The 72,089-nt window shown below is 39.6% G+C and overlaps 1 pseudogene; it reads left to right on the top strand.

Moving 5' to 3' along the window:
• Nucleotides 1-30,934: 30,934 nt before the first annotated feature.
• LOC115652670 lies at nucleotides 30,935-62,928 on the top strand (annotated as a pseudogene).
• The last annotated feature ends 9,161 nt before the right edge of the window (nucleotides 62,929-72,089 follow it).

Genomic DNA, 72,089 nt, shown 5'->3' with positions numbered 1-72,089 from the left:
AGGACTCCCGCAATTTTGACACTGTGAAATTTCAGATTTAAATAGCTGAAATCATGAAATTTATGATTTTTTTTAAATCATATGATTGTGAATTTGACCAAAATGGACTGTGCTTTTGACAGGGTCCTAATCATTATCACTGCTGTATTTGCTTCTCTAACTGCATGATTATGGCTCTGAGTGAAGATAACCTCATCTTGTCTGCATACTTTACAGGAGTTCTGATATTATACCTCTAGTTTTAACACTTGAATAAAAAACAAATATTCCAGCCTCATTCCCAGTGGGAATGGCTGCTTCAAAGAAATTGGGGACTTTAAGCATTCAGAACTCAGACTGCACATTCTTCCACAAAATGATGACAAATGGTACTTAATCTATCCACCAAACATGTACTACAATGCCTCATTGTAGGGCTTATTGACCTCAAAGTACTTTTCAAACCCAAGAACCATTGGTAGTGGGAAGGACCATGCCTGGAATCTGATGAATAACATATAGTACCGATAATATAAATGTAGAATGATTACAACATCCTTTTGGGGTACTATGCTGAATTAAGAACCCCTCACAGAAATGGCGAAATGAGTGGGGAGTAAAAAAGTACACTAGAATCACTAAATAGTTATTGCTAGTAAACTATTACCAATGAGTCCCCGTCAAAAGCACTTATTCATTGTACTGTAGTGCAGTGTCCTATGAAAGGAATGCCAATCAATAAACTCAAATGTCATAGGACAGTTGCTTCTGTTCATTATAAAACACACCCATTTTTTTCTTCTAATTAGTAGTCAAGCAAAATCATACATCAGATAGCTATCTTAATAGCCCAAGATTTTTCTTTGATATTCGACTGCAGAATACACAATGCTGATCCTTTTTATTCAAAACTGTTTGCAATTCAGCGCTGTTTGCTGTCATAGTCCCTATGTCTCACTTTTAGAACCTTTATTGCTCTTGAATTTCCTTTGCTGTTTTCATTTCCCAAATGATATTTCAGCTTGTCTATCACTTATTTTCAATAAAATATTCCATCTCAACTAAAAGCAACATAAGTCTTACATCCAAAGGTTGTAATGAAATTGTTATCACTCAGAAACAAAAAAGCAATCTTCCTTTTTAACGTCAGGAAACCTAAATCTGTCTCAGCAATTGCTGACTAGAAACTGCTAAAACAAGTTGTAAAGGACAAGAAATGTTATTTCACAATTCATAGCGCAGAAATCTTCTCATAAAAATAATCACACTTCCATGCCACTGATGGTGTCACATTTATTTACCACATTTTTTTCTGATTATTTAAAGCAGACCAGTCTTTTGTCCCACACAAACACACATTAAGTCAAAATACTGAATTAGTGGCCTACATATTTTTTGGTAACACAATTACCCTTTAAAAATTATCATATTTTAATTTCATCAGGAATTTTAGCATAGTTATGCTAATCCACTACTTTGAGACTTGCCCATAACAAACAAAATTCAAATCTAGCGTGTACTCGTCACAGCTAGACTCAGAAAAAAAAAAAAAAAAAAGCTTGAAGTGCTGGAAGTTTTATGAGATGATGTTTACAATGAAATTAGAGATCAAAAGAGAACAGGCTGGTTTGATATTTTATAATCATTATCCAACCATACTAACTTTTACTTATACTGAAATTGCAACTGCCTTATTTCTGGTGAACTTGATTCAGAATAAAAAATAACGAACTTCGAAAGTGACTTTATTTTTTCAGTAGGTTTTGCCATACCTGAATGACATCCAAGTTTGTCACTGAAGTATTTTTACTAGGGAGTGTGAGTTTGAAGAGTTTAAAACTGATTCTGTTAATCTTTATCTCTATTCACATGATATGGTATGCTCACCATCAGAAGAGAAAACTGAAGGGCTAGATGGACATGGAGAATTAGGTGCTATTTACAAAACAACTGCTCGTAGTGATGTCTCCTGCCTTATGTGCAAAAGTGGTTAGAACACTCATCTGGGCTGATGGGGAAGACCCCAGTTTGAAGCCCTTCTCTGAGCAAGGAGACTTGAACCCAGGTCTTTCTCTTCTGCAAAGCGAGTACCATAACCATCAGGCTATTAGCTGAGAAATTTCCTCTTCCCCATTTCACTTTGTGTAAAAAGAGAATGATTCTACTCCATAGTGATTAGGACACTTGTGTAAGATGATGGAATCCTCAGTTCAAACCTGTTTCTCCCAGAGGAGTGTCCTAATGAGATAGTTTTTGGACAGAAGTGGGGATGGTGCTCCTGCTCACACTTCTCTGGTTCTGTGAATGTAGTCATTCATTTCCTTTGCCTTCATTTAAATGTTAATGCCTGGGGGAAAAAAAGATACATATAAGTAGATGAGAAACAATTTTTTGTTGACTTTCCAATTTGCCAAAAATACCAACTAATTTCAATTCAGGTCAGATGTATTTTATTTTTGTCCTATTTTGGGCAGGGGATGGGATAGTGGGAGAAAGGAGGAAATCTTAGAGGTCCAAATAATCTGTAGTTCACTCAATATAGATTTTGGAGCTCTTAAACCATATTATTCAAGTTATCATCCAGTAGAGTCACTTTAAAGATAAGATAGCTTTATCTCTGGATTTCTGGTTCATTTTCAGTCTGAACAAACTTTTAATAGTGCATTAGTACATATTTCTTACTTTAAGGTAGAGAGAATATGTGTGATCAACTCCTGTTGAGTCCTCTGTGAGAACTCAAGGGAAAGAGACAAAACAGAGGAAATCTCAGTGAGGTTCTCCTAATACTTTTCCTGCCCTCATTTCTCCCTTCTGAACAGGCTGTGAAACTGGCATCCACATCCTGTGGATTCCCTGGGATCTGAACAGATCCCAGCAGATCTGAAGGAAATCCAGGTCATCCATGCAGATGTAAGGGGACTGTTGCCCCCTTAATAACATTCAGTGGGGGTGTTTTGGTTGGCTAGCTCCCAGCACTATAAGGGGAAGGGTTGATGGGAAATCAGAACCTTGAGACTGACAGTCCCCAGGACCAATGGAGAGAGGCCCATGCTCCAGGTCAGCCTGATTGACAGGGTGGGCAGGCTAATCAGGGAGTCAGGGGGCCAGGGTGGGTCCTGTCCTCTGTGTGAGTTGGAATTGTCTGGGTCAGACAGAGTGGGGCCAAACTAAGGGGAAAGCAGGGACCCAAGCTGAGCTGGGGAGCAGAGCCGTGCCAGATCCAGAGGGGCCAGAGACAGCCCAGGGAGAGCAGATCCTGTGCTGAGAGCAGAGCTGCAGCTGGGGCCAGCCAAAAGGTGACCTTGGGCAAAGGGCCTAGCACAAAAAGATACCCCCAGTCAAGGGTCCTTGCAGGCCAGACTGGGAGGAGGAACTTAACCTGATGGGGTCCCACCACCCAAAGCCAGAGGTGTGTGGCCACCACCATTGTAAGTGTCCAACCTGCAGGATCCCTGCAGCGCTGCCAGAGCCTGAGAAGGAGACCTGGGACCTACAAGGAACAGATTGTGAAGTGCCCTGATGTCTAGAGACACTGTTTGTGATATTCCCTGCCACAGAGCTGGGTGATGTGTTTTGCTTTAACCTTTCCCATTTTTCCTTATTTTTTTTAATTTTTAAACAACGTGTATTTGCTTTGAATTGTACGAAATGATCAGTGGGTCAGGGAGGTGCCCAGTGCAGAGAGTATCCCGGTGTGGGGACACCCTAGCCCCTGTCCTAGGTGACTACAGCAGGGTTTGGGGGACGAGCCCCCCAGGAATCCTGGGCCCAGCCTTGTTGGGGTTACGAGGACTCTGCCAGACAGGAGAGTTGAAGAAGAGTCCTCGAGGGCAGGGAGGCCTTTGGGTAAAGGAAGTAGGAGCAAGGACTCGGATCCTTTTCACTAGCCCATTTCACTGGGGTAATGCAGAGGCCAGGAAAGTTCCCCATGATAGTGGGACCATTCTCCCACTTACACAGAGACTCTGCCTCTGTGGGAACTTAAGCTCTTCTGGCTCTTCTGGCAATGCAGCTCCAGTGAATCCACTACCATGACCTTGAAGGGCACTGCCATAGGAGTACTGTATTCTTGTATTCCTTTTCTGCCCTGATTGTTTCACTCCCAGCCTTGTGGCAATGTGAGTAGTGGACTTCAAGGAGGTGAGTTTAAAGAGAGTAATGTGAACACCACTCTATACTGGAAACCTACTGACCGCTATGCTTACCTACATGCCTCCAGCTTTCATCCAGACCACATCACACTATCCATTGTCTACAGTCAAGCTCTAAGATACAACCGCATTTGCTCCAATCCCTCAGATAGAGACAAACATCTGCAAGATCTCTATTAAGTGTTCTTAAAACTACAATACCCATCTGCTGAAGTGATGAAACAGATTGACAGAGCCAGAAGAATACCCAGAAGTCACCTACTACAAGATAGGCCCAACAAAGAAAGTAACAGAACGTCACTAGCTGTCACCTTCAGCCCCTAACTAAAACCCTCCAGCGCATCATCAAGGATCTACAACCTATCCTGAAGGACAATTCATTACTCTCTCAGATCTTGGGAGACAGGTCAATCCTCGCTTACAGACAGCTCTCCAACCTGAAGCAAATACTCACCAGCAACCACACACTATGCAACAAAAACACTAACCCAGGAACCTATCCTTGCAACAATGCCTATTGCCAATGCTGTCCACATATATATTCAAGGGACACCATCAAAGGACCTAATCACATCAGCCACACCATGAGAGGCTCATTCACCTGCAAATCTACCAATGTGATACATGCCATCATGTGCCAGCAATGCCCCTCTGCCATGTATATTGGCCAGACTGGACAGTCTCTATGCAAAAGAATAAATGGACACAAATCAGACATCAAGAATTATAACATTCAAAAACCAGTTGGAGAACACTTTAACCTCCTTGGTCACTCAATTACAGACCTAAAAGTCTCAATTCTTCAACAAAAAAACTTCAAAAACAGACTCCAATGAGAAACTGCAGAAATGGAATTAATTTGCAGACTGGACACCATTTAAATTAGGCTTGAATAAGGACTGGGAGTGGATGGGTCATTACACAAAGTAAAAACTATTTCCCCATGCTAATTTTCGCCCTACTGTTACTCACACCTTCTTGTCAACTGTTTGAGATGGGCCACCCTGATTATCACTAGAAAAGTTTTTTTTTCTCTTGCTGATAATAGCCCACCTTAATTGATTAGTCTCGTTAGAGTTGGTATGGCAACACTCATTTTTTCATGTTCCCTATGTATATATATCTTCCTACTGTATTTTCCACTGCATGTATCTGATGAAGTGGGCTTTAGCCCACAAAAGCTTATGCCCAAATATATGTGTTCGTCTTTAAGGTGCCACAAGTACTCCTCATTCCTTTTGTTGTTCCTACTGTGAGGCCTGCAGGAAATCATCCATTGAAAATAGCAAGATAGTGGGCCAGTGAGCATTGCTGTTATTTATGTACATAGTTGAATTCGGCAAACAAATTGGAATCAGATTGAGCACATAGATAGCAAGCCTATGTAAGCACACCTTATTACTGTAGTCCTCATAGCTCCTTCTGCTTTTTTTCCTACAATTTGTTACACTCTTTTATTGCCTCTTGATTTAAATTAGATTGTAAACTCTCTCTGTGCAGAGTTAGATTACATGCATGACAAGTGAATGTGTTTGATAATACAAAAGGAGTGTTTGTGCACAAGCATATTTTAAAATATGGTCAAACAAGGGCAGAGATTGTCTTCCAGTATGCACATGAGGCTCCAATCCTGTGTAGGACCTCTGGGCACTTTTGCAATATAAATAATACTAATATTAATCATATAATTGGTACCTTTTAAAAAATAGCAATTTAGAAGATTGATTGATTGAAATGCCAATATTAAGGTTAAAAGGTTCAAATTAAAGAAAGATACTGACTGAAACCCCAAACTGATCCAGCCCCCCTATGCTCCCTGCGTTAGTCTCTCACACGATCTGGAGTCCTGTCTGTCTGAGAATATGCCTCAAAAGAATGACTGCTGCATAGACAGGGGGTGAGATATTGGGTGAGGTGCCTGACAGCTCTTCTGAAGCTTTAACAGCTTATGTAAATATGTATTTAGAGGATTTTTAACATTCATATATTTTACCTCATAGGCTTTCTGTAAGGTTAATTTCTAAGCTTGTGAAGTATGCAAGAGGAATGGGAAAATGTATTTGTGAAGATGTTCAAAAGGCATTAGAGAGTATGAAACATACCTTGCTTTCATTTAATTTTTAATATAATTTATTTCATACCATAATGAATTCATAAAATGAATAGAAATAATTCTAAATATGGCACCAGATTTTAATCTGACACAGGCACTAATGGTCTTGGAATGTGAGACATATTAAGCTTCTGATGGGATGTCATTTTGGTGCCAGCATAGCACAAATGAGAGGCAAAGGCAGGAAAATAAGGAGTCGCAACTTTGCTAATCACACATAAAATAATGGCTTAGGTAGGTAATCCAAGCTCTTAAAAGGCTGGGTGTACTTTCAAGGAACCTAAGGATAAGTGAGAAGGCTGAGCCCCAGTGACTTCAGTTGGCATATTACCTATATGACGAATAATGAATTGGGCCTTAACTAACAGAAGGCAGTGAAATGATGCTCAGTAAATATTTTACTGAGTTTCTCATATAAAGTTCTAGTGTATGTAGTGTAACATGATGATTCGTTTTCTCTTTAAATCTAAATGCACATCCTCTCTGCCCTGTCAAGAATAAATCAACTATAGTTTCTGCAAAATGAATGTTATTTTTTTTTTGTTCCACTGTGTCTTGAGGAATCTTTCTCTCCCCTTTGACTGTACTTCAGAGATTTGCTTTATAAGCAGGTGTTCAAGGAGGGAAAGTAAAATGTTGCTTGATAGAACTCCTGCACAAGAGAGGTTAGTCTCATACAACTGAAATACTGCTTTACTAAAGTCATGGAAAGTTGCTTTTCACAATAAGTGACAGCACCAATCTGTTCTGTACTTTGTAGAAACCTAAACTTTCAGTTCGTTTTGTCAACATTTTCTCATCAAATTGGGGGTTTTGAATAAACACTAAATTGTTTGACCATATTTTAAAATGTCCTTGTGTACAAATACTTCTCTTGTATTTGTCAAACATTTTAATTGCCATACATTTAATCTAACTGTCCTGGCTCTGCGCTAAAAGAATAGCTCAATGTTTAATTCTGAAGTCGTCTGTACATTCACAGTTATTAAATAAAAGGGTTAAGAGAAGTACAAGCTGACATTTTTGTGCTAATCTGCTGGATAGCCTAACCCAATTAAAATGCAAACCTGGAGACATGAAGAAAATTCTAAATTGGAAATGCCAAAATTATAATTTGAATAAAAATTCCTCTTGACATATTGTAAAAGAAGACAGTCTTCATTACTTAAAAAAATCTAGAGCAGGTTGAAATTAGAAACTAATCTTGAATTGCTGCTTCTCAGACTCTGTAACATTTCTGATAAATGTTTATTAAAAATGAAAATATATAAATAAAAGCTGCATGCATAAATAAATTGGACAAAAAGCAGTGAGGAGGTAGAATTTCATTTACCTGAAATACTTGATTTTTTTTATCTAATGAAGGATACCTTTTCTTTTATCAACGGGAATTGTGAATACAGATTTTGGGGTTCAAATGATAGCGTTTGGACACCTAGCTATAGGCCAGATGTTTCATGGTCCTTACATGATATTCTGAAGGGTGGGTGTAAGAAGTTTTCTCTTCTGCCTCCACTTTTCTTGATCTGTATAAGGGCGACATAGAAATGCAATCCCTGCTATGTAAGGAGTACAGTGGCTGCTCCCTTCCTTCTTCCCTTGGAACATGTGGTCCCAGATCCACAAAGGTAATTAGGTGCTTAAAACTCGGATTTTAAGCTCAGCGTTGCAACATCTAAGTCTGAGTCCTGGTACCCCAAGTATATTGTGGAGTAACTGGCAGAGTACACAGCCAAAGCTTCTCCTTATCTCAATGTATTGGCCAGCTACACAGGGGCAATGAGATGCATCTCCAAAGTGGTATATTACTTGGTGTACAGTCTCTAAGTGCATGGCAGCTTCTGAGAGACAGAGTGGCTTCTAGTGCTCCTCTCCAGGGCCACCCAGAGGATTCAGGGGGTCCTGGGTCTTTGGCAGGGGGTGGGGGCGGAAGGACCCCTGCCGCGAGTCTTTGGGGCACTTCGGCGGTGGGTCCCGGAGTGGAATTGCCACCAAAGATCCAGAGTGAAAGAAGCTCTGGGGTCCCGGGCCCTGCGAGAGTTTTCCGGAGGCCCCAGAGCGAGTGAAGGACCCCGCTCCAGGGGCCCTGAAAAACTTTCATGGGGGCCCCTGTGGGGCCTGGGGCAAATTGCCCCACTTGCCCTCCCCCCCCAGACGGCCCTGCTCCTCTCTGGGTTGTGCAGCTCTGCACCACTCCTAGCCCAGAGCTATACATACAAGACTACAGTCTAGCCCTATATGATCTGTTAGAATATGAGCACTTTATTCTTGATTGTACTATCACCTGAGCTTGAAATTTTGCATCTGAAACTGAATGAGTAGAAGCTATATTTTTAAAATGTGCCCTCAGTGTCTGTATATGAAGACTTTTATCATTCATGTAGGCCTGCTTCCCTATAATAGCCAGCTCTGTTTTTACTCCTCTTTTTACAATACATAATTTGGCCCCAATCCCGTAACTTGCTGGGCATGAGAGAATTGCTGTACCTGTAGATCCGCTCCATGTGAGTCCAACAGTCTGCCCATAAGTCATGAATTCCAGGAACTTGGTTTAAGTAATTACATTAAGAATGAACTCCTCCCAAAAACAGACTGCGACCAAGAGCAGTGTATTTACATTACTGAATGCTACCTCACTCAGCCTGGTTTCACCTGTCCCTGATAACATTATTTTGAGTTTTCAGTGCTGTTAACCCTACACAGATATACAGAGTAGCCATCAAATCAAATAATCTTGGGTTTATAATCATCAACTTTAGTAGTGAGGCCTATGCTGATGCCTAAAGAAGCATAATTACCCTCTTGATTTAGGGCAGGTGTATAAAGTTGCTTTTTAAAATATAAGAATTAATTAACTTAAATGAACTCTTTAAAAATGATAGTTATATTTAGGTTTTCTAATGATTATTTTAGAATTTATGGCTAAAATTCAAATGTTGAACTAGCAAAAACCTGTCTTCTTTCTTATCAAATGTGGTTCAAGTCTCTTTGATCGGAGGAAGAATGGATTGCTAAAAGCAGAACTTCCACCTGTAGTAATTCTAATTTTCAGTTAACATCCGTTAACGATGCAATTATATTTGCCAACAAATTCTGAATAAGCAGAGTTTTGCCAAAATAAAAGCTGTGGTTGTGTTTAATTTTGATAAGATCTGAGTGATATGTTATTTTTGTAATTTGATTTCAGTGGAGATAAATAAGTAGGACTGCAAGCTAGATGATCAAAAAGGGACGTATATGAGGAATTAATGTTAACAGACATCATGGGTTTGGGCTTTCTTTCCCTATAGGAAGAAGAAGATAGTCCTATTTTTGTAAGATTTTTCTATTGACCATAGCATCAGTTTGAATTTATCTGTTGCCATGTTTATCTATAAACATAAAATTGAGGCTAATCTACAGTTAAAATTTTTACTAGCATAACTACATTGGTTTCGGGGGTGTTGTTTTAAATATATAGTTATGACAGTAAGAGTCCTAGGGCTGGTCTACACTTTGTCGTTAGAGCGACATTCCCCACATTGGGTAGAATTTATAATGTGCTTGTCTACACTACTGAGTCCTTCCCACTGACCTAAAGGGCTTTAAAAATAGATGCCTGTGCTCCACCTCAATGAGAGGAGTAACGCTAGATTCAACCTTCCCAGGTTGAATTAGGGGTAGCGTAGACACAGAACAGTGTATTTTGACTTGTTTGGCCTCCGGGAGTTGTCCCAGAGTGCTCCAATATGTCCGCTCAGGACAGCACTTTCAACTTTACTGCACTTCATCTGGGTAAACGGGAAAAGCCCTGGGAACTTTTGAATTTCATTTCCTGTTTGATTAGCATGGAGAGTTGACCACCACAGCTGACCATGGGTGCCCAGGTATGCAAATGTGCTCCAGTGTGGAGCATACAGGAGACACAGGATCCGATTCAGTGTGTGGAGAAAAGTCTGTGCAGGCAGAGCTCCAAACCAGAAGAAGAAATGCTGACATCTGCCAAAATCACACAGGACATGAGAGAAAAAGGCTAAACCGGGGATGCACAGTAGTGCAGTGTGAAAATAAAGGAGCTCAGGCAAGCGTACCAGAAGACAAGGGATGTGAATAGTCGCTCTGGTGCTGAGCCACAGACATGCCGCTTCTATGAGCATCTGCATGTGATTCGAGGTGGAGACCCCACCAGTACCCCAACGCTCTCTGTGAATACCTCCCAGAGGATCCAGGAGGCTACGGGCAACAACGAGGAGGACATTGTTGATGAGGAAGAGGAGGAGAAGGAGAATGCGCAGCAGACAAGAGGCGTATCCATTCTCCCTGACAACCAGGACCTTTTCCTAACGCTGGAGCCAATCGCTTCCCAGGATCCACTGATGTGGGACTGTGATGGTGGGAAAGGCACCTCTGGTGAGTGCACACTTGTAATAACACTATAGGGGTTAAATGCAGTTGTGCTTAATGTTTAATTTGAGGTAAACAATTTGGTACAGTAGCAGCCAGTGCAGCCATGCAAAGGGTGATCCCTGGAAAAGCTTGTTTATGTTTCAAAATAGTGGAAAAGCTTTTAGGCAAGGCCCATATTCTGTAATATGTTGAGCCTGAGTTCAGTTTTACAAGAGAGCTTGATCAAGATCCCAAAGTTGTTTTGGGGCCAAATTGACAAATATAGTCTAGGTCTCATTCTCTCTTTCACCTTAAAGCTCCTTTATGCCACTCTGGGGTGGGGGGTGGGGGCAAAAAGGCCTTAAAGAGTATGCAAATGGTTCCTTCCTCCGAAGGAACTCCTTCATTGGTGCGCAGAAGGCATAAGAGCTCTGAGCCAGACCTACTTCTACTCTGCGGTGTAGGGGTCACACTGGAAGCAAGGAGGATTAGGGAGCAGGCAGACCAAGGATGAGAAGGTGCTATGATTGGAACATGCTACACACTGGGTATCTCTGCATCCCAAGATGCACAAAGAAATACATGAAGCAGAGTATAAGTTAAAGTAACCCTAAGGCTGTTCTAACTTTCATCTGAGGTAGGCAGGCCCCTGGATGCTCCAGAAATATGGAGACTGTGCAGGTGGCTTAACACCAACCTCATCCTCTTTCATACCGTCATCTTCCCTCCACTGCTGTCCCAGGAACAGGAATAACAGAAAACCGGCCCTTTTCTATTTACATAGAACTTTAACAGAAATATTCAACATTTTCTATTAAAGGGAAATGCTATTTCCTACAGTATGAACTTAGGAAAATGACCATTGCCTGTTCCTACTTGTATTAGTAGCTTTCTCAAATACCAAATCTTAATTAAAAGGGGGAAAAAACAGAAAATTAATCTCAGGTTATATTTCCAAATTCATTATTACTTGGCATTTTTAATTTCATTTTGCAATTATTGAAGATACGCAACCTTCTTTGTCATTCCCATAATACACATCCAAACTGGAATTGGGGACTAGTTCAAATCCAAGTTTTGACTTAATTACTATTATTACATAGCACGTTTATTAATATGTTGTATGTACGGTATTTTTATAAAAGCATCACTGCATTATCTTATTAGTGTTGCTCATATTTTTCCAAATGCAGAATTAAGGGGTTTGATACGGCTTCTGATCTGCACACAAAGTTCCTTAAACACAGTAACAGAACATGCATAACATAAACCAGAGTTTTGATGAAAAGACAAACAGAATATATTCAATCTATACCAATAAACAATTTTAATTGACAAAACAAATGGAAAATTTCACTTGCATCTCATTGAGCATATCAGTCACAGATCTATAATGAATTTTTCTTGTCTTCTATCCTGAGACGTAGTGTATAAACTTCATGAAGAGTGGGTTTGGCAGGGAGAGACTTAGACTCAAAATACCACTTCTATGTGGCCTTAATGTAGAGGAATGTTGGGAGGGGAAGGAGGGGAGAGAGGGAAAGTGTGGTTAGAACAGCTATTCTGAATTCACCCAGCACAGCAAAAAAAAGTAGCATGCTCCAAAAATCCTGAGCTAGCTGTTACTTAACAACATCTTTTTTGGTTAAAGGACAATGATAGTTGTAAAAACCCTGATCTCTCTGATCTTACACTAAAAGACGCAGATTCAACTTTTGTTTACACAGAAAGCATCCTTTTAATTAAGCACACTTGAAAGTCAGGCTGAAATTTTTGGAATCTTAATTTGAAGTTCTGGCTCTAGAAACTTCAGCTTGGTTGTTTGCCTTATGATAGAACTCTGAAAGGCCTGATTATATCACTCACTTGTACTGCAAGACCCTAATTATGGGTTCTGGGCTTGCTTGAGGCTTTCCTAAAGGTTCATCTATCTCAAAACTTTTTGTAATAGTGTTACACATAAGTGTTGTGGGTCAAAAAGGCTTATAGCTGCACGTGTTCATTTTTGTCTGCCATGATACATAATCGGAAAATGAATGACAGACTAAGAGCCTGGGTTTAGTGCAATCTTACCTCTTCAGTTTTAGTAATATGCCATTCTAAGTTCTCCTACATACTAGGATATTCTCTATGGCTTTTGGTGATTTGGAAAAAATATGCATTTTTGCTTCAAAATTGATGGTAGTAACATTTAGTGCTGTGTGTTGCTGAAGGAGTTTCTTCCTGGAGTCCCAAAGCCCAAGATCTCCCTACTCTCTCAAAGCCCTACTCTCACCACTCGGATTGTCAGAATGCAAACTGTTGTTACTACAGTAGAAAATCTGGTAGTCCCACCAAGAGCACTGCTATATTTGCAGTCAGTTATTTTAGAAAAATCAAATGAGCTAGATTTAGTTTGATGGGAAATCTTCCAGGAGGTCAATATACAGTATGTATATATGTAAATAAATTTGCCATTAAGTAAACTAGAAACTGAAGTGATTTATGGACAGGCAGACCTGTCTTTTTTCTATCCTGCAAGATCACTGGAATATCTTTTTATATTATATACCAATATAGTGAGAGAGACCAAAATGGAGAGAAGTCAAGTACTAGAAAAAACAGCTATATCAACAGAGAAATTGAACACAGTATGATGAAACACTACCCAGGAGAGATGCTCATGTAAATATAAAAGGATTGAAAACATATGGTGTCATGGTATAACCCTCACTCTGAACTTAGCGTCCAAAAGATAGGGTACCAGCATGAATCCCCCTAAGCTTAAATACCAGCTTAGATCTTGTAGTGTTGCCATCAACCAGGACTTGCAGTGCCTGGTACACTCTGGTCCCCCCAAAATGTTCTCAGAGGACCCTAAGACCCAGACCCCCTGGATCTTACACAAGGAAAGTAAATCCCTTCCCTCACCATTGCCTCTCCCAGGCTTTCCCTCACTGGGTTACCCTGGAAGATCACTGTGATTCAAACTCCTTGAATCTTAAAACAGAGAGGAATGCACCTTTTCCCCTCCCCAAGAGGTAATACAGATTCAAGCTCCGTGAATCTAAAACAGAGGAATTCCACCTTCCCCCTTCCCTTCTCTCTCCGTCTCCCACCAATTCCCTGGTGAGTACAGACTCAATTCCCTTGAGCCTCAACAAGGGGAAAAAATCAAGCAGGTCTTAAAAAAGAAAAGCTTTTAATAAAAGAAAGGAAAAAGTAAAAGTTGTCTCTGTAATTAAGATGGTAAAGGTTACAGGGTCTTTCAGCTTATAGACACTAGAGAGAAGCCTTCCCCCCAGCATAAATACAAATTAAAATCCTTCCAGCAAAATACACATTTGCAAATAAAGAAAACAATCAAAAAGACTAAACTGCCTTTCTACTTGCACTTACTATTTGAACAGAAAATTAGAGAGCCTGTAGGTACATCTGGTCACTCTCAGAACCCAGAGAGAACAACAGACAAACAAACAACACAAAACAAAGACTTCCCTCCACCAATATTTGAAAGTATCTTGTCTTCTGATCGGTCCTCTGATCAGGTGGTCCAGGTTCACTGCTTGTAACCCTTTACAGGTAAAAGAAACATTAACTATCTGTTTATGACAAATGGCCATATGACTCTAAAAACACTTTACATTAATTTACCTGATAGGAAGTGTGTGTAGTGGAGTGAAATTTGGCAATCACTGTACAAATATTTTGCTAAACTCATAGATGCAGCAAAACAGTTTTTTGCCACTTGGCTGGATGCTTGTGTTGATATGCACTCTAATGTCAGCCTGGTTGACTTTCCAAGTTTTTTAAACAGGCGGAAGCTATTTACGTTTGACTGACATGATTTTTCTTATATATGCAGTGCTGGTTTAGTGACTGTGACAGCACTGGATATACAAGAGGTCATTGCATTCACTGGTGGTAGCAGTGAAGGAGCCCTGAATGAGTTGGCAGCAGCTACCAGTGTTTTAACCATGTTAAAGACCTGCTCTGAGTAGGACTAGATGATATGTTAGTTAAAATATCAGTGAAGTCCTGGGACTCTGATAAGTCCTGACTGTAGTATGATGACTGGGCAAGGAGGAAGAAGATCTGCTTTCAGGATTGCAAGCTGGTGGCTATGGTGCTGCCATGTAAAAGGCATCTGAGCATGCCATCTTTGTATACTCAATAAAGAGCTTTCCTACATCTCTAACTGCCATTTGTATCCCTTATTGCTAATGAAGGTAGGATCTTCCTATGTAAAATAATGTGGGAGAACTAGAGGGGGTTCAGAGGCTGATCTCAAATTATTAGAGGCAAAGCAAAACTTCCATGTGAACAGAGATCATAATGATTCAAATTTTCTTTAGACAGGATACAAATAAGAATGATGAAGAGAAGGAGAGAAAATGGACCTATTTACCCTTTCAATGGCTGTTCCCTCGAGCTATTATGTGAAACAGGACCCACTTTAAATTGCCAAAAATAAATACTTTATTCCACAACATATTATTGACCAGTGGAACTCAACGTCACAAGATATCACTGAGGCCAAGAGCTTAATTTAATTTTAAAAAAATAAGAATTACATGGAGAATAAGAACATGCAGTTGATATTACATAGGAAAAATAGGTGAAATATAAACTCTCAGGGCATTAGTTAACTATTAGTTGACAGGGTAAGGGTATTGCGTAATTGATGAGGTTTCCTGCATCTCCGCTGAAGCATCTGATATAGTCTACTTTCAAATAATGGATAATAGATTAGATGGAACATTGCTCTAATTCAGGACATAAAGTCCAATATATCAGCATAGAACTAGAATAAAGTTCTAAACGTGAGCTTTGTACTTTATCTGTTGTTCCAATAAAATTAAGATTTCCTTCCGTACAGTTAGCTCATGCAAGTATGATGTCACATAAGAGAATTCAACTTGCTATTAAAAAAGATCTGGAAAAGAGCCAATTCTTAATCTTCTTGTCAAGTTAGGGACATTATTCTTCTTGGTCCATTCAGAAGAGGAGAGAATTTAACATTATTAGAAGTAACCAGTGAGGGAAAGCCATAAAAAAAATGGTGTGTTCCACATGGATATATGTCCTGATACTATTCCATATTTTAATCAATGACTTGAATAATGACGTGGAGCTTATGCTTATAAATTTGAAGATGATACCAAACTGGTAGGGGTTGCAAGCGCTCTGGAAGAACAAGATTAGAATTCAAAATTATCTTGACGTATTGGCGAATAGGTCTGAAAGCAACAAAATGAAATTCAATTAAATGAAGACAAATTAAAAGTACTGGAGTTAATAAGAAAAAAAATTAAATCCACAAATACAAAATGGGAAATAACTAGCTACGTACTAGTACCATTGAAAAGGAGCTGAGAGTTGCAGTGGATCATAAATTGAATATGAGCCAACATTGTGAAGCAGCTGTGAAAATGGCGAAAATCATTCCAGGTACATTAACAGGAGTGCTATGGTACATAATTGTCCCTCTCTACTAAGCACCGGTGAGGCCTCAGTTGGAGTACTGTGTCCAGTTTTGGTTGCCACTCTACAAGAAAGAAGTGAACAAGTTGGAGAGAGTCCAGAGGAGAACAACACAGATGATAAAAAGTTTAGAAAACCTGACCTATGAGGAAAGAGTAAAAAACTTGTGTATGTTTAATCTTAAGAAATGAAGACTGAGGGGGGAACTAGTAACCATTTTCAAATATTTTATAAAAAGAACATTTGTTATAAAAATGAGAGTGATCAATTATTTTCCATGTCCATGTTCTCAGAAGTTAGGACAAGAAGTAATAAGCTAATCTTCAGCAAAGGAATTTTAGTTCGATATTAGGATACTAAGGTAGTGGAATAAGCCTCTAAAGTAGGTTGATGAATCCCCGTGACTGGAATTTTTTAAGAACAGTTTGGACAAACACCTATCAGCAATGGTCTAGGTTTACTTGATTCTGCCTCAGCACGAGGGCTGGACTACCTGACCTCTCTAGGTTCCTTCCAGTCCTGCATGTCTATGATTGTTTCCATGCGCTCGCATCTGCGCGCGCGCACACACAGGCACACGCACACACAAAAAGAATAATTCACTACCTTGTCGAAAACAAGTATATTACCTATCTCAAATTCAAATATATAACAAACATTGAACAGGATCACAGGTTCAGTCACAATATTGTATTCTTTGTGTGTAGGACAGCATTAACAAGCAACTTAAAGAAAGATGACTTCAACATAGAAAAACTTTTTGTTTTAAATCAAGTTAATACATACTCTCCCATGACACACTGAAACACATGAAACAGGTGGTCCATGCCCACTCGGTTCTGTCCTCTCAGTTCATGCTCATATTTCCACAGATAGCTATCAACATTTCTGTTATTGTCAAACAGGTGTTAATTAGCACCTACAGTAGGCTACTGTCTTGCTATTGCTAGCAGGTGATTAAAAAAAAAAAGATCTGAGCGAGGACAACCATTATGCCATTTTCCTTTTTATCTTCCTAGCCTAAAAAACTGTGTTGTTTTTTCTCCCTCCACCATCTACTTGAAATTTATTCTGGACCAAATTATCCATCAGAACACAGTGTGAACACATCCTAAAAGAGATCAGTTGGATTCATACAAGATGGACAAAAATAGCCATGTTAAAGGAGCCAATGGAATATGGAAGTGTATCTTTATGACAATATACAACATTAATCTTTACATGTATTTGTTTTGTGAAACATGCTAAATATCATTTTGTGAATCAATTTATAGCAAATGGCTGGAGTTTAATTTGGACTATCTCTGGAATTTCTATTTTTTTTTTCCCATTGCCAATTATGTGAAGACATTTTTTGATGTGGGACAGGGGAGGAAATCTGGAGCTAATTTTTGCTGACTGTTCCCCTCTAGGGTATATGCCCCTCTAAGGCACAACACATTTAGTTGTGCTTTGGGATACTGGCTTTTCTGAATATTAAACCTAAAGAATTTAGTCACCTCTGGTGTCTTTAGGGCTTTCAGTGAATACCTCCTATTAGAAAAGTCATGCAATTGGTGCATACCTTTTTAGTAAATAGAACTCAAGCTATGTAACATGTCCCACATATATTGTAAGTTTAACAATATCTATATGATTTTAAACTTCATCAGTAGGCTGTGTTTCCCATCACTGACTGATCCACCACACCAGGCTTTGAGAATTCTTGTCCTTTAACATGTTGAACAATTATTAATTGAATATGTGACAATCTGACTCAATGACCTCCAGCTGTTTTTAGCTATACTGACAAAGAACTGAGATTTTTTTTTAAAAAAGCATATATTCCTCCTTGTCCATTGTAGATAACATTTAATATTTCAAACATGACTAATATACTTAAATAATTACAAGTATTATTAAAGCTGACTGATTTTTAAAGGATGATAATTCATCATATATTAAAACTTTACTTTTTTCATGAAAGGATAACAATGCATGGAGTTAAGTGTGCTACTTGAACATGTCAGTTTCAGATTAAGAGGTACTATTTGTGCGATAAAAACAATTTTAATGTGGGAAAATGATATGAGATGAGAGCTATAACTAGCAGCTCTTTCAATAAATATACAATTCAATTATTTTCCACTCAGTTTCAAAGTAATCATACTTTCTTGAGCAAAAATATAATTCAGGTCTAGCCACTCTTTTTCAAATCAGGATGAGACTAGTCTTCCAGTTTCATTTTGTAACACATTATAGCTTAATATCTGACACCTTTACTCAAGTTGAATAGTACTTTACTCCATAATGAATTTCATTGATTTCAGTTAGCTAGACTGTGTCCTTGACTTAGTCAGCTGAGCAGGGGACAAAGAGGAGGATAAGGTTCCCATCCATTCTTTTACTTGTTCTATGCAAATCTTGGCTTAGGGTCTGTTGCAGAGTATAGTCTCTGCTTTCTGAAAGTTTCCTCCTGGTGGGATGGGAGGAGGTAGAGAGTGCTTAGAACTTTGGCTTCACCCATGCCTACTCACTGACTTCAGAAGCTGTCCAGGTGTGAAGGAAGAAATAAGCTTCTAAGGGCTGCTGCAACTTGCTGTCCCTTAGAGCAAGCGGGTGAACAGAGAAGGAAATTGACTGAGAGTCACAGTTCTCATACAGAGTGGCTGCTAGTGCAGAAGAGTTTTCTACTGCCCCTTAATAAGGCTACAGCTAAAGACTCAGTCTAGCCTAGTGTGTCTATATGTGGAGTAAAGTGGCACTCAACATGAGTAGGATGGCAAAATGAGGCTCACAGAGATAGAATCAGAACCCATATTGGAAGGCTCAGTGAAACACACACACAAATCCCACATGTTCAAATGACATTTAGGTGCACAATTATACAATTTATGTCAGATTTACAAAGTTAACATTAAGCAATTGTGTGTGCCTAATTTATGTGCATAAATACCATGACTGCATGCACCCATGCACATACTCAATGGGACTATATGTGGGCACAGTGGCCTTTCTATACAGAACTCATTGCTGAATGAAGGCCATATATGTTGCCATGTATACTACAGATACCTGAAGCAGGAAATCATCATGTGTCCCAATATAGGACACATTTAGGAAGAAACAAATACTACTTGTAGTCAAATAATGTCTTTTAACAGTACACAGTCTTAGTTGTTAAAAAGTTCTCTTCCATTATCTAAAGTATATTTGTTGTAGACTTTTTTTAATATATAATTTTCCTTTAGAGGTTAAACAAGAGAAATTAAAGTCAGTAGATGAATGTGAAACAAACACGTGCAAGGTATTTGTGCTATGACTTTAAGAAAAGACTTTTTGTAATTACAAAGTGATTAATAACTGTATTTGTATTTTCTTATCTTGGTGTCATAAACATCCTCTTTTTGAAATTGAATTAATATGAGCTTTGAAAAGGAATACTGATGGCTCTTTTGAATATAGAACAATATTTTGCTTGAGGATTATGTAAATTAGTTCTTAAAGTCTCATTAAATGATAATATTTAAGCCCGACACTAAAAATTCCCAGTTAAAATTCAGATCAGTGGAGCATGAAGTTAGTAGGTAACACCTTGCCAGATATATTGAAAACACAGCTACACTCTATAAATATTTTATTTGTACCTAATATTTTTATATACTAAGTATCCAATGCATTCTTCATTCATTTTTCATGCTATATTTACATTTACAACAGCATATTATCAGTACTACATTTTAAGTTTGATTTTTTTCTTCCAACTAAATTAAAAATGCACATTGTGGATAATATCAGGAACTGTAGTTTATAAAAGAGAGGTGCCGTAAGAAATATAAGGAATTGTTCTTTTATAACACGGAGAATAATTTTAATATTTAAAAGATATAATTAAATATCTGCTGATCTGTTTAACCTTTATTTACTATCTGAGCTTCCCCCAGAAAGGGTTGACACTGTAGTTTTCACAAAATTAGCAGTTTTGCCAGTTAGTAGGCTTCCTTTCTTATGATAAGGTGTATTGAACACACATAATGATTGACTTTGTCAAAATATATGTCAAAGTAGACAGTCACTAAACATATTTATTGTGAAATTATTTAAAATACCCCAAAGGGAGCCACAGGGGAACTGTGGAAGTCATTGATAAATCATTGTCACAGTAAAAAATGTCAGAAATAAGCTTGTGGGGATATGAGGTTGGGTGTCCACTTATTATCAAAATAGGAAATTTGCTACTGCATATGAGGAGAAAAATTGCGCTAGTCAATGCATATATTAAAGAAAATAAGTAAGCAGCAACCCCCCAAAGACAAATAAAGATGAGAATGAAGTTGGGAGGTGAAGATAACACACAATTCCCAGTTGAATCTTGAAGTATTTGTTTTCAATTCATTTTTATTTACTGAGAACTGGGCTGCTTCATAAATATAAAAACAAAATTACAAATAAATGAAGAAAATAAGATAAATAACCTTGGACACTTTGTTTACCACAAGCTGTTTCTACTGAGTAGCATATGAAAACCTGCTTTTTGTTACAGATTTCAGAATCTGAGCTCGTACTTCAACCTAATATCAGCTGTGTACATGTCACTAATTGTAAATGTATTATTAAATAGAAATACTAGATAAAGCTTCTTATGTTCACATCTCATGATTCTTTGAAGGTCTATATGTTGTTTGTCAGGAATTGTTTTGAACATTCCATTGACGAGTTACTCCTTCTAAAAGTACACCAGTACTTTGATTTATTTTTGAAGGGATTCTCATTAAACAGCACACTGCAATATTGAAATACATGATTAGACTAAAAATGCTGACAAATATTTTTTCATATTACTCTTTAAGTTGGTTGGTTTTCTGTGAATATTAAATCAAGGACAAGAGCTTGCACTTCATCTGCATAGAGATGAAGATGCTGCATATATTCATTATTTCTTCCTGCACTGTCAGTTTTATGTATTTAGATTTTTTTTTTTTGGAAAGAAAATGTACTAGGGAAGTGTTTAATGAAACTAGCCATTTTATATCTCATGTGGCAGTATATTTTTTTATAAAGCTCAATTATAGGAATAAGCATATCTATTAATATAGCTATACTAATAAACACATCTGTAAATATTTCAGCACAAATGAATAAACTAATACCAACATACATTTATTTGGCTTTTTTATAGCTTTTCTGTGGGCAAGTTATAGTTATGCTTTAGAACCAACTTTCATTGGATGTCTGTTTTAAGGTGCTTATATTTTTCAGAAAGTTATAACTCTTTGGAGTGAAGTTTCATCGGCTTTTTCATAGTCCAAAGCTGAATGTTGCTGGAAAGTTTGGTAATATGGTGCTTTTTTTAGTAATTTGAATAGCACAAAAATGTATGTTTCAGTTCGTAAAATGTCTTTACATACCTCAAACAATCAAATAAAACCAACCAACCACACCAAACCCCTAATTTTAAACATTAATGTTTCCGTAGACATAGGCCTTGTCTATATTGAAAGTTTAAAAACTGATTTAGTTAAATCAGTGCAAAACTTGTAGGGACACTTCATTTGGATAAAATGTTCACAAATGACTAAGTGATTTAGGAGATTAAATCTTATTTTCAAACGTGATTTAGGCTGTCAGGGCCAGATTTTTAAAGATTTCAGTGGGAATGAGATGCTTTTGAAAATCCCACTGTGACGGAGTAGGGAGTATTAATCTGGTAATGTTGTAGGGGAGTCTCACTGGTTTACTGCCTGCATTAATGCTGATGGTGGTGGGATATCAAGGTGTGACTCCACTTGAGGGGTGATAATTGAGCACTTAACCTGAGCCAAGGAGGGGGTTGGGGCCAGGTGACACCTTCTTCCTGGAAAACTAGACAAAGACTGGAGGAGGAGCCTGGGGTGTGGCTGGGGGAAACTTCTGGAGGGGGTTTCAGTCTGGGGTGTGGCTGGAGAAATGGAGAGAGGCACAGCACTGGATCTGGGCTCCCTGCTCCCCAAGATGGACCTGACTGAGGTGTCCTGTTTTCTGTATGTACAAGCTCTGTTTTGGACTGTATTCCTGTTGTCTAATAAACCTTCTGTTTTACTGGCTGTTGAAGAGTCACAGTGAATCTCAGGAAGTAGGGGGTTTAGGGCCCTGACTCCCCCACACTCCATGACACCCACCATGCACTTACCTGCATCTTTAGATGCCTAAATAGCTTTAAAAACTTGTCCCCCAGGAGTACAATCCCACTGATATTGAATAAGTGCATTTTTGTTGAATTTTGAATATACACAAGGCCTTCGGTCACAATCCTGCAAAAAATTGTTTTCAATGGGATGACTATGTGACTAAAGTTACTGATATGTATACATATAGAGGAACAGATCCTCCTTAGTCCTCAATGGAATAAATATGTATGTGTTCGTTTTGAAGAAATTTGGTTTAGAAATACAGTTATAGCTCTTTAAAATAATCACACTCTTACGCATCATGCATAGTTTTTACACACATTTCTGGAGATCTCCCACTCAGTCTGAAAAGCTCTGATGAACATTGAAATACATTCAAGCTGTATGTTTTGTATATCTGTACACAAGAATACATTTGAAGCTACCAGAGTATATTGAAATAAATGTCAATAAACACAAGGATAAAGCTCTAGGTGAATACACATGCCATCATGAATGTAACTGGATGCCTGCATGTGTGACTGTCCAATGACACACGCGCACACACACACACACACACACACACAGAGAATAGTAGTATTGCTTAGGAGTACTTGATTATTTGTGTAATCTTTTTCTTTCAATTTAAAAGCTCAAAATATATTAAATCAAAACGAAACAAAAACCCATCATTCTCGTGTGGATGTGATTAAAAAGTTAAACAAAAAGTTATATTCATCATTATGATTTCCACAACCACGTTCCTAGCATTTCTTCACATGCTGTTGAGCATATCGGCATGAGCAATTTGATCACTGCAATCTGAAATAGTGGTGCAGTAGCATTATCAAGCAGCTGCAAACACTCTTCAAGGTTCCTGTATGCAGTTGATGTACCTCTCTGTGGTTAAAAGAACAACCACAGTGCTGAGTAACTGCCCTTACCTGGTAGTTACTGGTAGCTGGGAACTACTCTGTTACCACATCTGCTTACTTTTCTCTCCTGCCCCCTTCTCTTAATTTATTGCTACTATATGGAAACGCAGCTGACCCGAGATGTTTTTAGAGATGCCTCAGGATGCAAGCTGGCATTAACCTCTGGACAGTATCATTCCAGGTGGTGAAAGAGGGCTTGGGCCATAAGGCACTGAACTTCCTGCCTTATTAACTAGCAAAATTCCATGCACTCAACCATTTTTCCAGGGCCATGTAACTATCCTCTCCTCATGGCGGCAGTGGTGGTTCAATATCTGAACACAAATTAGTATAGACTTTTATTGCTGCTGCTTGCTGTAAAAATATCCTCATTTTTCCTGCTTATCTTCCAGAGACAGCTTCCTTTCCTTCCAACCTGCAATCCACAAAGAGATTTCATAACTTCAGTGTGAATGCTTCTAGTGCACGTTTGTGGTAGTCTTCATGAGCATTCTTACTAACTTTTCATGACAGCAAAATTTCACTTGTCTAAATATTTGGAGGGAAATGAATTAAAATGGTCGCATACACCGTTAATAGAGTTCAAGGCCAGAAAAGACCATTGTGATCATCTAATCTAACCTGTATAGCACAGTCCATGGAACTCCCCCAAAAGAACTGCCCACATTATTTGATGGATTTGTTCATTAGTTTCTTAGCATTAGTTCAGACCCTTATATAATATAGTTCTAGAGAAATAAGTAATTTTTCTTTTAAGATGAAGGTATTGTAAGTTCTGCAGCTACAAGCAGCAGTAATTTCTGTACTAACAATTTGCATGTAATCTCTGGGTCTGTTCACATGAACCTCTCTTATTCTGCAGGAAGATATAAGAAATTGAAAGATCAGTAAAACAGAGATTTGGGGATTGCAAAAACAAAAACAAGCCCATTGGGAACTAGTAGCTAGAAAGAGGTAAAGAGACATTTAATGCAGAAAAAGAGAGTAAGAGAAAGAATTGGTGGAAACATTAAGAGGAAGATGGTGGGAAATTAGAGAGTGGAGCACAAACAATTGAAAAAGGATGGAATAGGGAGACAGACAAGAAAGCGTGACATAGAAAGAAGAAGATAGATGAAGGGGAAGGTGGAATCTTCTTGAAAACTGAAGCTAATGTAACAGCAGCCAACTTGTTAAGTGTGGCATCTTGCCGTAAGCAAAGAATACTGATGCTCTATGACTACCTGTTCATTTCTGGACAGAGTTTAAGGAGTTTGTTTTAACCTATAAAGCCCTAAGGGGTTTAGGACGAAGCAACATGAGACCTCCTTTTTTTGTACAACAGTATGGCAGCTGTGATCTGTGGAGATGCTTGAGCTGAGTCCTCCTCAATGGAGCTTACCATTGGATGACCATTCTATTTTGTGACAACTTTCAAATTTTCAAAAGTAGTTTTTGATCCACATTGGAATAAAAGCAATACCTTTGGAAAGTCTTCCCAAAATTGAACTGTTTCAAAATGGCTGTTTCTGGAACAAAGAGCTCTAACTTTGATTTGGTTCTCTCTCTCTCTCTGTCTCTCTCTGAGCCCTGGACCTCATAAACCTCTCCACTGAAAACTTTGTCTAAACAAATTAAGTCTCCATAAAATGTTTCGACTTTGATGAAACACCATACATTGATGAGCTCCCCTCCATTTGATAGCACTTGTGAAGGCCTTTGACTTTGGAATTTGCTCTTTCGATAGTAGTCTAGACCTATTGTCCTTTGTTTCAGGCTATGCTGCAATGCTTTTTTGTGCAGGGCTTTAAGGCAGAGAGTAGGGAATGTCACAGGTTTGGTTTCTGGGTAAGGTGGGGGGGGATGTGCTGTCACCTTTTCTGTTTGGATTTATTTGACTGGTTTATTTTGATATATAGTAGACTGGCTGCTGAATTTTTCTTTGATCTATGACTGATGCTTTTAAAATGTGTTAAAGGCACCTTTGTGAGTAGAGCCTGACACCTTTTTTTTTTAAATAAATAAACATAGTTAAATATGTAAAAATAAAGATGGGGTCAGAAATAAAAAGTAAAAGCAATGGCTTGAGAAGGAAAAGGGAGCTGATGGGAGGGGAGAAGAGTTCAGTGGAGAGATGGGAACAAAGAAAGGAGGTGAATAACTATGTGAAACCATTGTCTTTAATTAAACCCCTGCCCTGCTAGATTCAGAGGGTTTCTCCTCAAGTAGATTTTCTAGCTCACATGGCTCCAATGTATAGGAACAAAGTGTAGAGCACAGATGTCTTCAATTCTAATACACTTAACTTGCTGCTGTGGGAATACTGACTTTTTGTCATGTGTCATATCAATTTACAGCAAAAAGACTAAACTCATAGACTTCTGCTTTATACAATTTTGGGTGAATTTTGTGCTCATTAAACTGTGGAACTAATAGCACTGGCTTGATCCTGGCATGGTACATGCAGACATGAAACTGGCTTTCCCGAACAGCTCTGCCAATCTTCTTTCTTTTGTTGTCAGATAATGAAACAAACATCTAATAAAGGGGGCTATAATGAGCAGAATAGTCTCTTTATTTGTTACATTTATAAACCTTAAATTCAGAGGCTCAAAACATATGATTGATCATGTGATTGATGACAGACTGCGGTGTAGTCTACAGAATGTACTTTTCATGTGAGCTTTGTTGTACAATGCGCATATCTGATATTTAAGTATTTCAGAAAATGTCCTAATACATAACATTGAATTACATGATTTGCTATATGATTTATGAATTGCACTTTGTAGCATAGGTAGTTCAAAATATTAGATAGTATGTTATAATTATTTGACAGGGAACTGATTAGATACCCTTGTGATTCTACTGAATCCCCAAAACAGGCTAATCAATATACAAAACATTTTCTTGCCCTAGTGTGTTTAATTTTATACATGTTATATAACGTGTGAATTCTTTTTAACAGTATTCAGACAGTAATTTAAGTATGATATATGCATCCTAAGACAAAAGTCTGCTTTTGCATAATTTTTTTTCCATCATCTCTGTTTATTGGTTTTAGAGACATTTTCATAATTCATTTTCCAGGGAGCTGGATGAATCTTCATAGCTGGTACATAAAAGATTACAGAAGATTAGAAACCCACCAGTACTGCTTACATATACTTAACAAAAATAGCAATTAATTCTGTGGGACCTCAAGATCAGCTGCTATCCAACAGAATGCAATAAGCTCATTGAAGTCATTTTATAATTGAATTGGAGTTGTTATGACTATTACACAAATATAGAAGTACATGTGCGCCTTGTCCATTGTGTTGGAACAAGTAGTAACATCTACCTTGCTGCTTATATACAGAAGGGCTAGACTCTTCTTTTATTTACACCCATGCAAATAAGGAATTACTCCACTGAAATCAATGAGGTTATGCCAGTGTAAAACCAACCTGCGGCCAGAATCAGGCATGAAAGGATTTTGTACCACACAATAATTACAAGTAAGACGTTTCAGCAATCCTGTGTCCTTCTGAAAGTTCTGCTTTTTAGAGGTCATATTTCAGGTAAAGCCATTTCACCATTCTATTTGGATGGACTGGTCAGAGTCCATGTCTGCTGTGTACTGGAGTCACCCTATATTTGCAATGAATGCCTCAGGCACAAAGAAAATTGTAATAGATAATGGGCTGATGTTTTCATAAATGAACTGAAATTTTGAATCAGTTTGTAGAGCAAAGCAAAATGCTAAGCATGCTACGAATGCAGTATTTCTAATATTTACTGCTCTGGGAAAAAGAAGCACAAATCTTTAACTCAGATCACAACACACTAGAACACTGAGGAAACAACTTCTGTTTGCCAAGAGACTGTCAGATTCAATGAGCATTATGTATTCCTTCCTAAAGTTTCCATCACGTTTCCTACTCTTGATGAACCAGGGTACAGCAATACAACTCACCATACCTTACACCTCCTAAACTCCCAAAGGTCAGACTTTAGATGATGTCTTCTATCTTCAAAGCTATGATGAATAAGAATAAAAGGAATGGTTATTATTTTAAAAAATAATCTAGAGCTAAAGGGAACAGTGAGCAATAACCGTTATCTTTTAAAAATGTAAAATAAACACTTCAATTTTAGAAGTTATATCTATATCCCATCTAAATATACAAAAGCTCTTTTTCTTACTTTATGTCATAAATGTCTAGCACATGATATACGTGAATGTCTTTGGGGCATCATTATACAAGATATATGGTTCCAATAGCATCCAGTATTAAATAATTTCTCTTGCTATCATTCAAGGTCCATGTATAAGTCTGTGGTATCAGAGCATTAGTTTGTCCAACAGAAAAATGGCTTTTATTTATCTTTTCTGCAACCATTTTAGCCTTAGGAAGCCCCAAAGCCATGCAACTCTAATCATGTCTGAGAACATCACTTTAGTTCCTTAAGGTTCAGCCAACAAGGTGCCCTTGGTGCAATATGCTTAGGGCATCAGACTAACATGCAATTTTAGAAAACTGTCTTTAAGACTAAATGCTTCTTCTTTAGAAGAACTCCAATGCCATCAAGCTTGAACCCCAGTATTGAGTCAGGTAATTATATCAGGCCCCTCAGCTATACCCACAGATCTATTTACTTAAATTTGTTCAGGACATTAAAGAAAAGTAAGCAAAAATAAATACACTCAGGAAGGATTCGTAGGACATCAGCTTGACTTAGGTCTGATGTGTTTTTCTTGCTAGGATGCCTCATTGGCATTAGAGAATAAAGAAATGTTGTAGAGACCCAGAATGCACCATAGAAACATGAAGCAATAGATAAGGGAACTCTGTTATACAGGGAAACTGTGAACCAAAGGAGAAGAGCAAAAGAAGGTTAATAATTAAGGTGAACATGAATATAAAATAAAGAAGGAAGTAGTCAAGAGGTTTATAAATACAAAAAGGAGGAAGAAACTGAAAAAAGGAGAATTGTATATGAGGAAGAGGTTAGAAAATGGAAGGAATGGCAAGGGACCACATTAATTCCTTTATGGCTTTATCTATTTATTTTGATATACCTAGAGGCCTCCCACAGAGTCAGGGCTCCATTGTACTAGGTACTATACAAATGGAAAATAAAAGATGGTGCCTTCTCCAAAGAACTTAATCTAATTTAAACAAATAGATGTGATAAACAATATAAGGAACTGGGGAGAAGGAGGAGGAGGGAAGAGGGAAACAGTAATGGAACTTGCATTCATCTAGCCAAATATATAAGATAAATATCAGAAGTCCATGCTGGCCACCTACCTATCTGTTATATTTGTTGATGATTTCTTGTAGGCATCATGGTACAAGTGGGCCTTAAGGAAGGATTTGAAAGAGATGAAGGAAGTTGAAAGAAGGCAGGAAAGAAAGAGAATTAAGGCAGATGAGTTGATCAGTTAGTCATTCTCTGCCTCCATTCTCCACCTGTAAAAGAGGGATAATAATTACAGCTGGTTGGGAATTCTCCACCAAAATGATTTTTCTAACATAAAATGCCCTTTTGGTAAAAACAAAGTTTGTCACAGGAAAATTTCAACTTTGAAAAATAAAATATTCCTTTTGGAAAGCCAAAATCATCTCTCCCCTGCTGCCAGCCTGAAAGTCTCCTGTCAGTTTCACTTTAGCTTCCCTCCTCTTCTGGATATCAGAGAAGCAGAGAGCAGGAGCTCTTCTTCTCTTTACTTACCCCCCACGTGAGGAGCCAGTGATCTCAGCCTTCAGCCTTTCCAGTAGTATTGTAAAGTAAAATTGACCCAATGCCTCCCCGCAGGCTGCCAGCAAGCCAAAAAATCTCCTGTCTGGTTCTCCCCAAATGGATTGGCTATTTTTTTTCAAATCCCTTCCCAGGAAAAAAAAATCACTATTTGACTTTGATTAAGACACAATAATGCCATTTATTTTATTTATTCACTTATTTGCTAGAAAGGGATTTCCATTTTCTAGCTAGCACTAATAATAATACTTTCTCCTATCCTTTGTCATTTCAAGAATTTAATTTAATCAATTTAAATCCCAATCAGGCTAGTGCCAAGCTTGTGGATGGTCCCATTGATTGAGAAGAAAGTTTTAGACTGTAAATTCTTCAGGGCAAAGACAGCCTCTCAGATTGTGTTTATAATCTGGATGCAACAGAGTGCATCATGTGACTTTTTTTTTTTTAATCCAAAGAAGGGGAGAGAAGCAGTTGGGAGGAAAAACAGATTTTAGTTTGGAGTAGAGCTGAACAAAATGTTGTTACCAAAACAATGCACTTCCAGTTGACCCAAAGCTGTGCCCAAATTCATGTCAAGTTCACTGAATCATTTTGACTGAACTGAAAAAAAATCAAATGTTTCATTTATGTTGGATTCAAATGAGTCATTTTGATGTTTCTGAACCATTTTGATTTTTCAGCCTGGAATCACAATATGGCCAGAAAAGGAGGTGCACTCCTTATAACTTTAGCTCAGTTATTAGGGCTCTTACATAGGATGTGGGAGACAATTTCTCTCTTCTGCCTAATGCGGAGAAGGGATTTGAACATGCATTTCCTGTATTACAAGACAGCACCCTAGCTGCTAAGCGAAATGATACTGTGATGTAGGCAAACCTCAATCTCTCCTGTTGAAGATGTTGCACTTTTTGTAATAATTACCTAGTCACTGTATTAGGGAATTGAAATTGAGGCACTTGTCATTCATAGTGGCAATTCATAATCCATAATGATAATGAATAGTCATTGGGCTAAGAAAAGAGAGTGAGAATTACTCTAAACAAGTGGTGAGAAACCTGTGGTGCGTGGGCACACAGCCTGTTGGTAATCTGACGGGCTGCAAGATAGTTTGTTTATGTTGACCTTCTGCAGGCGTGGCCTCCTGCAGCTTCCAGTGGCATGGTCTTAGGCCATAGACCTAGGGACCCCAATACTGGGGCAGGGTGTGGAGATATAAAACTTCAGGGATCCAGTAGCTAGAGCAGTCTAGTGAGTGGCTGAGAGGGGGTGCTTGACTGGGTGCTGCAACAGAAATAAAAGAGAGTGTTGCAGAAACAAACTCAGATGAAAGGCTGAGACACAAGAAGAAGTAGATAGGGAAAAAAAATTAATAGTAAAGCCAAAAATGTTTTTTTTAAAAAGGATATAGAGTTGGGAGAGTCATAAGGAACTTTACTGAGGCCCTCCTACCCTGGTTTCTATGCAATACTCATCATTATATATTCTAAAACAAGAACTGACCTAATACTGATTTCCATTGATACTTTCTCCAATACCATAAATTCATTTGAGCCATGCCATACGGCATTTGGAGTCATGTGACAGTAACATCTCAGGCATCAAGATTTACTGGCATGAATGTTGGCAGAGTCAAATGCTTAAGTGCTGGGAGGAAAATTAGTATTTGCTTGTACAATCATCCAATTGGGAAAGTGAAATGACACCATATGAATTATTTGACCAATCACAACTGACCAACCCCTCTCAAAGAGAAATGATTACATATATCTAAAATTGCAGAGAACTCTTTGCTATCACAGAGTTAAAAATTGAGACAGAATTAATCAAATGATTGAGTAATGCAAGGAATTCATTATCTGTCTATGGCTATTCCATGAGCAGAAAAAAAGATAAATTCTTTATTTTGAATTTTAATCTCATCTCTTAAAACCATCCCAATGATGCCTTCTTGCCATATGAATAATTAGTAAATGTGTAGTCCTATTATTTAATCTGTCCACCTATTGCCTGACAAGCACACTGAGCTGATGAAAGTGTGGAGGAAAAGCGAACTGATGTGATTGAGACAACTAGAAAATGAGTGAAGAATCAAACCGTGAAGAGAATATTAATCTTGGTACCATCTGCATGAAAGTGATATTTAAGGTGGAATGCAGAAATGAAGTGTTGAAAGGAGATGAGATAAATGAGGAAGAGGGCCAAGGACTAAATTCTGGAAGACAGATGGTATACAAATATAAGGATACAATTTAGGTTACAATATATCATAAAGATGTCACTCATAGTGGAAAGGATTAGTGGCAGAAGAGTATCAGTTCCAGTCACAAAGTGGAACAGTTGCATCAACAAGAAACGCAAACAGAAGATCAAAGTGCATTGACACGTTGTTGTAACCTGTGATAATATAATTTTATAAAGAGTTTTTTTGTTTTAATGTACAAATAAGATATGAAAACCTATGCTTTCTTCGTTGAATGTATCCATACCACCACAACACCTCTTCCTCCCCTGCTTTCTGAAACTCTCACTGGGAATGTTGCCATTGACTTCAGATGGAGCAGGATCAAGCTTCACACATGCGTCCTTTTGGGTTTCTTTACCACCTTAGATCTCTGACTACATCTGTTTAAAGATTTCCAAGGGTCACAACCCTTTGAGGGAACCTAAGCTCAGTTCTGAGTGAACACAGCATGGTTTATGAGTTCATGTCAAAGCAGGGGGCATATAAAATAAAGGGAAATATTCTTTGTCTTTCTCACAATAAAACCAGAAGAGACTTGAAATTTTCAACAATGTTTCATCGGATATTTTGCATTCATTTGGGTTTCACTTGAAATTGAAATGAAATATGGGATTTGGCACGCAAAACATAATGGACTAAGACAAAGAAAAATGTCTATATGAAAACCTGTGAAGCAAAAGTGACTAATTTCACATGGTTATAGACCCTCCATCATTTAAATGTGGGTTTCTCATTAATTTTGTTGACCCTTATCATAGTGTGTAAATAAAAATATGCACTTCTCCATTGGTGGTCTTGGGCTGCCATTTCTCCCTGTTAACTTCCCTTCCCCTATCTCTGCACACCCCACATTTGTAGCACAATAATCCATCTCATTCCAAAAAAGGCTACTCTCCTCCAAAGCAATGATGGTGCTCGATATCCACATCCTCTTTAATGCTTCTAAGCCCTGCAAATTCACAGTGTGAATCTCAAACCTATGTATCTTGCGCAGCAGAATATTACATTACCCGCTGAATTACTAGGCCAGTATTGAATGAATCTTTACTTTCCTGCTTATTTCTTGCTTTTGTTCTGTAGTTCTAAGCAAAGGTACTGTCCTACTTTTCCTTTAAAAAACGATATTGTCTGCAAACTTTTACATAGTCACACCCTAAACACTGAATTGTAGTTTGATAATTTTTCTTTTGTTTTTGCTCTAGTGCCTGGATTACATATTTCCTTAGTTTTCCTTCCTTTGTCATTTAAAGTACCCCATTAATTGTAGTTTGAGCAGTAGACAGTGGCATATAAATATATACTGTACTGTAACTGGTATTAGGATAACACATTCATGTCTGTTTGAACATGAATTACTGCTATTATATACTTACAGTGTTTCCTGAAAGCATAAAAATTTTTTAGCAGTCAGTAACTCTAGCTGTCACCAAGTATTCATTAGGAGCATCACTTATTTATTTGAAGGCTACAGTGTTCTATCTGTGACTGAAGCACCTGGATAAGCATATTTAACACAATTTGAGTATCAGTCAGCTATCCAAAGTTAAGAACAATTGTTCTCATACATGAAAGATTGTTTTCCTCCTAGATCACTGCAGCTTTTTTGCTTTGTAATATACAAAATGATAGTTTAATAATGTTGCAGCCCTAAGCCTATGCTCAAACATGGCGTATGTATGGCCAATTGTCGGTCAAAAGGTCACATTGGTACCATGTGCAACACCGTATTGCAGTGTACAACATTATGGTGCTGTGTGCATTTTCCCGCTCTTTCTGCCTGGTCACCTCGGGATCAGGCTAGTGCCTTGTGCAAAAATACCAGCGTGCCGTGCGTATAAGGACAGTGTGCCATGTGCAGATCCTGTTTACGTGGAGGGCTCCAACTCGGAACCTGGAAGGCGAAGGAGCTAGGGACCAATCAGATGCTGACACGAGTAAGAGAGCTTTTGAATAAAACCATGTCTCGCGCCAAGATCTGCAGGAGTATCTGCATGTTAGCTGGAAGACTTGGATCCTCCTTCCAGATAGAAGGGTCTCCTGCGGATTTAGCCGGCTCGGGTCGGGTGGGATTAATTCCCATCAATTCGTCATGCTCTCGGTGTCTGTACTGCTGGTCAGCTGCGCCTGGAGTGTGGTATTTGTATTCTAATTTCTGTAATATTCTGTTTGCTTAGCCTCTTCTCTTTTTCCCTCCCTTCTTTGGTACAGAACTGTACATATTGTTGTTACTGGTACCAAGTTATGCATATAGTGTATGAAAGTTAAATTGTTGTATTGATTGCTATATGGTTAATTGTTGTACTTCACAATATTTGGTTAATGTATATAGTTTACTCAGTTTGGTGCATCTGCTCTAATTTCCGATGAGCAGTTAATCACAGATCATTTGGTTTCCTGTTTTGGTTGTAAATAGATTGTTTCAAGTTGTGTAAATAATCTCATTCTAATAGTATTGTTAGTTAGTAAAAGCGCTCCTCCCCAGCCCAAGTTGCAACTCCTTCCCCATCAATAAACGGCCACGTGGTTTTGAACTTTCAATCTGCCACGTTTTGATTTTCCTCACTTGATCAAAAACTTACTCGAACTTGTATTGGTCTCGGACATGGCAACACGAACAGAATCAAGTGAGGAAAATTGTTCCTTGTCACCAGTATACTTTAATTGTCTGTGGCGAACCAAGGTCACCGACAAAACCCCCGATAAGGAGTTTAATCATTTTCAGTACCATGTCTTACTCAATCGGGGGCACTCTGAGGCAATTAGTTGGAATTGCATTATTGGGAGCCAGACTTATACTGCTAGTCTGTCTATCGGTGCTGCAGGCTGTGTTCTGACTTGTCATATGGGCTTTCGGCTAGCCCTTACAGAGGCCAGTTATCGGTTGACTTGTATCAAGTCAGGGGAAGCTGGTACTGGGACTGATCCAGTGCATTTGTGGAGGGGTGCTCAAGGGATTTTAAAAGCGGCTGGGGGCACCTGTCCACCCATCATTAACCCCCCCAAGACTCCCGAGCGGGAGCCCAGCACATGAGCTAGTAATTCAGCTCATTCAGGAGTTAGAGGCAACTCTCAGTCTCGTTGAGGCTATACTGGCGCAATTGACACAACTCTGCACTATTATTGAACATATCGACTCGGAGCCATCTCCTCCCCGGATCCAGGCCGTATTTTCCCTTAGTCACCTTCAATAACCCGGAGGCTTTTGGTCAGTGGGTATTATGTTCAAGTTCCATAGCTGAGAAAGATTCCACTCTAGCTAAGCTTAGTGCGTTTAACCCTTGAATTGTATCTGACGGGGGCATGGCTCCCTCTACCCACTATCCCTCTCACCGATCAGACAGCAACTCACTCCATACCACCCTCAACCAACTCCTTCAGACCTTTAAGGCCAATACCTCTTGTAGCCCCGAGGTGCCTTCTGTTACTTTCCCTGGCCCTCAGGATCCTTTTTGACATACATGTATGAGGAATGGGGGCATTTGCCTGGACAAGCCCTCTATCAAATTCTCATGGTACACGGGCACCATAAATCGGATTTGACCCGTTAGCACTGCAATAAAAGTTATATGCCCTTGCCAGCAGTGCCAAGCTACCTGTTATACGTCCCAACCTGTTATAACCCATGGAGCTTTACAATCCGTCCCAGCTGTTGTACCCAAACCTGGCCACTTTCCCAATAGCTATCATGTTGTATACCGGCCGATCAGACACCTGGCTGGTACATCATAACTGGCTTACCCGGCGTCATAATTGGATCAGTGGGACATATGCCCCCTGGATTCTTTTAGTTTATCATCATATTTTAACTTGCCGAGATGTAAAGGACTAGCATAGTCACCGCCCTGATTTTTGACTTTTGCAGCATTTCTTTTATTGCTAAATTTATCCCACCATGGCACAAAGAGAGACGGTTTAGGTATATCATTTCTCAGATACCAACTTGAACTACGCTGCCTTATATCTGGATACACAACTGTTACCAGAAGGGGGCTCCTACTCCTGGATAGTGCATTTAGACTAGGGGCTTTAGGAGCCTCTCTCAGGGGCAAAGTCTCAGCCATTACCCGGGTAAAAAACTCCTTTGGAAAGATATTGTTGGAGGTAGAAAGTCAGACATTCCATACCTAAAGTGTTCTGGGTAAAATCATCAATAACTTTCCAGGTCTTAGTAAATGAGCTTATTAAGTCAAACCGTTCCACAGAATGGTCATGTCTCTTTGAAGATTGTAAAGGTCTAGTTTTATCTTTTTGGTTTTGGTAACAATGAAGTTTGTATAATCCCTCAAAGTGCCCTGATCATACAAAAGGGGGCACGTATAACAGGACTTGCCCTAGGGCATGTCCTATTTTCTGTTTTGTCATTTCAGTTTTGCTCACAACTGCATCATCCACATGCAAACCCTCTGGTGAACTGGGTCCTGACTTTCTCCGTCCTGGGGGCAAAATCCCAACTGCTCTCATTTCTATATGCCTCCACCTCCCTGTCAGGGGGGTGAAGATTGTCCCTTTTGTTTTTCAGACACTCTACAAGTAAGCTGGTGCCAGCAGACCCAACATTTTGGTAACAGATTTTGGCAACCATAAAGGGACTCTCCTAGCTCAGACACTGGACTCCAGATGGCTGCGGCGAACTCGGAGCGGCGCCACTGGGGTGCTTAACCCCTCTTCCTTACTTCGCTGCGGCCCCTGGGGTTTGTGCTTCAATGGGGTGAACCCTGATAGGCTTTTCTGCTCTGTTTATTTGGGCGTTAGGTGTGTGGGCAGAACTGAACCTCTCATTCGTTATTCCTCAGGGTGGAATCCACAGCATGCAATGAAGCTCTAAGGTCAAATTGGGATTTTTCTGTCCCGTCTCCTGTAGCAGTCAGTTTAATAGAGGTAGAAAATTCTAGATTCTGAAGCCACCCTCTCCACTGTTACTGTCAAGCTGAAGAAGGGTAGACCTCTGTTTCTGTCTTTCAGACGATCAGAGAAGGCTGATGCCAGCTGAACAGCACTCAACGTATCATGCATTTACTGGCACTGCATTTAATTATAGGAATTATGTTTTGTGTTCTATGTTTGTCTGTGGTGTTTGTCTTGTTGCTAGCATGGTGTGGGTGGGAGATGACTTTAAAAGACTGACCAGGACTGTTTATTTGTTACATCAGGACTTTTGTTAAGCCTTTAGAGAATCTTGATTCCCGCTTTAAATGACAATGTTGCCTTCGCCTACGCCCTGGATGGAACAACATCTCTGCCATCACCCAGCAGTTATCATCAAACTACATTATCAGACTGGGGACTTGGACAATGGGCACAATCCTTTAAGTACTGGTTAATTGCTGCAGCAGTTGTTGTTGTTGTTATTTTCTGTTTAAGTTTTGTGTGTACTAAAGCCTTGGTGGTTAAAGCTGTATCTGCACTTCCTATTCAAGTTACGTACTCTGCCTTCCAGTCAGCTGACGATCAGTCGGACACCAAATCCCTTGTCTAAATTTCTTTTTGTCCCTTCCCTAGGCTAGTCCCCCTTCCTAGGTGTGAGCTGACCCTCTCGGGATGGACTGCCAATCGGCCACGGGGGCATGTCGCAGCCCTAAGCTTATGCTCAAACATGGTGTCTGTATGGCCAATTGTCGGTCAAAAGGTCACATTGGTACCATGTGCAACACCATAGTGCTAAGTGTGCAACCTTATAGTGCCATGTGCATTTTCCCGCTCTTTTTCCCTGGTCACCTAAGGGTCAGGCTAGTGCAGTATGCAACATTATAGTGCCATGTGCATTTTCCCGCTCTTTCTGCCTCGTCACCTAGGGGTCAGGCTAGTGCTTTGTGCAAAAATACCAGCGTGCCGTGTGCATAAGGACAGTGTGCTGTGTGCAGATCCTGTTTATGTGGAGGCCTCCAACTCAGAACCTGGAAGGCAAAGGAGCTAGGAACCAATCAGATGCTGACACGAGTAAGAGAGCTTTCGAATAAAACCATGTCTCGCGCCAAGATCCACATGTTAGCTGGAAGACTTGGATCCTCCTTCCCCATCAATAAACGGCCATGTGGTTTTGAACTTTCAATCTGTCATGTTTTGATTTTCCTCACTCCATCAAAAACTTACTCGAACCTGTATTGGTCTTGGACAAATAAAACAATAATTTTAAAAAATCAGCAATGATTCATCAAAAAAGGTTGAACTTTAATGTTGTTGTGGGTTCCATTCAGTAAAGTTTGCAAAGTGATGAGTTAAGAAAAGACTTCTGGAAAATATGAATATTTTAAATGCACTGTGTACTCCAAGGCCACGTGTACATTTATTTTAATCTATTATCATTTATTTATTATTTAAAGAGTGCTTAAAAATATGTGACAATTTATAGACAATGCCACACAACAGCTCTGCCCTGAAGAGATTACAATTCAAGGTCCTGATCATGCACACATTTGTGCATGTGTTTAACTGAAATCAGTGCACCTACTATACATATATATCAGTAAGTTAGGAATAAGCACTTGCAGGTTTGGGGCCTGGAGGCCTATTTCACAAGCACTTACTGTCAAGCATCATGCTAGCAGAACTACTGATGGTACTAAATACATTGGTTGCTAATAAATGTTTGTAAGATGGATCCTTAGGTGGGCTGTAGGACTCACGTGGGTCAGAGACGAGTTTCAAATGAAATTAGAGTTATATGAAAGAGTCAATGTGTGTAAATATAGGCTAATCAACTATTTTTGGAGCCATCACTGATATAGATTTATCTGAATTTTTCACATCACAATAGTCTCTATGAAAGTCTAAACCTCATTTTCAAAGAACGCATAAGGCACATCAAAACTACTGATTTGTCTGTTCAAGTAGCATCAACAGAACTAGAGCTGAGCAAAACTGCAAAAAGAATCTGTGAATATTCATAGTAATTTTTAAACAAATTCACTTTGTGTTGGTGTCCTTTTTGGTTGTATGTTTTTTGTATATTATAGTGAACAAGTCTACTAGCACAATCACTCCCAGAAACAACAAAGACTGCAGAATATTTATGGTAAATGAATTTCACTCACCAGAATCCCTTGTTTGTCTTTCAACAATCCAGTGCCATTAAGTAGTCATAGATGTGGCTTAACTGGTAAATTAAACTGGGCTTACAACAGCTTTGCATCACTAGTATAGTGCAAAGCAGTCAGAGCCTACTAGTGAATTTGACCACAAATTCATTCTGATCACAAACTCAATCATAAGTATACACACTGGAAACTTGATTCTAAGAGGAGTCCTTGTGGCACCTTAGAGACTAACAAATTTATTTGGGCATAGGCTTTTGTGAGCTAGAACCCACTGATGAAGTGGGTTAGCCCACAAAAGCCTATGCCCAAATAAATTTGTTAGTCTCTAAGGTGCCACAAGGAGTCCTTGTTGTTTTTGCTGATACAGACTAACACGGCTACCACTCTGAAACTTGATTCTAAGAGTTATGCTCATCAAATCATGGAATTAAAACATACAATACGACCTTTGTGTCTTCTCAAGTAACTGTAATTTCAAATTTAGAATTCTAAATACTCACAGAAAAACTGCTCATGAACAAGCTTCAGATAAAAAACATTTGCAGAAATTATTCTATGAATAATTTGGCATAACAAATGCCAGAAAATCTCATCTGTTCATATATGATTTCTGAAAAGGACATAAAATTAATCTAATAATTGACTTGTTCAAAATTATTCATCTAGCTCTAATCAAGTAATTTTTACATCTGCAAAAAGCAGCTGTTGTCAACAAAATTGTTAGTGGAAAGGAAATCAGTGCATCACAGGATGTGGGGGAGTGAAGGTCAGATACATTCTCTGGCAAAATGAATATTCAGATGAGAACCTTCATTGAAATCTAGTGGCCAGCTGAATGTATCTGACAATCAGTTTCTCTTGTATGACTCACAAAATTGTCTCCTGCAGGTGCAGGCTCCCCTTCTCAGGAATACATGGAGGGAAGCATAGGCATCCAAATACAAATTGCTCTGGGAAGGGACTGTGGATAAAATCTTTAAAAGCAACAAAGTGACTTGAGAACCTAAGTCCCAAGGTTTAGTCACATTGACTTTGCCTACAGCATTTAGGCCCGGGTCTTCAAAGGGACTTAGGTACTGCAACACAGAGAATCATAATGCCTAACTTTCAGGTTTCTAGAAAACCACAGTTGCAATACTGTTATCCAGAAAGCCTGAGTTGGGTGCATAGGCTCCCAATATGATGATTGTGGAGAGATAGGTGCTTAGACTGCCATTTACAAAAGGCAGGAGGCTAGATGGCTTTCAGCTTAAACTAGCCGGTGGGAGATGTCAGTGAGAAGGGTGTGTCCTTAGCCCCCATCCACAAACTATGGGTAGGATAAGTGTTTGCCTGCGGGGCCCAATGTAGTAGGCATGCTCAGAGGCCACCTAGCTTTACGCAAAACAGCCATGGGGTAGAAGAGGCACTCCCTTACAACCTTTATCCTAATGATTAGGATACTCACCTGGGATGTAGTAGACCTCTTATTTAAGTCCCACCTCTGCCTGAGGAGAAGGGATTTGAACAGGGATCAGCCACCTCTCAGATGAGTGCTCTAACCACTCAGCTATAAGATATTATGCTGTGGGTCTTCTTCAACCTCTCCTGGAGAAGTTGTTCCACTTTAACTATCTAATTGAATAATTAAGTTTAATTGGGCCAGAGCAAGCGTTAGAATGACTATAGTTCACAGAATACCCTAAACACTAGGCTAAAGGTTGTAAGGCGATCTTTCTCTACACCCCAGTCCCTCTTTGGTTGTTTTCTGCTGAACTAGGCAGACTCTGAGTGCACCTGGTAGATTAGACCCCATAGGCAAGACAGTTGTCTGGGTGCTTATCTTCCCTGGGTTAATGGATTGCAGTTAGTTTGGGGCAAGGGATGGTTTTCTGGATGTCTGGAAAGTGAGGCAACACTGCACATGCTTGGATGCAGAAACATAGGTACCTAGGGAACTTTTGCTGCAAAAACATACTCACTGAGTGGGTTTAGGTGCTGATGGGGTTAAGCAGCAGCTGAGCAGGGATTCTGTGAATTGCAATGAGACTTAAAACTGGGATTTATGTGCCTAAATCTGGAGTTAGGTGCCTGAGTGCCTTTTGTGGAGCTATAAACACTCTTAAAAGTTTTACCCTGTATTTTTCTGTGCTATTGGGCTTAGTATAGAATTGGTGATTAAATAATAATCAGCAGAATCATAACAATGAAGCTAATATTATAATAGATGTGCAGGAGGGGAAAAGAGATTAAGAAGGGAGAGGGAACTGTCATAAGGATGAATCTGTTAAAGGATAACTCAGGTAAGCGGAGAAGAAAACTAATACCAACCAAGCTCTACATCATAGATTTCACTCTAACCAAAGAGCTTCCGGGTGCAACTCAGGCAATCAGAAAGACTCAGCCTAAAGGCACTGGGATTCTTGGTGACACATAATCAAAGGTATGGGCAGGTGCAGCTTTAGAAGCCCCTTCAGGCTCTAAGGTTCCTATGAGGCCTGTTAGAATTTTTGCAGCAGCAGTGTACGTATAACCTATGAGGAGCCATTACAAATTTATGTTGCAGGTAGGAAATAGATGTTAACTTTCTCCTATAGTTCCGTTTTTAGTCCTCTTATACGTATGTGTAAACAAATGTTTTTATGCTACCTGTGTCAAGGAATGGAGTTGAATGAGTGAGAGTCAGACTGAGGTAACGTTGGAGAATTTTCGGAATTTATTCATCTTGCTTCTAATTAGAGATAAATGAAGCATTCCTTTTTACTGCAATTCTGGATATTGTTAATATATTTTGTTCTGGATTTGTTCATCAAGCTCTTGTGAAGTGTCAGCATTTCAATCTAATCCAAACAAATTTTCACAAATTCTTATAGACAGTAGAAATATATAACAATAGGATAAAGCTGAAACGTATCTCCCAGAATTGATGTGTGACCCCCTCCACAATAGAGAAATACTAGTACATTTTGGGATTTTGCGAAATATCTTCTGTCGTTTGCTGGTGCAAAATGTCTTTTGCATTTTATAAAATGTTTTCCTTTCATTTACATCCAAGTGTTTTATTGAAAAATAACTGAAAAGAGCAAAAAGGGTTTGGGGACTAAGTGGAAGACAGTTCTATGTGAACCAAAGGAACATAACTTAAAAAGTGCAAAAGCTAGCAGGAGCATTATAAAAATACATATACAAAAAAACAGCTTTAATTCTTTAAAAAATATATATTAGAGCATGTATAAAACCATTATGTAAAATACATTTTAGAGTACAGTGACAGCAGCAATATTATAAAAATACACAAAGGAGTATGGCCAAAGTCATTGTAAATGCTACATAAAAATGCAAATCAGAACATATGCAAATCAATAATAATGACATAACATTACATTCTGACTTCACAAAGTCAGCATCAACATTACAGAAATACATATCAGAATATACTCAGTCATGTCCTGGTCATTAACTGTTGTCCTTTAACCCTCTAACTACTCTTTGTACTCTCTTACTATAAGATAGATATTAAATTCCTACAAACCAAGAACTGGTCTCCATAACTGGTGTGTAAAGCACCATGTTATCCTTTGGTGCAAAATAAAGAACATACATACATATAACACCTGGCTCAAAAAGTAATACCAATATGTCAAGTATATAAGAAAACTTTGATTTACCATACTTCTATCTAGCCTCTAATAAAACAACTGAAAAAATGTAAATGACAAGCAGAAGTTTATTACAACACCCAGCATTATGGTGTATATTTTCCAATTAGTATTTGAAGGACTAGGATTAATATGCCAGTGTTGATGGGATGGCATGGGCATGTATGGTTAACTAGGCTGACCACAAATTTGATCATGTTTAACTGTTTTCAAAGATAAGTGTATTTGCTATATTTTGGTGTCATTTCTACAACTACAAAAAGATGTGTATAACACTTAGTCTGCAGGTAGTTTAATGCCTGAATTACTTAATGCCATCCAATGTTTAAGCAGGAGTCTGAGTTAACTTTAGCTTGTTATAATAGGAACAAAGCAGTTATGAATCACATAGTTCAAAGATTTGGATTAGAAGGAGGTCTGGATTTGTTATGCTGGCAAATGAGTTTATAACAGTGCGGCTGGTGGGAACAGTTGGGACACTGTATTGCTACTGGGTAGCATGTAGGTGCCTAGTGATTTTGGCAGCAAGTCAACAACTCTGAAGAGTAGAAATCTATACAACAGAGCAGTAGCAAAAGGAAAGTGTGATAGGTTCCCCCCGGGGCACCACCTGGAACTAGGGTATCACTTTGTCCCCCAATCCACCAGCCTGGGCTCCCTTTACACTGTAATGCTGTGATCAGCCTGCCAAGCCCTCTGCCAGGGTCCAGCTTGCACTTTTACCAGCACGCATACAGGTAGAGACACACCCAGCAGCAGTTATTTATAGACACCATAATCAGCTCTGCTTGGGGAGGCTTTAGCTAAGGAACTTCCCAGCTACTCAGGCACATACCCACCTCTGGAGTGTAAACCCAAAATTATACAGTCTTGCACTGCACAGGGAATTGTACAGCATAAGCTCATGAAATTCGCCCCCTCCCTCAATGTGGAGAGGAAATATACAACAACTTTCTGCCCTGAGTTATGATTTCCACACACACTGCTTTAGACAAAGTAAAAACAAGTTTATTAACTACAAAAGATAGATTTTAAGTGATTATAAGGGATAGTAGAGAAATCAAAGCAGATAACCTAGCAAATCAAACACACAAATTAAGTTTAACGTACTAAAGAGATTGGATATGAATAGCAGATCCTCACTCTAAGTGATAATACCAGCAGGCTGCAGATTCTTAAGGGTCAAGCTGCCACTAACTTGCAGCTTAAAATCTCCAGGTGTTTCATTCACAGATTAAAAATCTTTTTAGCCTGGGTCCAGCACTTCCCCCATTTCAGTCCCTTTGTTCCTTAGGTGTTTCCAAGAGTGTCTTTGGGCAGGGAATCAGTGAAGAAACACGATAATGTCACTCCCCTGCCTTATATATCTTTTGCATATGGCGGGAACCCTTTGTTTCAAAGCTTGGTTCCCATGCCAGTAGTGGAAAAACACTGGTATCTCAAGATGGAGTCCAGCACTAGTGGCCAGGTCACATGTCCTAAAAGCATTCCAGTGGTCATAACTCAGAGGCTGTCTGTCGCATCGTCAGGAAGGTTTCCCGGTTGGAGATAAACTTTTTCTAAGGCCTATTGTTTTCTCCTAATGGCTCATTAACCTGAATGGGCCCTTCCCAGACAGTCATCTAGACTGAGAGGGTTTTGCCTAGTGGGCATTCCCCAGGTATAAACACATTTGTAATATGGATATATAGTAGGCCTATCAATTAACTGCTGTTAACGGGTGCAATTTAACGCACAACACAATTTTTTTAACCCACATTAATCGCAGACACTCTGGGCGGGAGGGCAGTATGAGATGCTCCAAAGAACCTGTCTGGTCATGAGCAGTAACACAAGCCTCCACCAGACGGCAGGAAGAGATGAGGCTACAGATAGTAAAGTTGTTCTTATCCCCGTGTTTTTAAACTAAAAACAGGATGGCCAGGGGCACACTGGAGCTGCCCCCCGCCCTGCCTTGCAGGGCTCACCCGAGCCACCCTCCCCACGAATCCTGGGGCTGGAGCTAACCCCCCCACCTGCATCTGGGTCTGAGCCCTGTGCTGCCCCCCCACAAGCTCTGAACTGCCCACGGTAGGCCCTATTGTTCCCAGCCAGCCCCTCACTCCCAGAATTAACCCCCTTGCATCATGCCCCATTGCCTCTAGCCAGCTGCTTGCTCCAGGGGTAACCCATAGAGAACATGATGTAGTGAGCTCTTCCTCCCTGCACTAGCCTCTCCTCCCCTGCAGTATGACAAGTCTCTGAGGTAAAATCCACACTCCCTTGCAAACAAGAGCTCACTCAGCTTAAGGGAACCTACCTACCCCAGTAAAAGGAAGTGAGCCTCACGAGCCCAGTACCAGAAACCAACCTTCCAAAAGCAGCAGCAAGACACCTTCCCCCTGCACAAGTTGTTATTTACTTCCCTCCTTCCCCTGTCCTCCCCCAATACTGAATGCTTGTTTGTCTGCGCAATTGGCTGAACAAGAAATAGGACTGAGTGGACTTGTAGGCTCTAAAGTTTTACGTTGTTTTATTGTTGAATGCAGTTACTCTTTTTTACATCATTCTACATTTGTGGCTTAACAATGAAACCCTTTTTGATCTTAAACACAAAAAAGAAGCTTACAAGAAGTGGAAGACTGGACAAATGACCAGGGAAGAGTATAAAAATATTGCTCAGGCATGCAGGAGTGAAATCAGGAAGGCCAAATCACATTTGGAGTTGCGGCTAGCAAGAGATGTTAAGAGTAACAAGAAGGGTTCAGTATGTAAGCAACAAGAAGAAAGTCAAGGAAAGTGTCAGCCCCTTACTGACTGAGGGAGACAACCTAGTGACAAAGAATGTTGAAAAAGCTAATGTACTCATTGCTTTTTTTGCTTCTGTCTTCATGAACAAAGTCAGCTCCCAGGCTACTGCACTGGGCAGCACAGCATGGGGAGGAGGTGACCAGCCCTCTGTGGAGAAAGTAGTGGTGCAGGACTATTTTGAAAAGCTGGACAAGCACAAGTCCATGGGGCCGGATGCGCTGCATCCCAGGGTGCTAAAGGAGTTGGCAGATGTGATTGCAGAGCCATTGGCCATTATCTTTGAAAACTCATGGCTATCGGGGGAGGTTCCGAATGACTGGGAAAAGGCTAATGTAGTGCCTGTCTTTAAAAAGGGAAGAAGGAGGATCCGGGGGACTACAGATCGGTTAGCCTACTTCAGTTCCTGGCAAAATCCTGGAGCAGGTCCTCAAGGAATCCATTTTGAAGCATTTGGAGGAGAGGAAGGTGATCAGGAACAGTCAACATGGATTCACCAAGGACAAGTCATGCCCGACCAACCCAATTGCCTTCTATGATGCGATAACTGGCTCTGTGGAAATGAGGAAAGTGGTGGGTGTGACATATCTTGACTTTAGCAAAGCTTTTGAAATGGTCTCCCACAGTGTTCTTGCCAGCAAGTTAAAAAAGTATGGATTGGATGAAAAGACTATAAGGTGGATGGAAAGCTGGCTAGATTGTCCAGCTCAACAGGTAGAGATCAACTGCTTGATGTCTAGATGGCAGCCAGTATCAAGTGGAATATCCCGGGGTCAGTCCTGGGGCCAGTTTTGTTCAACATCTTTATTAATGACCTGGAAGATGGCATGGACTGCACCCTCAGCAAGTTTGCAGATGACACTAAACTTTGAGGAGTGGTAGATATGATGGAGGTAGGGATAGGTTACAGAGGGACCTAGACAAATTAGAGGATTTGGCCAAAAGAAATCTGATGAGGTTCAACAAGGACAAGTGCAGAGTCCTGCACTTAGGACAGAAGAATCCCATGCACTGAATGGCTAGGCAGCAGTTCTGCAGAAAAGGACCTAGGGGTTACAGTGGAGAAGAAGCTGGATATGAGTCAACAGAGTTACCTCAGGTGATCATCTAGTCCAACACACTGCTCAAAGCAGGACCTAATCCCCAACTAAATCATCCCAGCCAGGTCTTTGTCAAGCCTGACCTTAAAAACCTCTAAGGAAGGAGATTCTACCACCTGCCTAGGTAACCCATTCCAGTGCTTCACCACCCTTCTAGTGAAAAAGTGTTTCCTAATATCCAACCTAAATCTCCCCACTGCAACTTGAGACCATTACTCCTTGTTCTATCATTTGATACTACTGAGAACAGTCTAGATCCACCCTCTTTGGAACCCTCTTTTAGGTAGTTGAAAGCAGCTATCAAATCCCCCCGCATTCTTCTCTTCAACAGACTAAATGTTTCCAATTCCCTCAGCCTCTTCTCATAAGTCATGTGCTCCAGCCCTCTAATCATTTTTGTTGCCCTCTGCTGGACTCTTTCCAATTTTTCCGCATCCTTCTTGTGGTGTGGGGTCCAAAACTGGACACAGTACTCCAGATGAGGCCTCACCAATGCCAAATAGAGGGGAATGATCATGTCCTTCGATCTGCTGGCAGTGCCGCTACTCATGCAGTCCAAAATGCCATTAGCTTTCTTAGCAATAAGGGTATACTGTTGGCTCATATTAGTGTTGGCTAATCAAAGCAAATTTACGCATTCCCTGCTCAATAGCAAGGTATCTTAGAAATGCCACAATAGTTTAGAGGCTATTCTAGAAACTTCAGTTGGAGGAGATAAGTCTCTTATTCCATTTCAGCCAAGTAACAGCACCAGCACAGTTCAGGGTGTTAGTTTCATTGACACTAGTTTGGGAAAGTAAAAAGTCTCAACAACCGGCATGATTTCTTATCAAATCTAAAAAAGTCATGTAATACTTTTTCAAAATATTTCGTATTCAGCTAAGTAGGTAGCAGCAGTTTTATATGCCTGCTAGCACATTTTCATTCAGACTTGTTTGCAGAAATAAACAGTAGCACCAACTCATGAGGCTTGTTATAAAACCTGAAACTCAGATATTGCTTTTTTTTCCTATTTGCTTTTCAATCAAATAGCAATAGAAGCACATTTTGCTTCTGCTAATGCTTTCCAGTCAGACATGGCTGTAGAAGGAAAAATACTGGGATTACTTGTTTTAAATCTCCAGATGTGAAAACACCAAAGACTAGAAAAGCTGTTCTAGAGATAACATGATCTAAAGAGCTTGCTGCAGATGCTCTTGGGCCCACCAAATTGTTGCCTAAATAATCTACACGCTGGCAGAAAAGAAGGATAAAGAAACAACATATAGTGGCAAGTTGGAGATAAGAACGGGGAAAAGTAAGATAAGGGACTTACTAGTCTCTGTGTTCAACAGCACCTACAAATCAGAAAATTTCCAACTGCTTGTGCCACACTGTAATATTTTGTATAGCTTGAAGAGAACCTGCATTTTATAGCACTTCTATGGCTGGTCACTCAACTTGACAGGCATATCCCAAAGTAGACTTTTTCAATAGGAAAGAAATGGGAATGGTATAAAAATCTATTTACCAGGAGAATGATTAATTTTGAATGAAAAAAAAACAAACCCCAAACCCTCTGCCCTTAGTGCTGTCTGATAAATCATAGATCAAAATCTTTTCCATAAAATATTGAAGAAAGCCTTAGGTTCCTCAGGCACAGACTGGCACTTCAATGATTTGCACATACTAAAGACCATTTCAATCTAGAATAAATTCAAAATGCTGTGCTGAGGTCTGATTTCATCTGCTCAGGATAATTCCAGTCTTGGTGTTTCTAAAATAAATTTCCTTGAAAGAACTGGTATTTCATTAAGAACTAATTTAAATGTGCAAGCCACAGGAATGTTTAGTTTAATAGATGCCTTTTTCCCACGTCCTCTTTTCATTGACTGTAACACCGTAAATAGTCTAATAACTAATGTGCAAGGTCAGTATGTCATACTGCTGATCTCTTCAATATGCAAATCCTCTTTAACCTTCTATTGTGCTTTTAGCTACCTTGTCTTCTGGAATGAAACATTTGGATACTTCTTTCCAATTGCAAAATTATGTCCCCTATGAAGATAACTGGAGGCCAATTCAAAGCTGACATGCTTCATTTTTCCTAATGAAAAAAAAAGTGCAGACATATGCACATAGAACATATCAAGCAAATAATGAATTGCTGTCAGGATTTGCTTACCAATGATGAGAGCTGTAACTAATGTTGTGACAAATTTGCTTGGAGATTCAATAGGTCTTACTGTTCCTCCAAAGAGGAAGTCAATACCTGTTTGTTTCATATAGGTGAAGATTTCAAAACATATTTTTGTCCTTTTTTCTCACAGTGATATTTCTCATTGGCGTCATGATGGTGTATAACATCTCTTTATTAGTTCACAAGACACAAATGACTGTAAAGGCAAAACCACTTTAAAATATTATGTTAAAAGGAGGCGTTTAAGTAATCTCAAACTTTGTTAACTTTGTTTCTCAAAAGATATTGTAGGCCATTCGGAACCTAACATTTCTCTACAGTAGTATTTTACATTGCTAAATTAATCTCTTAGAAGATACATCAGTTTGGACTAATGGGAATTATATTTGGAAATCCCACAAAATACAACTACAAACACTAAAATGCCTCATTAATAATCAAATGGTTATTGCTTTGTGTCACTACAGGAAAGAGTTAAGATAGTTTTGGGGTCTTAACTGCAGTTCTTACCTTAGAGTGTTTGGATTTCTTTTAAATTTAACCTGGATTCTGAATTTCCTGAGTTTATAATGCTGGGTTTGGGGAAAATTGTAACATCCCTGTAATGTATTTTAACCTAAACTACTGATACATACTTTCAACCTTAACTCCATGTGAACATAGTTCTTGTCCAATCATGTATTTGGAGCCATGTTTTCTCCTGGTAAAAATTGGTGCAGCTCCAGCCTCATTTGTACATTTGTAATTAAGCCATGACAAAAAGTGACTGAGTTGGTTTTTGTATCTTGGCCCATAAACTTTCATGAGAATTTTGCGAGGCTGAGCTATCTGAAACAGGACTGGCTATAGATCCATCTCAAAGAGCCAAGACATTAAAGGGTCTGAACTGGCAAACAACAATAGTATCCTGGAAATATCGGTGCGGTCCTAGCTTCATCTGAAACCACCTGAAACATGGGAGTGATGCTAACTAGTTCAAAGTGTTGCAGGCTGCCCCCCGGGCTCTCTCTCCCTCTGAATGGCTATTTTCTTTCTACTGCTGTTGTGCTCTGTGAAAAGCAATGTTATTTGGATCATGGTCATTCCAAATGCATTCAAACACCCTGTTAATTAGTCTTTCTATCTACTGGTTTACGTGTCTCTCTATCAGGAAAGAACCTGTTCTCGTTTTGAATCTGTGTTTCGCCTGCATAGCCAGAATGTAATACTGTTTTTTCTCTGATGTGGCCATTACTCTTCAGTGCATCAAACCACTTTTATGTGAGTCTAAGACCTTTCTTGTCAGTTTCCTTGTTTTTTTCATCAGGCAGATCAATGGAATTGCCAGGCTAAATCAACATACACCTTGTGGAATTATCAAATGACCTCCGGGTGTCACAGAGAGTCCTTATTAGTATTCCCTTTGTCAGTGCCAGATACAAGTTGGCTGATATCTTCTGGAGTATGGAAGGGCAGCACAGACAGATTCTGAATGGTTGCACACTGCTCAGATTTAAGACTTTTTTTCTCTTGTCTAATTCTGAAAATGTCCATAACTATTGCTTGCACATAACTGTGCCAAATATGTTTGTGATTGCAGTATTTCTAGAGTATTTCAGGATGAAATGCACAATTTTTTGCATGAAAACAGCTTTTCTACTATAAAAATGCTTGTGAATATCTAACTTTGTTTTATTGCTATTTTGTATGTGCAATATTTTTTTCATTGTACTCAGCACTGGCAATTGTGTGCAGTATGCAACAAACAAGGGGGAAAGACCTTGTCATAGTTCCACTGCTTGCAATTCCCAGCACTGTATTAAAGTTTTGGTTTTTTTTCATATTTCTGGAAAGGTTATTTATTACTAAAGCTGACATGAGCAGTACAGCCAGACTTTATATCTCAGATGAGAATAGGTGTCCTGATTCTTCATGCAGAACCTGGTTCCAGATTATCTCTCTTTGCAGCACCATTTGTAGATTCTTATACATGCAAAAATGAACATGGTCAGGCATGAAAGAAATAATCACATTATTTATTAAAAATCATGTTTACTATAGTAGTTTCTAAGAATCAGCCATGAATGGGGCCAAAATGTGCTAGCTAGGATATAAACACAGTATACTGTACAGTCACCCTCCCTCCCACCATCCTCAAAGTGCTTGTAATCTAAACAGACAAAACCAACACAGTAGAGAGATAAAGGGATAGCACACAAGCAGAGTAAGCCATTTCATGGCAACAAATGTCATGATTGTGCCACAATTTATTTTTGTAAGTTTAGTTAGGAGGGAATAAACTAAATGGAAAGGGAAGGGTAGGGGGGTTGTAGCAGTCAGAAGGGGAGAAGAGGGTAAGAGCGACAGGCACGGAGGATGAAGCTGTGGTGAAGAGACATGGGGGAAAGGGAGGGTGGGGGAGGGTTGGAGCAAACAGCCAATTAGGATAGGGCTGAGAAAGTCCGGTCCAAGCATTGTAAGAAGTTCTGTGAATGTCCAGAAGTCCCTGCTTTGGCTGTTTGTGCCTCTACCAGTCTCTGTCTGATTACTCTCTGCAGTTTTTTCCCCAAGGCAACATGGTGGGAATTGGTCAGGGAGGCACCACTTGGATCCTAGTTTCCCCATAGAGGGGGGAGTCTCCCCTGCACAGCCTAGGGATGTGGGAGGAGTGTGTGTTTGAGGGAGAAGGTACTGGAGCCCCAACTGGGTTCCATCTTATTCCCTTCCACCAATTCAATAGGCCCTGCTTCTGCAACTGCTCCTATGTAGTTCATATACTGGATTTTTTACTCCTAGTTATTTTCTAACTATGCAAAAGTCTGTCACAGTCTGGCTCATTCTATGGCAGCGACAGTGATGTGTGTGGGTTTACGACTTTCCCCACTAACGTCACTGTGCATGTGTCAAGAAACTATGTTAATATTTATTAGTAGAGCTATTTTGTTCAATTTCTTAAATGTGACATGAATTCAAAGTGTTCCTTAGTATGAAAACTAGAGGATAAATATTGCAAAGGCTCAAGAAATTTAAGAGCATTTAAGGTCAGATTCTAGTACTATATTCTCTGTCTCTATCTCTCTCTCTCTCTCTCTGTTAGGTATTTAGATGGCCCCCATTACTGTAATAACTGAGCACCTCCCAGTCTTTAAATTATTTATCCTCACAAAATCCTTGTGCTAGTATCCCCATTTTACAGAAAGAACTGAGGCACAGAGACACTAAGTGACTTTGCCCAAGCAATGGTGACAGACTCTGTCTCTAAGTGATCACCAAACACACCAGGCATACTTGTATACTTGAAAAAAAACCACAACTCCAAATAGATGCCCATATTTCTTGAAATAAATGATCAGCATCAACTGCAGTGTGATATTGTGATCCTACCCTGAAATGTCATAGTAAACTGTAGTCATTTATTTCATTGACTTATTCCATAAAAAACCCTTACATAAAAAAAATGTTTTGATTGCATGGTTAAGCATTCAAAAGTCATAAAATTCTCATGTAATTTTAATTCTGCTTGCTTGAGTGTCTCTTCTATGAAAGAGGACCAGATACATCTCCCTGCACCTTAAGAAATCATTTACACCAATGCAAGATGTATGTAAAATGCCACTGTAATACATAGTAGAATTTTACACAGCTCTTTCAGTCACTTTGTACTGGCATAAATGACTAAATAAAGCTCAGAGCATCAGAGAATCAGACTAGTGATTATTACATGAATGCATGCTCCTGCCCAAATACTAAAATTCAGTCATACACATTTTGACCCTCATAGATATATATTTATAGCATCCCATTCTGTGTATGCCAGAGTCCATTAAAGTCATTTTTATGGAAGATGAACAAAGAATGAGCAAGGGTATTTGTCTCATATACAATGAATCTCTCAAGGTTATAGAAAAATTGTCTGCTATTACACCAAAAAACTGGTTTAGAAATTGTTTAGAGATCTTAAGCATTGTTATTACTAACATTTGTGTCCCTCTGCCTCTACAACCAGGTTACTATTAGTCCAACAATACAGGCCTCAGGGCAAGATAAACATTATCACAAATACAACGGTAGAAAAATCTGAAACTGGGATAAAATATCTTTTTGTAGACACTGAGATTAAAACATAACTGTATAGCTATTAAAATACAAATTGTCAACATCACATGTCAAAACATAAAGTAAATATCCTTAAATCAATAAGTCAAGCAGTAGTTTTCTTTCTTTGCCTATCTGTATATTTAGATTATTACTGTTGGAAATATTTTTTCATGACTTTGTGTGTATATGGTAAAATCAACATTTACAAATGAAAAGCCTAATTATTATTTGTGCCTCTAGAAAGCCCATTTCCAGCAATATGAAAATCACTCTTCTGTTCCTGAAGGGTTGCAAGATATAGGGCCTTAGATCTATTAATGGTGCAGGACTCAGCACTGCCAGATTAGACGTCAAGGTGTGTAGTTCTGGGAGGAAATTCCACATTGGAGTGGAACAAATGAAATATATTTCTGGCAGATTGTTTTTAAAACAATGAAAGCTGGTTAACGATTCAGAGATGGATTGATGAACAGGGTATAGAAGTGAAAGCTGGCATCCTCCTGTGTGTAGCGACGGAAGGGACTAAATTCTCTGACTTCAATGGAGCTGTCCCACTTTAAACCTGCAGATAATTTTGCTCAATGCTTTTTGGAAGGGTTCACATATTACTGGGCAATGGGGAGCTGAATGTGCTGAATCCACAACGATTAACACAAATTTTAAGAGGACATGAATTCTTACGCTTCTTAAATACTGTGAGTAAATGAAAAATGATACTGAATGCTTATCAGCATGCAATCTGCTGAGCTCTAAACTTTGTCCAACAATAATACATTTGTAACTTCTAACCAGGATTGTTTCTGAGACACAAACATACTCACTGTGTGTCTTTTATTTGATCCCTACACTGGCTCTTTCATATTTGACTGTTCAGCATTTTATCTGTAGTTGTGCCCACTCATAGTACTGTAACTGCTGGATTGGAATGAAATTGTAAGATGCTCCAGTTCAGAGCCATGCTAATTTTCATGATAGATTTAATATTGTAAGCTGCCTCAATAGTACTGGGCTCTATTTTTGTTCAGAGTCTTCAGTTGGGAATTATTTTAAGATAAAGATTTCTTTTGGCTGGAGTAAAAAGTACAGTTTGTCTTAATTATCCCTGATGTTTCAAACCTCATACCAGGAACTTCCTCCAGGGACAAAAACAAACAACCAGTCTCCTCCCGAAACCAAGTGAGAAATGAATAAATAGAACTCTGGTTGCTATAATGGCATAGTGCGGTTTCTGTTTTTACTTTGGGGAGAAAAAACAGGATTGTTTCTTTTTATCCTCTAAAGAAATGCAAGATATTGATAGGTGAAATATTATGGACAATCAAGAAAAATGCTGGTCTACAAAGCAATATTTGGTAGGTGTTTGGTTGCTCTATGTTTTCATTCTGTGAGCTAAGTTTTTCTCAGAGGAAAGGCAAGGAACAGAGTAGCTATGCATCATGAACCACAACTGCTTGTTCTATCTGAAGTCTCTTGAACGCATGAATAACTAGAAGCTGCAGTACAACAGTTATACCATTTTCGGTGCCTTCGTTTTAAATACTCTTTTGCCTTTTGACTAAGTATATTTTAAACAAAATCTCTATATAGTTAATGTCATGTCAATCCCAAGATTTTATGCAAAATCTCATGAGAGTTTGCCATAAACCTTGATGCTGGGAATGGCTGTGGCAACATGCAATACTTCTACTGCAAGAGTTTATGATGGGAATAAAATTAGACTGGACCATTATTGCACATATATGGTGTTTATATATTAATAAATGAAACCTACAATATTTTAGTTTGTTTGAAAAGCAGCTAAAACTAATTCTCCTTGGATTTTGATTTCTAAATATTTTATTCTGATTTCTCCTAGCAGAATTTACTCTCTCCATCATTATTTCCCACATCTCATGATGAGTAATGTACTTCATTAAAATCTACTGATCACTGAAGCTGGCACATGGAGGTGTCAGTCTGTGGTTCTGTGCCCATGAAGAATTCATGCTGATGTAGGGAAGGCAATATTGCTGCTGCCATCCTCTGGGATTTCTGCCATGGGGAACAGCTTAAAGCTACAGCCAAAACATAAGAGAACAAGTGATGGGGCCTGTTGAGTGGATCCTATCCTCCCTAAATAGCACAACTCATTTAGTTCAGCACTAACCCTCTGACATAAAAGAAAATGTAGCACCTTTTGGCCCAGTGTGTAATTTCACCCCTAAAGTTGGTCTCTAGGGATCAGGTTGAGGAACCTTTGTGAGGCATGTTATGCATGTCTAGTGAATAAATAGAGAATTGGGGTGAGACATTGACCTCTGGTAAATCTGTGTTCTGCCACTGCAGTGCCACAGAGCAAACTATAAACTAATTTAACTGCCCAGTTGAGGATTCCTATTGCAAAGAGAGAATCATCCAGTGCATAGAACTGGTGTAGTCAGGGCTACGTCATTACCTTGTTCCCCCTGCAATCTATGGCAAGGGGTGTGGCATGGACCAGTAAAGGGAGAGGATGAGGTCACAGCACCAATGTGCTCCAGTGATGTCTGGTTATCAGAAAGGCTTCTTGAGGTTCTTGTGGTATGGTTACACTTCAGTCTGGAGTGTACCTCCCAGGCTATATAGACACATTCATGCTAGTTCTGCTCACACAAGCACACTGAAAATAGCAGCGTGCATGTTATGGTATGGGTGGCAGTTTGAGCTAGCCACATGGGCTCGAATGGTGGGATGGGCTTAGAATTGTTGTTAGCATGATAACTGGAGCAAAGCTAGTGCAAGTCTGTCTACCCTGACTGAGAAGCATGCTTCCAACTGCTGTGTAGACATACGCTTGGAAGATGTTTCCACCTCCCTGCATTTAGAGCAGCCTAAGGGCTGCTCTAACTTGCTTTTGGGGACTGTGCTAAGCACAGTTAAGACAAGGTTATGGGACCCTTTAATTCCCAAGACTTTCAATATGTCATCTTTCATGAGTATTATATTTAATTAATACAATACTTACAGTGTATCACTGATAATACTTAATGACAATGTCAAAATTATCTGAAGGTGTGCTAGAGAAAGCAGGAAAATGTCATGGAGAAAATCTTCATCTTGTTCTGAATCTACCTAACAGACTGAAATTCAGACAAGTTCCAAGATAATACTGTATGCAAACTTTCTGCCCAAACTCATGCATGCACATCTGAAGTTTAACCTCTTGGGAGTGTTCAAGCACTCCTAACCCCAAATAATGGATGAGATTATCAGATGCAGTTGGTGTGAAATGAATAAAATGCAAAATAGGATGCCTAGCTTTGAAAGTCCTTGCCTGAAGACAGAATCTCAAGAACAGGTATACATTTCCCCCTGGGTAGACATAAGCTTTAGTTCTCTAAATATTGAAATATTTTCAGGGTCACTCAAAATCATATCTGACCAGTAAATGTGATTAACATCAGAAGCACAAAGACTAATAAAGGGTGAGATGCTTTGTAAGGGCTATAGGGCCACTTCAGTTTAGTGCTTGAGATGTAATATCTTATAAAACTTAATTTACAAAAGCTTCTACTATAATATTGTCATACCATTTTGTCACCAAGACTATTGCTGTCCTACTGATAAAGAAATCTTAAGTTTACAACCTTTCATTCCTTTATAGAATAGCTATTCAGAGACTGACTGCAATAAGACCATAGTCAAATGTAACAATTTTCTCTTTACTATATTTTCCCCTACAAAAAGCTTGATTTTAATGGGGGGTTATTTATAGGTCACAAGTTCAGTGGTCACATCTTAGTCTCTATCACAATTCAGCACAATAGGCTCTGGTCTACAGTAGTTCAGGTGCTATGGGTCAGGACTCAGGTGTACTGGCAGAGTTGTGTGATGGATTTGCCAGTTATCTGCTTATGCTTCATATAGCTCAACAGTTATAAACATGCCACAAGCTGTGTCCCTAATGTGTTTTAGAAGATTATTGAGGAATGCTCTAGTGTTTTAATAGGGAAAACTAGTGCTACTAGTACTTCGTTTCCATGGACAATAAACTTGCTGGAAGATTTTTTTAATGTTATATATTTTTTGATAAAGTTTGAGCAAATACAAGGACAAATTGTTTTCTTTCAGATTCCAATACAGCACCATGATTATTCTGAGAGTACGAACGGACACAGAAACAGAAGGTTAACCATCAAATGTTCTAATTCAAAACTATAACAGACTTCATATTTTACAGTAAAGACTGTAAATGGTTTACAGAAAAAACATTTTAATAAATATTTCCCTGGTCTCCTTTCTTACTCTTTTATTCTTTTTTGAGAAGTAGTTTTTCAGATCTGGCTATTATCATCGCTTTGTCTCTCATAATCCAGAGTTTTTACATTTTAAGAATATCGCTCCCCTTGGATATTCTGAAAAAAATGTATTCTTTAAGTTATTTGTATTTATTAGGGGCTTCTCCCTCTTCCAAAATCCCACAACATGATTTAATGCTTGTCCAAATATTTTTTAAAGGAACGTTTGCCTTTCCCTTCTCCCAACACTGCTGTTAGGTAGGTATAAGGTATTATTCATAAACTGAGGGACAAAGAGGTAAACTAAAATAATCCAAAAATGTATACAATCAAGTCAGTGGGAAAAATGGGAATAGATCCCAGAATATCTGATATCTGCTTTAACCACTAGATCTACTATCTACTAAGAACCTGATTCAGAGCCTACTGAAGTCAAAGGGAGTCCTTCCATTGCCAGCATTAGGCATTGAAACAGGGGCTTAACCAGAGTGATTCTTTATAGCATCTCAAAAGCAAACTTTGATGATGATGTCTAACAATAATAGTCCATCAAAAATAATGTTATCTGAAAGCTGCTTGCAGAACTTATATATACTCTACATGCGTTGTTTTTGATAGTTTGATTGTTGTTACCTACTAGTGAATACAAAGAACTAAAAATATTTTTTCTAAACTGCCTTTTCCACCTAAAACTCTTCTAAAGATCACATGAAATTACTGTTTGCTGTTTCTAAAACAAAACAGAACAAAATTAAAAAAAAACACCCAAAAAAACCACCAACAAAAAACATTACATACAAATTGTTTCAACATTATTCTGACAGCATGTGAAAGATTTAGAGACACCAGAGTTTTATAGTTTTTGGACCAGGCATATTTCCATTGAGTAAAACAACTTGCTCCTGAAAGAGAAAGTGACTATGCATTTTTCTTTAGGCCGACACCATATGGGCACATTTTCCTCTAATGTTACTGTCATAGCTGTTTGATTTTTCAAAAACATACCATAGCTTGCTTGTTGATTTCTTGCTGATCATTATTTACTGAATTACAACACACAAAGTTACAAGTGAAAAGCATATTAATAACTCATACACTTATTATAAAAATCTGTAAATTGTATTCCAAGCAATGAGCTGCATCTGTTAGCTAAAAATAAGAAGACAGACACAGCATGGTAACAATTTAGAATATGGAGCATTGCACTGCAGGAAAGTTCCCATTGAGATGACTTTGGCTTAGATGCAAGTCCTAGCTATCTTCTCTCTTTGATTGAACAGTTTCATTTTTTAAAGGAAACATTACTGTATATTCTCTGAATATTGCCAATCTCTTATAATGTCAATAATCTGTTCTGACAAAAGAAAGCTGAGAAGGAGAGGTTAGTTTGAGGGTACACTCATCACTTTACATAGATTAAGGCAGATTTCCTTAGGAAACAGGCTGTTTCTGATATATACTTATTTGCCTGGAGATTAGAACTATTAGAATTATATTCCATGCTGGAAAGAAAAGTGATATGTAGATGTGTATAAAGTCAATTATAGGATCTGGGTGACTTTGACAGTCAGGTTTATTGGTTGTCCTGATAAAGTGAACAAGAAAAATCCACACTGCAGGCTGAATTCTTTTTTATAGTGGGAATGGAGAGAGATTGTGGGACAGATTCCTAACTAGGGAAAGCTAATAAAGTTATACCAACTCACACCAAGTCTGATTTTTGGACATGTGTATTTTCTGAAATAGTGGTAGCCTCAATGTGTAAAGCTGAAGCTAGTTTTTTGTTATAAAACTGAAGTTTTTTTCCCCCTTACTCACTACTTATATCCCCGGAACTCAGCAGCTCCTCTCCACTTCTCTGAAAAGTCACATGCTATTATTCATTTTAGGGTAGAAATTTTCTGGGAAAATCAGAAAGGGCATTTTAAAGTAACAGAGTAATATTCTGGCTCTGTTACAATTCATGGCAAAACTTTCACTGACCTTAGTATGACCAGGTTTTCACCTGAAGTGTTAAAAAATTTCCTTGCCACTGACTTCTTTGAAAAAATTATGTAATCATCCCTCTTGTGCATATGCATTATAGTACAATCATTAATTACATAATCACAGGTAAATGGTTCCCGGGGAATTGGATTCTATCCCTGCCTCTGCCACAGAGTTCCTGTATGATGCTCGACAAATCATTACATCAACCTTTTCAGAGGTGGTCACTTGCTGTGTTACTCATTCTCTGGGTGCCCAACTTGAGTCTCAGGGGTCTGATTTGCAGAAGTGCTGGACAGAGACATCGGAAATTGAAGTCAATGGAGCTGTGCTTTAAGTATATAAAGAGCCATAGAATGCTTAGCACTATTAAAAATCAGTCTCGTAGTCATCTCAAACTAGGCACCCAAAATTAGTGGAGACTTTTAATTGTACTTCAGTTCTCCATGTGTAAAATGGGGATGATAATGCCACCCCTCTGCACAGGGTGCTGTGAAATAAATGTATTAAGGTGTGAACCACTCAGATACTATAATAATGAGCACAATATAAAAGCCTATGACAGAAACTAATAGTTCTATACTAGAGAAGGGTTTGAAAAGTATACAGTAGATAAGACTGGGGTGTGGGGGGGGGATAGGCCCCCATTGAACTTTGAGAACGAAACAAAATATTGAATACCTACTCAATAAGCGAGCATTGTCCATTCTGTGCATTGATGGGGTCTTATGGGAAAATAGTACATAAATGTGTGTATGTACAGCTTTAATTACAAGGGTTTGAATTAAGATTGCACAGGCAACCTTAATTCTGGCATTCCATAACTTTGAGTGCTAGATTTTGCAACCTTAATGTTATTTATTTTAATTATACAACATTGCTTGTAAGGGTGTTTACGTACCTCACACTGAGGTTGACATGGAATTGGTTAAATGGGGAATAATTAGAGTAGATATATATAGAGAAGAAACACATACACAGCCTCAGCCAGGTGACATTGCTGTCAGGCCAAGGAAGCAAAAACAAATGGCCTGTTTTGTTTACAAGAGACTTTGTAAGTTATAAACTGCTTGATTTCCCTCAGCTGAAGCAAGTCAGCTTTTGTTCGCCATTTGTTTTTGTTTTGTTTTGAGCAAGTTCCTGACCTGATCGAGCAAGTCAAAGTAGAGAACGAATATGTGTATGGAAATGTATGTGGCTTGAGATGAGGCTTTTTTGTCATATTTCCTTTTGCCTGCTCCACCCACTTATATTCCTTTTACCTGTACCCAGGCCACAGTCATACACAAATGCTTTCAGTTATATGCAGAAGTAACAGCTGAAAATACTTATAAATAAAAACTGACATGTGGCTTATTATGGGCTATGCTATTTTTAACTACTTAGCTGAGCAAGAGAGGGGAGATGATGGATGCAGAGAGTGGGAGACTAGAAGAAAATGCAGGTGGGTGTCTGCAAGTAAGTATGCAGTGATTGACAGGGACAGCCTTGTTAGCAGGGATTGGGGACATATGAAGAGATGGTTTAGAGCCATGCTCACTCGTCTTGGAAAGGGAGTAGTTCTGGGACAGGCAAGTTCATGCAGGGGTAAGGAGACCACTGGGACATGCAGAGGAAGGAAGTGAGGAGGGAACAGAGGGCATGAAGGAGGGAATGGAAAGGGAACAAGGAAAGGCAGGGTGTCCTCTCCATGTTAAAACCTTTAAGTTGTTCACAAAATAAAATAGGAACAGATGGGGCTGGGTGAGTAATGGAGCTGAGAGAAATTTGAAAATTTCCATCCTGTAGGAATTCCAACAGTTTGAAACTTTGTTTTGTTCCAAAAAGCTGAAAATTCAAAAATATTCATGGAACAGAAAATCTGGAAAAAATATGAGTTCAAAAATATTTCAATTCACCTACTTTGATCAAAATATAACATTTTGACATTACTAAAACTAAAATGTTTTGAGCTGACCAGAAACAGCTTTTTTGTTTTTGTCACACTGTCTGGAGTGACACAACTGTGAGTGCCTTCCCCAGGGCAGACTGTCAGATACTCCAAGCTGGTGGTGTGTTTTATAATTAGATTTCACCAAGCCAGTGATAAATGTGAACTCCTGGATCACTGTAACAGTCTTACCATGGAGTCACAGACAATTCCCTTAAACTTTCCAGCCTATCATGCCATCCAGACAAACCAAATTTTGTGATAAAAGGTTTCTTAAATATAAAATCAATTCTACAGTAAACTAACTGTAGGTTTATAAGCTAAGCCCTAGTCTACACTGCGGGGTTATGTCAAATTTAGATGCATTAGGTCCATTAAAAATGATTGCATCCACACAACCAACCCTGTTCTGTTGATCTAAAGGGGTCTTAAAATCAACGTATGTATTCCTCCCCGACGAGGGATGTAGCACTAAAATTGACCTCGCTGGGTCGAATTTGGGGTACTGCAGACACAAATCGATGGTATTGGTCTCCAGGACCTATCCCAGAATGCTCCATTGTGACCGCTGTGGACAGCACTTTGAACTCCCATGCACCAGAAAGGTACACAGGAAAAGCCCTGGGATCTTTTGAATTTCATTTCCTGTTTTGGTCAGTGTGGTGAACTCAGCAGCACAGGTGACCGTGCAGTCCCTCCAGAATAGTACAATGTTTCTACGCTCCCCCTATCATCTCCATCCCTGAGGTTATCACAGATTAGAAGGTGGATAAAACACTCTAGGGATGCCATGTTTTCTGAGCTCATGCAGTCCTCCTGCACTGATAGGGCACAGCTTAATGCATGGAGGCACTCAGTGGCAAAGGCAAGGAAAGAATTAAGTGAGCATGAAGAGCAGAGGCAGAACGTGATGCTGAGGCTAATGGGGGAGCAAACAGACATGATGAAGCATCTGTTGGAGCTGCAGGAAAGCCAAGAAGAGCACAGACCCCTGCTGCATCCACTGTATAACCGCCTACTCTCCTCCTCATGTTCCATAGCCTCCTCACCCAGACACTCAAGAATGTGGGGGGGGGGCTCCAGGCACCCAGCCACTCCACTCCTGAGGATGGCCCAAGCAACAGAAGACTGTCATTCAAACAGTTTGAATTTTAATGTGGCTACAATAAGCAATGTGGCCTTGTCCTTCCCTCCTCCCCCACCCCACCCGGGCTACCTTGTCTGGTCTCATTTTTTAAAAAATGAATAAAGAAAGAATGCATGGTTTCAAAACAACAGTTACTTTATTTCAAAGGGGGGAGGGTGGTTGGCTTACAGGGAATTAAAATCAACAAAGAGGGCGGGTTTGCATCAAGGAGAAACACACATAACTGTCACACCAAAGCCTGGCCAGTCATGAAACTGGTTTTCAAAGCCTCTCTGATGTGCAGTGCGTCTTGCTGTGCTCTTCTAATCACCCTGGTGTCTGGCTGCTCAAAATCGGATGCCAGGTGATTTGTCTGAACCTCCCACCCAACCATAAATATCTCCTCCTTACTCTCACAGATATTATGGATCACACAGCAAGCAGTTATAACTATGGGAATGTTGATTGTGTTGAGGTCTGACCTAGTCAGCAAACAGTGCCGGTGAGCTTTTAGACTTCCAAAGGAGCATTCTACCACCATTCTGCACTTTCTCAGCCTATAATTGAACTGCTCCTTACTACTATCCATGCTTCATGAGCCATGAGAGCAAGGGATAGGCAGGGGTAGGTGATATTCCAGGCAGGACTGAATCTCCATGAAATGAAACTTAAAGATGAGAATGACCTGGAGTCTCTGGTTCCCATTCGGTGCTCTAAGAGGAGGATGGTCATGTCTGTCCAGGTGTCCCAATTGACCTCACTGAGGAGGATTCCAGTGAGTCCTCCCAGAGTAGCAGTACCACATCTGCCAGCAGCACCCAGGAGGACCAGAACAGATTCCTCGAGCTCATCGCTGGGGAGCAGAAGATCAGAGTTGCAGGGGAAGTGGTGGAATACCAGAATGGGAAAGATTTTGGAATTGGGGAGCTAGTGTGGGGGAAGATCAAGAGCTTCTCCTAGTGGCCTGCAATCATTGTCTCCTACAGAGTCACGTCCAAACATCAGGCAATCTCTGGAATGCACTGGGTGCAATGGTTTGGGGACGGGAAGTTCTCCGAAGTTTCAGCAGATGAGCTGGCGGGTCTGATGGCTTTTAGGCAACATTTCAACCACTCCATATCTAATAAGCTGGTCTCCTATTGACAAGCCATACACCATGCCCTGGAGGTTGCTAGGAGCCGAGCAGGGAAGATGTTCCCAGAACCCCTGGCCAAACAGCTAAAGATTAACTTCTGCAACAACAGCAAGGAGCTGGTGGAGGAGGACCAGAGGAGAAAGCAAATGGTTTTCGAAGTCACAAACAACAACAAGAGCCTTGAAGACAGTTGTTTATTGTGTGGGAGAAAAAACCCAGCCACATTCCACCAGCTGTTTGTTGGGGGCCTTTGTCAGACTTGCAGGGATCGATTCCTGGAGCTTTTCTACATGTACAATGAGGATGGGTACTAGTGCCACTGCACCATCTGTTGTGAAGGCAAGGAGCTGCTGCTGTGTAGCAATACCAGCTGCTGCAGGTGCTTCTGTGTCAAATGCTTGGAGGTCCTGGTAGGGCAAGATACCTCAGCCAAGGCAAAAGAACAAGAGCCCTGGAGCTGTTACAGTGTCAACCACAGAAGTGCAATGGGGTGTTACAATGTTGACCAGACTGGAATATACGGCTGCAAGACTTCTTCTCCAGCAAGAAAGGGCAGGAATATGATGCACCAAAAATCTAAAAAGGTCTGCACATTTCCCAGAGTCACTACCCTTGATAACAGAACGTCAATGATTGCATTGGCTACTTGGATCACAGCAGCCCCCACAGTAGACCGGCCCACAACAGCAGCGGTGACAGTGAGCTGAGCGAGCTCCATGCTTGCGTCTGCATGGGTAACCCAAGAAAAAAGGCACAAAACGATTGTCTGTCATTGCTTTCACGGAGGGAGGAGTGACTGATGACATGTACCCCAAACCACCTGCGACAATGTTTTTGCCCCATCAGGCATTGGGAGCTTAACCCAGAATTCCAATGGGCAGCAGAGACTGCGGAAACTGTGGGATAGCTACTCACAATGCACCGCTTCGTAAGTCAATGCTAGCCATGGTAGTGAGGACGCACTCCGCCGACTTAATGTGCTTAGTGAAGACATATGCAATCGACTGTATAAAATCGATTTCTAAAAATCGACTTCTATAAAATTGACCTAATTTTGTAGTGTAGACATAGCCTACAAAAAAAGAGTGAGAGCTATTGAGAGGTTAGAGCAAGTAAAACATATGATTGGGTGAGTCACAGTTTGTAATTCCAAATAGTAGCAGAGAGGTAATTTGTCTGGTTCCCAAAAGTTTATCAGGGCTACCTAGAAAACTCCGTGGAACTCTGTCTTCTCCTTCAGTTATTCTGTCCTGTTAGAATCCAAACAGTTTGAAGACACAGAGTATTTGAATCCATATTTATAGTATCTTCACACAAAAAGCATGCAGAGAGTGTCTCTACCCACACAGACTTTTCCTTTGAGTATGAAATGCACTTTGAGTCTCTGACCTGGTCACCCAGTGTCAGAGTTTTGTTTTGTTTTTGTTTTGTTTTTGGAGTAAGATCCACATTACACTTTTGCATTTCACTTGCCTTTATGGGAGTTGTAATTCACGCTCCCATGTCTCTTGTGGGTTGGGCTTCCTAGAAGACTACATCTCCCACAATGCAATGTGTACCCAACTGTCTGAGCAGCTTGGGTAATTGTGGGAATCATATGACTGCATTCATCATGGGAAAGGTAGTACAACCAGGGAACCTGGTCCACAGGAGATAATGAGGGGTTCACGTTTACTGAGTGGACCCCATAAGGCAAAGTGTTAAAGAGAATGCACTTGAAAGTGTGTTTGAACTGATGTGAAGCATTTCAGATCAATTCAATAAAACAAAATATTCCAACATAGTTAAACTGATCCAAAATATATTTTATTTTCTCATTGGAAAATTCAAATTTTCATCAAAATTGAAACTTTTTAGTGAAAAAAGTTTATTCTTATTTTATTTATTTATTTGGATGTGAAAACAGCATTGTCTGTCAGAAAATCACTGTGATGTAAATTTTGCAATAGTGGGCTTTTAAAAAGTGTGTTTATTTAACAGCCTTCAAAATCTCTTTTAGAGAGGCCTATTTAAAGCATTGGTTTCTTGCGGCCTACTCACGGAATAGAAATCCACCATGACAATCCTTATGGTCAGTGTGGATGCTGTATATGCACAATAAGTCAGTACGATGAATAAGAATGTGAATGATTGCAATGAAAAGCTTAGACTGGGTCAGGAGCACGCTTTTCAGATTATATTAGGCTGCTTAGTAAGGTAAGCTGGCAATCCAAAGCAATTTTATTACTAACTTAATGGCAATAATGAGAGGTCATGTAGCTCTTTCTGCTTCAGTTACAGTACATTTACCTTATGTTGCTCTGAGTTTCTTTAACACATCTTAGTTATACAAAGGATGTTTTGGTTGCTGAGGTATTTTATAATGATTATTTTGCAATAAGTGTTCTTATTTTTTGCAAAAATGCATCAGATTAGTTTTGCTACTGCCAGTAGCTTTGGTGCAGGCTATGTTTTAATTAAAATAAATAATACAGAGAAGACTAAAAGTTGGTTGTTTTTTGTTTTAATGGAGGAAAGATAAGTGGTGGTGGAGTTCTGTTATGGAATCTACAGATCTGCATCCAGGCTTTTAAGGGTCCTGTTGCCTGACTGCCTCTGTGAGTGGAGAAGATCAGAAACAAGTAGATTCCTCCTGGTGGGAAGGGAAGAGGAGTGCCACCTGCCTGCTCTTGTGCATACCAGTATCTATTTGGAATCACCTCTCCAGAAGGTTCTGGGGCAGAAGATTCTGGTTTTTCAATTACAATTACTTGAAAACAAATAATTCATCCTGTGGTGTAAAACACATGGAAAGAGACTCAGAGAATCAGAGTGAAGATCCTCTCAAGGGCTACTATGGTGTCTTATCAGAGGAAGGGGGTTTGGTTCCACTTCAGTTAAGGATGGAGAAGTCCATTTGTGAATCCGCAAGAGGCCAAAGCCATCAGAGAAGAGATTCTGTGTCTCTGCCCCAGTTTGAGTCCTGAGTGCTCCTTCACCTTTGTTGGAACCATGCTACCATATATTCCTCCTGCCTGTGGCTGACCCAGGACACTTAATGGAGATTTGCAGGAAAAGTAAATCAGCCCCAGGCTCTATTTCTTCTGCTTATGTTACATGGTCCAGAGGGGTGGGGTTGTACATCCCTGACTGCTGCTTACCCAGACTACTCCCTCCCATTGCACTTTGGACCTTGAATAAACTGAATACTGATACTGAGGAAGATGGTGGGAGAGGGAAGGCAATACAGTAGAGGTGTTGAGCCCTCCTATCTCTGCCAGTGGATCCTCTCCATTTCAAAGACAAGGAAGTGTGGGGAATGATCCAAGTTGGAATGCCCAGGGCTTCATTTTCTCACTATACAGGATAGTGAGAACTCCAGACATGGACACGAGCATGCAGAAGTCAAGCAGTCCCTCAGAAACCCTTCCTATGATCTCTCTAAAATTAACTCACAAAGCAAGTCCTTGATGGCTTCAGCCAACTCTTTCTTCTAATTTGTTTTCTTCAAAATAGCTGAAGTAATTAATCCTCATGATGGATTAATCACCTACAGAAGAATTAAATTAAAAATTAAGTTGGAACAGAAATACTATCAAAAATCAGTCAACCTAGATAAAGAGATATGAATCCTTTCTGCTAAATTAAAAAAAATAAGCCTCACTCAAACCAATGTCAGTCTCTTTAAAAGGTTGTAAATTAAAATCTGCCAGGCATAGGCCCCATGTTCCTCGTCTCTTTTTAAATCACATTTTTTAAGACAGAGTAAGGGCTTGTCTACATGAGGAAAGAAGGAGGTTAATACACATTGAGTTGACATGCTCTGGCTGGTGCCTAGTAAATAAGTCTCAGTAATGCTCACGAAATACATGTGCATCATTGTGTACACATGGTCAGGGCTTGGTGCACACTAAGCATGTGGTATTCTGGGCTGGTATTCTGTGGTCCTTTGCTTTGCTGTGTGCATTGTGGGACTTTAATCTCTACATATTATTGTAGGATATATATTGAAAGCCAATGGATTCTGAGACTTGGGATCAAACTCCAAAAGTCCAGTGATTCCACTCCCTTTGTCCCATGGTTTCTGTTTGTGAGTAGATTACTCCTATTTTTTGAATTACTGTAACTATACTGGCCTATACTGGCCAAACTAGTATACAGAAGTATGGAGTTTATGTGATGGGGTGTACCCACCCCACGCCAGCCCTGAAAGGGTTAACTCTGCTTTGCAGGCTGAGGAAGCTCTGCCTCTCCGATCCTGCTAGGCATGCTCAGCCTGGAGGCAGCATATAAAACAGGTATTGGCAACCTTTGGCACGCGGCATGCCAGGGTAAGGCCCCTGGTGGGTCAGGCCAGTTTGTTTACCTGCTGCATCCACAGGTTTGGCTGATCGTGGCTCCCACTGGCTGCGGTTTGTTGCTCCAGGCCAATATGGTTTGTATGAAGAGGCGCGGTGCGAAGAATGTGCTGGCCACTGCTTCACACAGCCCCCATTGGTCTGGAACAGTGCACCACGGCCAGTGGGACCCGCGATCGGCCGAACCTGTGGACATGGCAGGCAAACAAACTGGCCCGGCCTGCTTACCCCAGTGGGCCGCATGCCAAAGGTGCTGATCCCTGATATAAAAGGTAGCATCCCAGCTCAGTCTCGAGAGGCTGCTGATGGGGAAGGATGCAGGTGACTACAGGGAGTTGCTACACACCCCAACTACGAGACTATGGCTCATAGAATTTCTGACTGGAGGCTCCAGGCTGCCCAACAAGCCCCAAGGAAAGACAGCACCAGTGGGAGCCCAGCCATTTGAGAATCCCAGAGATCCAGGAGACCTAGGGAGTTTTGATGAGGGGGAAAGGGTATGAAGCAGCCCAAGGGACTCAAACTTTTCACCAGTGAGTGAACCGGGGGACTGGTCAGCGATGCATGTTTTGGGAGGATCCCTGTTGACTCAGTAGTGAGCATCCTCACCATCACAGGGCTATGAGCTGGGGTTTAGAGGAGCAGGGAGAGCCTGAGTCCCCTTACCCGGGACACTACACACCCCTGAGTGGTGCCCCACCCCCTCAATGGGCCAACCAACCATGCAATCTCTCAGAAGTGGACTACTTCATTGACTCCATCCATTGGGCCACACTGCTCTGAAGGGAAGGGCCACTCATCGATTCTGACCATTGGGCCACACTGCCCTGACGGGAAGGGATGCTCACTGACTCCAGCCATTGAGCCACATTGCCCTGATGGGAAGGGCCACTCACCGATTCCAGCCACTGGGCCACACTACCCATTGGGAAGGGCCGCTCACTGACTAATCCCATGTTACGCTAAGGGTTATTGGTGTATGACCTGATCTGCTGCAGAATCGCCTGTGCCCTTTCATCTAACCCTATGTGACCCGACACCCCATGATGGGGTGTACTTACCCCACAACAGTCCACACATACAGTAGTCCGCACTAACTCAGTTATCAGTGAACTTGCTCCACTTTAAAAGCAGAGTACAGAATTTTCAGCAAATAGGGAATTAGTGCTTGTTGAAAGTTTGTATCAGGTGTATGCACGCATTTTCAATATTCATTTACTTGGGTTAGTGCAATCTACCCCTCCCCTCCCCCTGCTTCACCCTAAGCAGACAAGCCCAGACAAAGCCCTGAAAATCTGGACACACTAATAGATCCATTATACATGATACTCTATGACTTACATTGCTATATAGGAAAAAAATGAAAGAAGGGTCTTGATCCTGCAAACCACCATTCAGGCGAGTAGCCATTTGAATTGCAAGTAACTTGATGATTCACTAGGAGTACTTGCTTGAGTAAGAGTTTGTCAGATCAATCTGAAGGCTTTTAGTGGGGAAGAAACTGGTAATGTTTTCTGTTCCCCAAATAACGTTTTTCCTGCTTTAAAACCGGTTAAATTTTCAGGTGGTTTGTGTGGGTTTTTTTTTCTTTTTTTCTTTTCTTTTTTTGGTAAGTACCTCTTTTTGTGTATTTTTTCTTATGTGGATACTACAAGATTTTTTTTCCCTCTGGCTTCTTAATGTATTTTGACAGCATCTCTCCTTGAGAAAAATGCTTGTCAGATATTAATGCTATTTGTTACCCTCCAAAGAATTTTTAGCAACAATGGGATATCTTAAAGTAAGTTTGTCAGAAACAGATAGTTAAGGGTTAATGCCTCTTTTACCTGTAAAGGGTTAAGAAGTTCACCTAACCTAGCTGACACCTGACCAGATGAACCAATGGGGGGACAGGACTTTTCAAAAGGAAGGAGGGAAGTTCCCTTTGTCTTGGTCAGTTTCAGTTTTGGCCAGAGTGGAAAAGATCAAGGAACCAGCCTCTTATGAGAGTAGTGAGCTTTAGAAAAGAATAAACAGGTTTATGTTTATTTATTTTGTGACTTTGTCTTTGTGCAATTAGAGGAATAATCAAACAGGGGATTTTTTTTTGTACTAAGTTTTTGCCCAGGGGAACATCCTCTGTGTTTTGAATCTGTTGTCTGTGAGAGTAGCTGGTATGCTAATCTCTCCCAGAGGTTTTTTTCTTTTACCTTTCTTTTCTTTAATTAAAAGCCTTTTTTAAAGAACCTGATTGATTTTTCTTTTTTTAGATCCAAGGGGATTGGATCTGGACTCACCAGGGATTGGTGGGGGAAGAAGGGGGAGAATGAGTAACTCTTCCTTGTTTTAAGATCCAAGGGGTTTGGATCTGTGTTCACCAGGGAATTGGTAGAGGAGTCTCTCAAGGCTACCAAGAGAGGGAAAGGTTTTTTGAGGGGAAGACAGAGTTTCCCAAATGATTCAAATATTTGGGTGGTGGCAGCATACTGATCTAAACTGGTAATTAAGCTTAGGAGGTCTCATGCAGGTCCCCACATCTGTACCCAAAAGTTCAGAGTGGGGGTGGAACCTATGACAAAGTTAGTATTTGAATTGGAGGTATCTATAAGGATACTTCACAACATGAAAATCTGAACTCTTCTGTATTAGTATCCCTGATTCATAAGCTATAGAAAACAATCTGCAGTCTTGTTGTTTTAAATTTTACTGATTAAAGACTCTGATCATAAGTAATGTTACTTTAAGAGGTATTGTCACTTGCCTCGCAGAAGGCTTTTTGATGTGATTGTCCCTGTTTAGCAATATTATTGCAGAATGGTAGAGAACTGGGAAATTGGTATTATTTCTTGTAAATATCATATGCACCTCAGTTCATCTGGGTGACATTATTCTGTCTGACTGCCAAGAATTAATTCACATGAGGCTGTAAAGGGGGAAGCCAACAGGAAATGAAACAACGGCAAAGTTAAGACAGTGTGAGGAGCTATCAATTGAGAAGTATTCCCCGCCTGATCCCAGCTAGGCTGGCAAATGGTAGCTTTTCCAGGCTGAATCTAGGATCAGATGCTAGCCTGAAGAAAGGAAGGAGGCGAAAGGGTTGTCAGCAGACTGAGACTGACACTCAGATCGACTGTGAAACATAGATGTTGTGATTCAGTCAATCTTCTCCCAACTAGAATTGGAGGTTGATTGGGCTGGGTGGTACTTAAAAAGTCTTGCAAGCAAAGTGTGAGCTGTAAGAAACACCCACATACATGACCCTTTTATTGTTTTTTACCAAGTGCTTGGCAATACTTTTTTTCCTTTTGAGGAATTAATAATATCTGGTTTTGAAGACACTGTTTCTGTGTTATTGCAAAGTATGCTGTCACAGATGCAAAAATCAAGTTGGGTCTGTGTCCTTAACATAGTTGGGAGCCAGAGGGCTGCACTGCAGAGATCCCACCCCAGAGTGGTTGGACTATGTGGTTATACCCAGAGTGAGGTACAAGACAAGAGGCCTGTCACCTAAAGCGTTCATTCAAGAGAGACTAAAAGTGGTCTCAGTTCACCATGTAATGGTGACAATTACTCAACTGCTTTTTAACCAGATCTATGGGCCTTGTTCAGAAAGTCAGCTACATTTCAGTGGTTGATAAATGACTAGAGTCAGTTTGTAAACTAGCCCATGCCACAGAGTAGTGTTTTGCTATGCTGCCTTTTGAACAGGAGAGAGCCTCCCTGCTGCTACAGGAGAGAATAAACTGTAACCAGTCTATACATAACACAATGTAGGCTCTCTGACATAACTATACCACCCAGTGCATTGAGGGGACTTTTAAGGGTTTGTCCACTCTCTGCCCCTCTCTGGCTACCAGCATGAAGAGAGAAAGTAGCAGCCCTGTGGAGTCAATGCATGGGAAACAGTGGTATGGCCCACTGATAAAAGGGAGTAAATGGCACCTTCCATCCTTTCCACCTTTTTTGTGCTCCCTTTGTAGAGGTTGTATTTCATTTGGCTCAATTTATAAACTGCTTCCTTCAGTATCAGTTGCTATATATTAGATATTACAGTTAGGATAATATGGTAGCTATATTATATACATGTAAGTATACATGTGAAAACAAATTGCCCTCTTAAACAATTGGCACCTTTGTTCAATTGGAGGAGTATCACAAGCAAATATTCTGTCTCAGCTATATTTTGCTACAGAGGTTTCACAGTGCTGTGTCATGTGTAATTGGAAGGCTCCCATTGCCTTCAATAGCCCGGCTCTGTAACACGTGAACTTTGCGCTTACTTATTTCTTCTATATTCCCTCTCCTTTTCTTCTTGTTCATCAGGCACTTGGTGTGCCTTGTCTTAAAATAGATTGTCAGCTCGGTGAGACGGGGCTATGTCTTCCAATTTGTGTACAGTACAACTAGCACAATGAGATTCTAATCTAGGTTAAAACCTCAGGATGCTACAGCGCCACACAGTTGATTGATAATGTTAAATATTATTTGCTTTATGTGGTTCTGCTTTAACTAGAATTATTATTTTCCAAGCTTATGTAAATTTATCTAGCATGTGCAGATAAAATACAAGTAAATGGCTATGAACTTGGGAGAATGTAGGTGGGTTTGTTTGAGATGTCATTTTTCCTATATGAGCTGAGATGGGATTTTTTATCCTGAAGCACTTCTGTGTTCTTCAGCATTTTAAGTTTGGAAGCATTCGTATCTCTGCAGATTAAACCGATGAAACTCAGAATTTTGGCTTAATAGATTCTTAGCTGCTTATAATAATTGTAACAAAACTGCTTAAACAATGTAATTGATCTGAATATTGCCTTTCATTTGCTTTTAACCAAGTTTCCACTTAAAAGTACCCAATAAGCTAAGACAAGCTTCTCTGTATAAGTAATACAATGGTATACATATGCTTTAATCAAAATGAATCCATATTAAATATATCCATTTCACTATTTTCTTTGCAAAATGCCATGAATATGAAAAATGTCTTGTTGAATTTACTGTCTCATGGCAATGAATAGAAAATAATGAACTGAATATATAGAGCAAAGGCTGGGCAAATTGTTTACAGCAAATAATTTATTTGTGGAATTTAGCTCACTTCTGTTTTCTCTTTGCAAATTGTACATGAATAGCATAGAGTACATCTTCCATTAATTTGTTCATTGTTCTAAATTATTCAACCAATGTCTCATGCCAGTGTATTTCAGTGTATGAATCACTTCTGAACTGTGAAAGGACAGTTGTCTGTATTCCCTTGGAAACTTTGTTACTGCTTGGCATGGGGCATTTTCAGAAATCTCAGTTGAGCTGATTGGCATTTGCCTGTTTATTTGTAAGTCACACGGCGTTGATTTTGGATCGTTGATTGGCTGAGCCCACACACAATTTTGACTTTCTCTGTTTGATAAAAAATATTTGTTAAATG

Source organism: Gopherus evgoodei, chromosome 5 (genome assembly GCF_007399415.2).
Source record: "Gopherus evgoodei ecotype Sinaloan lineage chromosome 5, rGopEvg1_v1.p, whole genome shotgun sequence".
Taxonomy (NCBI): domain Eukaryota; kingdom Metazoa; phylum Chordata; order Testudines; family Testudinidae; genus Gopherus; species Gopherus evgoodei.
This window is presented reverse-complemented; position numbering and strand designations above follow the sequence as displayed.